Source organism: Neodiprion lecontei, chromosome 3, assembly GCF_021901455.1.
Source record: "Neodiprion lecontei isolate iyNeoLeco1 chromosome 3, iyNeoLeco1.1, whole genome shotgun sequence".
NCBI classification, from domain to species: domain Eukaryota; kingdom Metazoa; phylum Arthropoda; class Insecta; order Hymenoptera; family Diprionidae; genus Neodiprion; species Neodiprion lecontei.
Window position 1 is genome coordinate 23942427 of NC_060262.1, and position 71031 is coordinate 24013457.

A 71031-nucleotide genomic window follows, 5' to 3' on the forward strand; every position below is an offset into this window, starting at 1 on the left:
CGATTTCGCCGGTGGATGACGGACGGAAATCGAAACCGAAACTAATAGGATTCCCACGGCTAATGACTGCGCTTACGGAGTGTGCGCACAATTGATATCTGGCTCTCAGATCTGGCTGACTTCTGGCTCTGACGAAAATAACGACCAGCCGCGGTATTCCGCGGCGTATACGAGTACACGAAGGACGAAGATAACGAGTTTCAGGCTGCAGCTTCGTTTTGCTTCTCCCCTTGATCTTGAGCAGACCATGAACCCCGTTCCATTTTCTCAGCTGCTGCTGTTGCCGATGCCGATGCCGATGCCGATGCCGCTGCAGTAGCTACCAAGGCACACCCAGCTCACGCTGCGATAATAATTGTTGGTGTATTTATATATAAAATGGCGACCTCGTCCTTGCTGCGGACTCAGCGTGCCGCGCAATTCTCCAGCTGCTCCTTGGAACTTCTGCACCAACTGTGCTAACGCGGATTCGCGATCTCTCACCGTGGGAATATCGTCTTTGCCTCCCAACGAAGTGCGCGACATATTCATCGACGGGGGTCCGCAAGGCCGACAGCCCTCTTCAATGATCCTTCTTGCAAATTAGTTTCGTCATGATTATTACGAGACGTACGGTCAGTCCTCTCGTCCGCCGAACTAACGCTCTGCCCTTCGAAACCAGCCGTTTCCTTCTCTGGACGTTCGCTAATTTGTACCTAATGATCCGCGTGAACTTCAACCCCTGAATACCCGATTTGACTTGTTACCTAATGAGCTTGGAAACACGGTGCGTAATGATATAAGATCAACGTTCGGCCTAATTTGTATGTTTATAATCACAAGTGATCACAACCTATCTCCGGGTGACGCATATCAGCATTCCAAATGTTAAAAATTCCGTTCGACCATTATTATCGCCAATGTCTGATTGAAAACTTCCTTTCGACACAGTTACTTATGCAGGAAATTATAATAAAATGGTCGCCGTTGTATCAACTTTAATATATTTTTAGTATGACGTGAAAATATGGTACATACAAGCAGCTATGTATAATAGGGAAATTATATAGTTGTCACTACGATATACTTACTGACAAATTCGATATTAATCTTTTTATTTTATTCGGGAAATTTTGTTACTACGTGTCGCTTTATCGTCATATACGAACATGAAATTATTACAACAGTCACAAAAAATAGAGTACGAGTAGTTGTGTTCAAAGGAACAGTAACACGGTCTAGCTAAATTATCTGGTTAGAGTTGCAACATATATTTTTATTTCATACCCAGAGTGGTAAAAAATTGAAATAGTATAGCACTGTAATAAGCCAGAACTAGAAATTTTTCTTCATGCCTGAATGGTCGAATCACGAAAGTTCGAAGAGACGAATGATTCTTGTTGATTATGTACATAAATTTGCGTAAGGATTTGGGAGAATATAACGCGTAAATTTTGACAAACTAAAGCCGTTCTAAATTTTGATCATTTCGATGTTATTTTAATTCAACACAATAGACAATTTGAATATTAATAAGCAGCCAAAAAATATTTGTAAATTTTAGTAAATACCGTGTTCGATCTTATGCATAATTTTAGAACATGATCTGGATTGCGTGATTCCATCATATTTCTGTAGATTCTACGTATTCGTGTATACCCTGAAAGGAAAATATTATACATTACAGAATTTTACTTTATTCATAACCAATTTCAGTTTTCAATTCAAAAAGTGTTAGGAATCAACTGCCGTTTTGCAACGCACGAGGCGTAAAACTTTTTCACACGCAGTGCATGCCAGACCAACGATTCGCTACAACTGTCATTTGTGCGCATTAAGTGAATTACTAACGACTGCATCGTCCGTCGTCTGCTAAAATTTAACGCGCACGCGCTGCAACACCAGGGTGACCAACTGTTATAAGTTTAGATGGCAGTTCGCTGCGATGTATCTAACCTAGAACAGCCCGCGAAAAATGAAAAGACTTTTGAGGTTACGTTTATGACGGTTGGTCGCCCTGGCAAACAGCCGCTCTCGGATCGTAGCGCGTGCGCATTAAATTTTAGCAGACAACGGACCGTGCAGTCGTCAGGAATTCACTCCGTATGTACAGTTGCTTTATCGAACAACTCGGACTCCGGATTCCCCAAAGATCTCGAATCAGCGTTCGCCGAATAGCCAGGGCCAATGCCTCTTTTACGGTGTATCGCGGACTGTTTCGACCGCAGCCAACTGTACCACGATCCATAGGAAACCGTTATTTTCGCGCGCTAAAGACTCCCAGTCATGGATAGAGCGTAATTGCCGATAATTAGAGCACGGGTAATCGGCGTTACTCGGATCCAAACCGCGGCGGTATCTCACTGACTCGAATTAACGCCGATATCGCCGCGTTTGTTATATCGAACGCGCGCTGTATGTCAGGCACGTCTGTCGGAAGCACGAAACGAGAAACGCTAGGCACAATGGAATAGTTTTACAAATAGGCAACGTTGGCGATGTTTCGCCCAGCCTAGTGGGGGCCTCGGCCAATCTCAGGGGCTCGGAGGGGAGCCGAAAGCCGTGGCACTTACGTGCAGCTCGCCTCATGCCCGGCGTCAGTGACTTCGCGTCCTCCGCCACGATCGCATCGTTCTGCAGAAGTACGACCAGCCAAGCTTGTTTGACAACTCGCTTCACATTTTTACTTTCTCTCTCTCTCTCTCTCTCCCTGCCTCTCTCCCTCTCGCCAATCAGTTGCCCAGTTTACGTTTTAATTTGCCAGTTTCAGTCGATCGGATGCTCGGATAAACCCCGGGGGACTCGGCAGCCCTTCACTTTTTTTTATACGTTTTTCTTCTCACTGTATGGATCGTGCAATCGTTTTACAGAATCTTGTATTTTAAATGAGCAGAATTTATTCGCTCTTTCCTAGTTCGTTCGTACTCAGATTGGTACGCGTCAAACGTCAATGAAAAGTGGTCAGATCGAATTGTTCGTTTCGCAAAATTTGAATTATCTTTGGAAAAGTATCTTCGATGAGTTCGTACCGTATGTAATGTATACCTATAATGTAGATTTTAAAAATCCGAATCAAGATAATTTAAATTAATTTTCAACCATTTCCAGAAGTTACTTGGAAGATAACTCATCCCTGTTTCTTCTTTCGTCGCGTTTCAGATTACTGTTGCACACCTCTCGCAATCCACTTCCGAATCATTAGAGAGGGTAGATGAAAAGAAAAAGCTGTTGCAAGTGAGGGATCGCGCAAATGCCCGCAAGTAGTGGACCGAAGACAGGATTTATCGATTGTTCAAATAGTAAGAATCGAACTTTCGATCATTCGTAAATGGATTTAGACTCTTGACGAATGCAAAAGAACGGTCAAGAGCATTTCACGGATGTTGACGAAGCGTCGATGAAGGAATTATAACGCAGACCATCCAAATGCCGATATTCCCGGAGTCGTTGATGGAAACGAACAAGCTGATTTACGGTGGAAAGAAAGGACAGAAGAGGACGACGATGAGTTTTGAAGAGTTGGAAAACTTCTGCTTCGTGTATAAGTGCTTTTGGTAATCGTGTGCCAATTCGATTGAGTCAGTGCTTAATCCGTCGAGGACCGACTAACAAGAAAATTAGTTCTTCGATTGTGAAGGTAAAACCGCTAGTGCGTAGACTGAAACTGTGTTAAATCAAACGTAGCTAGTTACGTTGATTATTTTCGTCGCCTAACCTTCACTGCGTTCTGTTGCCAGAGGCAACGGATATCGTTCAGTGAATAAAATGACAACCGCAGTCTTGACTCGAGAGTGAAACCATACGGATTCACCGTCAACTTCGGAAGTGACAATACCTCAGGCTGACTAGTCGGCTAGTGTATTCCCAGGAGTTCCGATCCTCAGGAATTAATGCACGCGGAAGGCGGCAGGAAGTTCTCAGTGCCTTTACTGTGACATAACCGAAGAAAGTGTTTCTAACAAACCTGTTATTATCCGGACGAATCGTCATAGCCTTCAAGCGTCACTAAGCGAGGTGAAAATTCGTCTACGACGCCGTATTAAGAATTAAACCTCGTTTAGGTCGACCGGCATGAGTGGAAGAAGCCTGGTGAAAAGTGGACGCGTTTACGCCGTCCCTACTAAGTGAGTGAATGTGACTTTGTCTTGACCACCACGTTACAAAACCTTGTTGGAAACACAATTGGAAGCAGTTGGTGTGATGAAATACCACCGATCATCGATCGACGCTGTTTGAACCTCGAAGAGCAGCAGCGATATCCGATCGTGAATCACGATACAAGAATGTCGTCGAACGGCGAATTCTCGACGATTTCCAGCGGCGAAGGAACATCCCTGCCAAAGTCTCTGCCGAGTTCGCGCGAAGCGACGGCGGAGACGAACTCCGGTGGATTTATGCCCCTTCGGGAATTCCTCGATAGATTTTCCCTACCGAGGGTTGTGCGACTTGAGGGTACGGGTGGCAGGCCCGTTCTCCTCTACAAGCAGCAGCCAAGGTCACTCAGGGTCACGGCTACTCTGCTGATGCATCGTTACCGGCACGACGTCAAGGTGGGACCAGAAATCGTCATCCCCGAAGGCTATCCCGGTGAGTTTCGTTACCCAGTCTTATCTTGCGTCACTGATCGACTTATCATTTACGTCAGCACACTTTTCCCGGTACCGAAATCGGCTAAAGCAGTTAAGAAAATTCTCTTTCAATCGATAACTTGCCTGCGTAACTACTGACTAGTCATTACATCTATTTAAAGGAATGCGAAAACAAATTTTTGTCTCAATATTTTTTCGTTATATATCATTGACTTGTTTTGAACGACTGAGAATTTCAGGATGAAAATCGATCCTCTTGTTTATTGAAATAGAATTCACGTTTTAAGAGCTTGCCACAATTATGTTCAAATGTTCTAAATAAAATCGAAATAGTCCCGTTCTGCAACGGAAAATTTCTCATATAACGTGTGCTCTTTTCTAACGTGTTAAATAGAGCATATGAAACTTAAAATCGAACTACCGATCAATTCGGAATCTAAATACGACAATTACCGCGACATTTTTGTTACTTTGTTTCAATACATCATTTCATCATTTGATAACAACGACATTAAAGAACTAGAATATATTTTAGAAAGCTTGAATGTTCATTTAAATCGATTATTCTTGTGGTTACTCTAAGAAATTAAGCTTCCTACAAAATGATTACACTTTCACTGAATCTGTATTCACACCATTCAGGAACGTTCGCTCTTACTTGATACCGATTTTCTAAATACGTACATACTGTGTTTTACTGAACAAGAGCCCACTGACAAAGGAATAATTATTATTAATTAGAAAGGCTGAACGAGGATATCGATCCAAATATATCATCTTTTTTGTAGAGACATGTTGCATCCGCAAGAAAATTAGAACAATCGTTTAGAAATAACTGCCGAGATGAAAGGCATAAGTGGATAATAATAAGGTTCTGTTTCTGCAGTCAGGTTTAAATTTTTATTGAGAAGTTTACCGGTCATTAGACTCGGGTGGAAATGCGATCCTTATATTGCTAATGGAAAATATACATCTAGCTAGGAACGCATCGTAAAGTACTATTGTTGGTGCAATGCTGACGTGTGCCACGTGGGCGCATGCCATTAACACATTTCCCACTCGTTAGCACGGCGCTGTATCTTCGCGATACCCGCATTACACTGTAATCTATGATCTATCTATATAATTCTCAATTTGAAGTATTAATCTTAATTTCATCCGAGAAAAAGTGAATCTACCCCAAGCTTGTCGAGTGATCCCGAAGAATCACTTTGCAAATTAAGGAGCATTTTCAACCGATTTTAAACGAATTAATAGCTTAATCCAATCCTCCGTGCAAAAGACACTTGCCGAGTGTTGCGAATCCGTGCAGTGGAAACCTGAAACGTACTTATAGTATGTTAATTATATCTGCTACGCCTGACGAGAGAGAACGCGTTTGTAACAACATTATTTGTAACACAAAGTGGAGCTAACAAGTTCCCTGAATAGTCACAAGACTCTGTGGTATGATTTAAGGAAACAATGGATGGAAACATCCGGTGTAACAAGGGGGGCAAAACCATTTCTGCCTATTAAATGACGAGCGCGGAAACGAGTAATTGTTTACCGTAGAATCGTGCAGTAACCTCAGCCAACCCGTACCTATCATAAACTTGGGAATATTAATTAAGTAATCATCGTTGAGGCTCGTTGAAGCTCACGTGAGACCTTCCAGATGATAGACAGGTGGCGTATAAATCCATCATTCAGCTATAATTCAAAATAGCAAGAAAGATTTAACGCGCCATCGTCAGGTAGAACTCGAATTGCTGTACGTATATGTTGCAGTTTTGAAGCAATTTGAAATGGAAATTTTCTTCAATTTTTACAAAATCGTCTCTTAACAACTTAAATTTTGCGTTACGGTGTAACATGTTAATAACTGTTATTGTTATATCTCTATTTCTAAACTTCGGGTCAGGCAAATTAGAACTTGGGTTGCACAAAATTCTTCCGCACTCATTCGATAGGTTCCAATAAATCGAATCATCCGACAGATTCACAACGCGAATGGTTAGCGTTGTATAGGTTCTTGCATTCATACCTTGCAGATACTATTTTTCATTTCGTTTTCCGTCCTTAATATCAAGAATTTATCTGACCTCACTATGGGACTTAAGCATTATATGAATTTATATCACTATACAAAAACTATTTCTTAATATGTTTTGATCTCTGACTTCAAATCGCGAGTGACCGCTTCGGAATCAATTAAATGATGAACAACGGTTGCAACAATACCGTTGTCTTTTCTTTTTGCATAAAGTTATCTAACCCATCTTTTTACCGTACAAACGGTCGAGACCTTGCTTCGTTACACACAACCTGAAGTTCATCTGGCCTGAGGTTCTTTTACACTAAAATACGACTATCACACAAGCTAGGCATTAGTTATCCACAATTTATCGAAGACCGCTAAAACAGCAAACGGCGTACGTCACTCCCTTCAGTAAGACATTTAAGTACTCTCCACACCACAAGAAATGCTATAACATCGAGGATATTCTATCGCGTGTTCCAAACAAGTAATACTAGCGAGGCTTCTATGGCCGATCAGAAAATAATGTGTAGAAGATTTTTTTACGAATAAGACTAGCGGGAGTTGCTTGTACGAAGTAATATGCCAAGGGCAGAAGGTCAACTGCGAACCGCGACCCGAGAGATCGACGATCGATGCTGATCTTAACGTTCGCAAATTTGTTTGTTCACGTGCAACGCCGATCAGTTGTTCACGAGCCATTTATGGTCAGTAATTGTATATTATCGAGCACAGTTAGCATGTTCGTACCGGCCGATCATTGACCGCAGGAACGCGGGACTTGATGCGAACTGCTATGGTATGTAATCGTCAATCGAGCCGTACCTCCTTGTTTGCTGAATTGACCGGCATGCCGAAGTTCCGCCTCCGTGGAAGCATGTGTTCAATTCGGAAAGCGAGCCAGATCCGCGATCCCGATAGATTAAACGTCACGATCGCGTAAGAGACTCGTTTCGAAAGCCCACCTTCGCAGTACGGAAAAATGATCTTCGCACCAATGACTGACGTGATGTCGGGTTATGACTCAGAGGCATGATCAAGCCGAGATCGAGACAGGAGACGATGGAAAAAGAGAGGGGCCAGCGAGCCGAGGCGCGTGCGAATAGCAGCTTGTACCGACGACGCCGGCAGTGATCTATGATCTATGCTACGTCAGAGAATCGTACTCAGCTGGTTGATTCACGCGGATCCCTTCAGGAGGAGGAAAACAATCTCGATTTAGCGATGCGTCGTGCATCGGGAATTCCGGATGTCCGCATTTCCGCGATGTGAGCCTTTGAGTCTTCGAGAGGTCATCGGCAGTCCAGGACAGTCCAAGATGTACCCTGCAGACGCGTATAATGCATTACTCGGTGACTCGTATCTCGGCTGAAATATGGTTCAAGATGGCACGCAGGAAGCATCTACAGTTTAATTTATGGGAAGGACTGACGCTCCGTAAGTAAGCTGTTTCAATGTTACAGCCGATAATTGGAAATATGGTATGAAGATAACGAAACACCGCGGTCTCGGTGCGAGTATTAACGGATAGAGTTGCGCCTATGCACGAGATGCGGAGGAGATCTCATGAGCCAATGAACCATTGATTAACGGCTGACTTTGGTAGCCAATGCAAATCGTGTCTTATCACGGAACAGAGATACCTGCTTCCATTTTCCGGTGAAAAAAGGGCAACACGTGGTAGTTGGATGTTCATTGGTCATGAATGGTGCAGGAAATCTGATAACGAATAGTACAAGAGTTTTTTGCCGAACAATATGTGAAAATTGTTAAGTACCATGGCCACATGGATAAACGTTTAATGTCGTTATAGTATCATTCCAAGTAGCGCGCTCGCCAAGTTGCGCACTATCATTCGACTGTTGAAAGTTGATGTAAAGTCAACGGAAACAAAGAAATTGAAAAAAATTGGAGAAAAATACGACTTTTTCAGTGATTTTCAAAGTAATCTTTGACTTTTACAAGTGATCTGGTGCTCTTGCGAGGTTCAAAGTTGGATTTCAAGAAATACGTACATCAATCGAAAGTGAAAGATATGAGGAATGATACAGATAATTACGAATGAAATAGTCCAATTATAGATCGTTGAAGCGCAATACTTGGGTGTTTCTATTTGTCATTCCAAACTACTCTGACGACGCTGTCACTGACTTTTTTTGTACAACCAATGCCTAGAGTTCTGAAAAAATGGACACCACATTACACAACGCATTACCATGGCGTGGGATAGAATAATCTATTAGCTTGGCTGCCAGGTTCAAATATTTAAGTCTGGTATTCAAACGAGCGTTTGGCTACAAGCGTAACATGTTGTTCGTGATCGATAAATCTTACGTATATATGCCTAATATCCGAAACGTCATAATTCGAGCTTAAGATGACATATTGATGCTCACGGCCCACATCCGGCGACGGATTAACGACTCAGCTTCGTCGATGTCGAAACTTGTATCCACAAATTGATTAGTTTCATGAAAAATCATAGAAGATAGAAAAGTAATCGAAGTCTGCGATCTTGACAGGCCTACAAGTAGATCGAGCTTATACACTAATTACCGTGATGAAATTAGTCGATGATTACCGAAAGTGCAGTGACCCGATTGAACACAGGCGACCTTACGGATTAGGCGAAATGTTTCCTCTTCGCACTGTTCAGTGTCACATATACAGTTTTGAGTCTTGATCCGCCACGTATATCAAGTGATTTACTGTTACCTGCTGAGGTCTCGCAAATCTCAGGCTGTTTCGGATCGTTAAAATACTTCGGAATGCCACCGCACGTAGGTGTTAATTGAATCGATGCAAGAAGTTGACGAGATTTAAATCAGCGAAACGTAACGCTTCCAACATACGGTGCAGATCGAACGGAACTTACCGCGGTTCGCAAAGTGGCCGCAAACGTCTCAATTGTCCGACGATCAGCAAATCTTCAGTGCCCAGCCATTTTAAGGGCCGGTCGTTACGTGACTCCGCAAATTATGGTACATACGTTCACGATCTCCGTTCATACGTATAACGTATTTGCACCTCAAAACGACTTATCGTTCTGGAACTGGACCAATTGCATGGAATTGTTGAATATTGTTTTGATTTCGGGATGGTTGTAGTGGCATCGTTATTAGTGTTCCGAAGTATACCTACTAAAGACGGTAATCCCAGAATACGATTGAAGTGCAAGTATTCATAAAGTAGTATCAATAATCCAAACAATTCTAATAACATCAAGTAGTCTCTATGGTGACATAAAATCTTTTCTCTTTTCAAAAATTAATGTATTCTCACTTTCAATGTCTCTCATTGCGGCAGGCAATCTCTGAAACATGCCGACTAGTAAGTATACTTACTACTTGATACTTGAGAAATCAATCACGTGCGAAAATGTTCTATGAAGAAACTCATTCCGATATATCGGTATCAGTTGACTACGAATACCTTTCGATGTAAATCCCAGCTACAATGGCTTAAGTGCTAAAGTTTTGATTGCAAATCCCGGAGGTATCGACGTCATATTTGATGGTGGAATACAGTTATATTATACAGTATAAATTCACGTGTAAAGAAGATTAAAATTCAGATACGTATCTCTGAGTTAAACAACATTCTAGAGAGGACAGCTGGTGATCATGTCCAGCATACAAGAAGACCCGAACTAACCATCAACTTTCAATTATAACGGCGATCTGTCATGATTTCCGCCGTCTGATCGAGCTACGTGGGAGATGCAACACGAGCGTCACGTCTGTGTTTCACATTCCGTAATACTTGATTCCTATACATAAATTAATGAATCATCTGGATGCTGATTGGGCTGTTCGGATTATCTTACAACGTGTTCACAACTGGACTTCACACGTGTGTAATATACAAAGAAACGGCGGTACTACCGTGCCGGGGTTGAATTTCATAAGTAAAGTGAAATTTCTTCGATTTATTTAATTCGACTCACGTTACTGCGGGATCACCGTATCCTGAACGGGTCGTAACGTTTAAGCTGAAAGCCTCGTACGCTTGGATATCGAGGTCGTTTCTTTTTCTGCGCCATTTCAATCGTATGAATAACGATTCTTGAATCCACGCAAGTATAACCTGCATGGCTAGTTGACTACATAAAGCATCACGCGCGCCGGACCCAGAACGGCACTTTCACGGTTGACTTGCCGCCGAACTAATATCGCATTATAACCTGGAATATATCGGTATCACTATATTACAAGAATTACGAACGATGCAGATCCCTGTTCGCGATACTCGCCTTGGAATCTATGTAACGAAGGCAGGAGCAGTCGCAGTAGCGAGAGTTGCATGGAAATTTTCCGCACACTTTTCCCTCCCTTAACCGGCTGAAATGAACGATCTTTATTCTAAGACAAATTATATGCCTCGAGAAAGTCGTTGTTACGGTCTCAGCGAAACTGAGCTAAAACGTTTAATTGTCTCTCTCTCTCTGTTTCTACAAATCAACTATTCTTCATTGCCAGGGTAGATTGACGGAACTCGACCGGTAGAAAGTTGAGAGACTGGCGTATTATTACACGCGATAGAGCGTAAGAATCATCTCGATTTTTATTCAGTTCGTCTAGAAAGCTTTACCCATATTTTGTAAATATGCAATAAAATCAAGATTGTTCAGGTACTGTATCTTCCGTATAACGCGTTTCACTCTCGTCCGTTGCATCTCTACACGCTACACAAATCCCTATCATCGTTAGGATCACTCGATAAAGCTTTTTTGTTACCCACTCGAAGACAACACTTCGCGATGGCTATCGACAAAGCGTTGGGCTTAAGTGACGAAAATTAAACCATTTTTGATGTGAAAAAAGTTAGCAAATTAAAATTTCAAAGTTATGTATCAATTCTTACATAGTGTTTCCTACGATAATATTCGAACTGAACACTTTCTTGTTATGGTTAGCCAATAATTTATATACTTGTACTTCTCGTTGACAGATATGAAATGAATTTCACTACATTATACGTGTACTTGCCTACAAATAATTAAAATACCTATGAACATGATAACTAATTTCCTGTACCGTACCCCAGGGTTTAGCTTCAGTCACCATTCTGATTCGTAATTTTGGTCTCTCCGTGACTTTTTCATAACAAATGTCTATCGTAAATTGAGCTAACGATGAGACGACCTTTTCTCACCTCTGGTTATGAAATCGGTATTAATTCCTGAAACCCTCACGTTTTGAGGTTGTGAAAGTGAACCCCTGCACCTGGATACCCATCTTGAACCAACAAGACCCGAGCCATCTGCCTTGACAAAGCCCCAGCTGTGACCCTCGTCCTTGTCCACCCGCGTCATCGACCCGCAGGAATCCCCAAGTGGGATTCCGGAGCGATTCGTGAGCAGGAATACCTCACGCGTATTACTATTTACACTCCATACAAGAATCGTATGGCTGCCATTATGCGTTAATGGAATAAGAGGGACACGAATGAATATTAAAATTGATTCTATAAAATGACCGTATGCAGTGGAGTCGAGTGCAACACGATCAACAGCCATTCGTTAAAGGTAATGTAATTGTAATTGATTTGCCAGCACATGTAGCTTACCGTTCGTATACTCTGCGCCGTTTCTGCACAGTTTCATAATTGCCGCTTGTCAATTAGCATATGTAAATTGATATATATAACACACGAGCCCTGAAACCATACTGCTCGGTGTCAATTAACGCGAACCAATATCTTTTACAGTAAATTTTCGTTATGACATACTATGACAGTCACAGGAAACTGGGCATCCAATTGCGCATGCGCCAAATTATATGATTCCATTGGTGGATTCAAACGATTCGCGCCGAGTTCTCCGTCTACTCATCAAGTTGACCAACCTAGTTACGATAATACGCTAGCTATGGAAATTTATAGGCCTTTCAAGGTTATGTCGCGTTAAGAATTTGAGGTTGCCAAAATGTGACGGCACTGCATATAAGTCAAGATAACGTCGAGAAACTTGCGCCTATGAAAGTTTCCCAATGAGGACTAGACGGACACAGTTGGCAGGCCTGCCTAAACAATCGAAAAACTTGGTGCCACGCGTGCGCACTCGGGTGATAAGTTTCCTAGAAAAAATGTTCAACCCTTTATCTGCCGTTTACCCGTTTTGTCCCGCACCCGTATACCAGTGTCAATTTCACTACCGTGAAGAATAGGATACGGCCGACATAGCTATCGTCAAGGTGTTCCCAAATCCATAGGCTATATAATACCCAGGTGTTCGCGTGCGGGTTCAGAGATGGGGACGGCTGGGGCAGGACTAAATTTACGAGCGCGGGATATTGCGAGGAAGTCTGACAGTCTGGAAGGATTTTAAGGAACCTAAAAGCAGCACGTGCCAAGATCAATTTTGTGAAAATGGGATGGCCGTAAAAATTTCGGCGGGGTCAAGAAACTGTTCGCTTACATTTCCTCACTACGCATGATTTCAAATGATTCCGCATATTTTTATACATTTTTTTTTGATGCCAACCGATTTATTGCGGTTCTGAATTGGAAAAAGCATAAAAAATAACTGAACCAGAACATTCAGCTGTTCCCATGGTTTTCTTGAATAGTTCAGGGATGGCTTCACAGATTTTCCCCGAAATCTAATCGGTTCTAAGTTAAGTGAAGTCAAAACAATGAACCAAATTTCGTTAGATCGGTCCGTCAGATTTCGAGTTATGATCGAACAAACAAAAAATTTCCTGATAAATAATTCAGAATTTCAAAAACCCAATGAAAACCCCACATTTCTCGAATGGCGAAAGTCTGTTAAACTTCACTATACAGCGTAATAAACTTATTCAGTACGAGAAAAAATACTTATTTCAGGACGTAAGTGACATAGTTTTAATATCTATGGAAAGTACAAGCTTCGGTCGAATTCTTTCCGACAGCATGTCGAAATCACGCCTCGTGCTTGTAAAAATGTCCAGCTGTGCCGCTGTCAATGAGAAATATATAAAGGGCTTGCGTGCAGAGCGACATGATTGACCGCTCCAAATTCCTCGTTACTTTCCGACCTTGTTTCAACATGAATTTAATTAGCAGCCCTAATGAGCAGGCGAGGAAGACATGAAATATATTCCTATTGCGTAACGAGTACTTCTAAACGCGTACCTCAATACACAAATACCAGCGTTCACTTTGGGAGGCTCATTTATTAAGATAGTCCTCTCACACCGGCGAGAGTGTTGCGACAGTTTAAGATGCGGCTGCAAGATTCGAATAAAATATATAACAGCCCGTAACGAAATTTCTTTGCGGTCAATTTACAGGGCTGGCATTCTTCGGGGCTCGGTTGAATCGTCGTCGGATATCCTAGAGCGTATTTCTAACGGACCTCGGCGAACAGAGCAATTCATTTCGGTGAATCAGTTTGCATGTGTAACAGGCGAAGCGAGGAAGCACAAACCTCTGGGTAATGCCATTGTTTTTATTTCAAATCTCAAGCACGACGTTTAACAATGACGGCATTAAAATTATCGCCACGTCACACGGAATTAATCGATTTGAGGTCGGTACATTCATGAATTAGTAGTAAAACCTTTTTAAAGTCTCGTTGATTGCACAGCGTGGAATGAAAATAGTCACAATGGAACGTTCTTGACTATCGTGGTTTGTAACGGCAAGTTATTGAACTATGTCGTTAATTAATACCAAACACTTATACCCGCAAGCAATCGCGCAATTAGCCCTGAGGGATGCCGCAGCGAAGATCTCGATATAGATGGAGAAAATTAATGTTCGACTAGTAACGCAAGGTCAATTAAAATTGGCCAATTAAAATTTTTTATTATAGATATACGTATACCTAACTATGATCGCGGGATTCAGTTGCCCGCGCAGATCTGCCGTTAATCAATTTTACTCACTGACTCTCTCGTGTCTTCGGATAGTTCGAAATCCGCGGTAAGGAGGCAAAAAGTCACGCGCGTATTGACCGGCTAAAGAAATTTCAAAAATAACTGTCGGTAGCGCTCGTGCTGCTTGACGGGGAATTCACGTTTCTATTGAAGATCCCCTAAAAAGGACGAGGTCCTTCGGCCTCCGGCAAAAACTATGCGGAGTCTTGAGGATTTCCAAGACTTCGCGGAGCTGAACACTTCGCAGAAGGCGTTGTACGGCGTGGTGTGATCATCGAAGGTCGGCTGGTTCTTTGGGTAGAGCGCTAATTGATTTAAGAATGTCGCCGCGCAATGCGAAAATGCTGTTCGTGGTCCAGTCACTAAAAAGTTCCACCCCGCCAATGGGCACTATGCACGTATCCGAGCCTTTCAAACTCGATCCGATCCCAGTATCTCGGTTTTGGGCCTTGGGACCCTTTGACAGCGATTGTAGCGTATTTCCCACAATGACGGAACAGCTGTTTAATTTGAAAAGTAGTAACGCACTCCAAAGAAGGTTTTCACTGAATAAATTTGGCCAAAAAACTTTTTATTTAGGCATGAAAATTGAAAGACTCTATCAAACATTTTGACTTTGCGAAAAATGATTTTTTTCGACGGGAAAGAGGCTTTGAAACGTTCAAAATAATTGAAGTCTGGTGTTTTTGATCCCGTTGTAATGTTTTAAGCTCATTTCACTCGCTTGCCGGATCCCCACAAATTGTCTGAAAAACATTAAAAACATCTTACCGTATATACTTAAACAAATCTACTTTTATCCACTCTAGGCATAAATATTTGTAAAATGATTTTCAGTTGACCGCTGAAAAGTATTTAATCATTTTGTACGGTTTCATCAATAAAACTCTTCTTAAATCGTTAGTATCGTACGCAATTCGGATGTTGTTTCATTCGTGTTCACCATCATTAGCGTAAATAACAATGCTGGAGATTTTTTGAACGGTTTTTTCTTTGTTCCTTATACCCTTTGAATCAGACAGTCCTATTCAACCTTATAATTGATCAGCAGGAAATTGATAAATTTCCGATTTCTTTTTCCTTCAAATCCGATCGTTACTCTCCAATGCAAACGATAATCGTGCGAGAGCTCTTGCAGCTATCTGTTCTCGTGGATCTTGTGGATATACATAGTTAATGTGGGTTTATCTTTCCCAAGTTTTCTTCAGAATATCTATATGAGAACTGAATTACGTATCCACTTCCTCTTAATTGGCTGGCAATTAAATCAATACTCGTATATAAAATATTGACTGTTATGTAGAAAACTTGCGTTAATGTTATTATTCATATATACTAACTGTGGTAAATGTAAGTTGGCTGAAATTAAACAAATAAGCTTTTTGCCTATTCAACACGCGAATTTCACACGGTTGAAACAATTCTGTTTCAACAACAGGATTACTTTCGATGCTCATCAATTTTCGCGCGGCAGTTTTAAATATTGGCCAAGAAAAAAATGAGAGCAAAAACAGATTGCTGGTGATTTCATCTTTGACGAAAAAATGAGAATTGAGAAATCAACTCGTTAATCAAAGACAGTACTGCCAATGCAACTTCCTCGCTATTGCTCGCACTCGTTTTCCACGCAGATTTTATTGTGGATATACACGCTGCGGTCGTAATAATTGAACCATATGTATAAGGTAGAACTAGACGCATCGGGCTGTACTAATTCTGTGTCGGATGTCCATTATGGAAATGGAAAGTGGCGGAAGACTTGCTGTCTTGTGTAACCTCCTGTATAATTAGTGCATTGGCTCCATGATAGGCTTACCTTTTAAAACATTTGCTGCAGTGTCTAGACCTGCAGTCACGCTGAATTCTGCTGTGATTCGTGACAGCATGCCTACTCAGAAAACGATAAGTTTAACATAACTTGTTAATGGAATACATGACTTGACTGTTTAGAAACATAATGGAAGAATTATTTGATTCAAACTTAAAGCATATGAAAAAACAATATTTGAAGTTTATAAAATTTTCATCTATAAATGTTGAAAATTTAGCCGTTTAGAACTAGTTTTCGCAGATCCAGTATTTTGGCGTTGGACACGATAACTCATGCTAGCTTTATCTAAAATCAAAAAATTCAGTTGGTGAGTATAACTTGTACTTTGACGAAGCATTAGAAAACAATGGGAGAACTTAAAGAGAAGCGAAGATAATTTATTGATGGATTCCTGGAAGATCTGAAAAGTACACCACTAACTTTGATCAAACCTTGCGGTGGGATTGTAAGGGACTTATCCGTGCGCAACTTATGGTTATAATTTTTCCCCGATTTGCGTGTTACAATAGGTTGAATGACGCACCCAGGATCCAAAATTAACTTTCATTAGTACATACATTACAGCTGACCTTCAACTTTTAGCTCGGCTGGTAACTTTTGTTAATATTGATGAGAACTTTCACGTGACCCAGGTTTAATTGCTGATCGTTTGTGACCAAATATGAGTATCGTTCTTTCGATCGCCTAGAAAGTTATTAATCTTCCAAGATCAGGTAACCCGCACTGTCCGACTGTTCGCCACTTTTCATATTCCAATACCGAACCGTTTTCGAAGCTTTTATACGGCAGCATAGAAATTGAGTAAACTTAGCCAGTGTGATACCAGCCTAATATTAGGTACAACGTTATCGGACGCGAGACTCCGTTACAAATGATTTAACAAAGAGGCCGGCAGGGATAGCGAAGAGAGTGATAGAGAAAGAGAAATAGAGACGAACGTGCGAACCGTAAAATAATGATGCCCTGGGCTAATCCGTTCAGCAGACGGCGGGGAAAGGAAAATGCCAAAAAAGACAGAGCTGCGAAGGCAGGATGACCGAGGCGACCCGAGACATCGGCTCGTTTCATTCCCAAGATGGAAGTAAGGGTCCCCCGGTCAATTGATCCTCGGCGTCGTCCGGTGTCCTCGACTAAAAGGACCCCCGGGTTACACCGTGAACTGCACACTGAGAGAAATTTTTAGTTTCGGTTACCGCTCAGTCCTTAACTAATTTCAATTTTTACCACAATCGAAAAATATAGTTCTAGGTACAAAATGAAAATTAGTTTTGCAGCTGTTACCAGAAGGTCTAGTATCCGTTACTATTCTTTCTCATTACGATCACTGTTACTATATTTTCTTGCAACTGTTGCGAAAATTTAATTCTTGTGCAACAATAAATTGATGTTAAAGCCTTGTTTAACTAAAAAAGTAGAGTTAACCTCACAAACTGATTTTGCGTTGCAATTACCAAAAAAGAATAGACAATAGCGCAAAATGGTTACGCGTACTTCGTTTTTCATAATTTCAACGATATTCAAACAGTTTTTTTTAACGATACCTGTTTTACTGAATTTTTCTAGTTACTATAACAAATGAAATTTTTCTCGGTGCACCCACCGAACGTGGGATTAGTTCGCGCAGGCTTTGAAAGACATCTCGAACCTCGTCGAAGGAAGTTTGTTGGCCAAAAATCGACCTTTTTCTTAATTTTGTAGCGAGGTTCGTAGATTTTTTGCATTCGTAAGCTACAAACATATTTTTGAAAATGTTTAATTGCAGGTTGCGCTTCTTCAGAAGTTCGTTACCTCCGAAATACATTTCAATTTGTTACCAACGTCTTGGCTGTTTTTTCAATTCATGGGTACATTCAGTTGACCGTAACTTTTCACTTCGTGAGTCACATTGCAAATTGGATGCGCATCACTAGATTCGTTCTGAAAAGATTTGTTAAATTTTACACTAATTTAAAATCGGAAGTCATTCCGAAGACCGTAATTAAGTATTAACGTCAGAACATTACCCTCAGATTCTATTCTTTCATCTAATTTCTCGTCTTTACCATTGTTGTCCTTACATCACAAAGCAGAATTGAAATCTACTAAAAAAGTCAGAGATATACATCGAGTTTCGTGTAAAACGTGACTTGACTTCGGTGAATGAAGTGCCTCGTTGGCCAGGATCCTTTTTCTGCAATCAAAAGAGTAACGAGAAACGATTTTCAACACCTTCACCGTGTCTCGGCGCCAGTGAAGGTGCTCTTGCCTACCACAGCGTCGAATTAAAATTTAATTACATTATAGCGGTACCATCAGCGTGGCTATAATAACCGCAATTATTTTAAAACCCGAGTTTACGAGCTGTTTGTACCGTGCATATCTGTTGTACGTTGAACGCGTTGGATTCGACCAGTTTCGACGTGGTGAAAAATTCAGTCCAATCCTTTGACCAACCGAACTGATCAGAGTTACGAGGGACTACCGGGTGTGTCTCAATTGGAATGACGATAAATCAAAACGGTTGGTACGAATTTGATATTCGCAGCCCTTTTGTTATTTACAGGAATCGCGGGCGCAACGCGAACGTATCTAAGCATTTTTTGTCTCTGCTAAACATGCAAACTGGGATGCCTAGGTAGAGCGAATGCCTGGAACTATACGTGTGCACGTCGTAATTTCCAAGCTCTATACCAGCTCTGGGATCGATAAATTATTTCACCCATTATAATTACCAAGATGTCAAAGTTGAGTGTCAAGGAGAATATGTTGTTAACCCAACGCTCCGTTGATCGCGGACTCGACAATCTAGGTACCTAGCAATTAGTATTTGGAGTAACTACCCTATTCGCCCTCGGGATGAAGATATTATCTCGCATATAGTTGTACAACTCATACAGGTATATAGGTGGTGGTAATATCGCGGGACACGATCGGCTTTCATTAGCATAATCTGTATAAATCTTACACCGATCTTATCCCGTTCCTAGAGAGTCGAAGATCCCCTAGGCTCGTACACCTATATTAGCCAACGTATAGGCGATAATTGCGAAAGGTAAATCACGATGACTGAATACTTGACCATGGATAATCGGCTTCTGAATTTTATGATGTCATTATCATTCTAAGAACTATGGCCAACTCCGGAGGACAATCATTATCGATGTTTCAATCGCTGATGCGTGCAAAAAATTTCTCACAGAGACTCTATGAAAAGAATACATTATGTGTACGATCTTTGTTTCGGAGTTGAAATTGACAACGGCATCAGCTATACGAACATGTTTGAAACGAATATGTATTATCGAGGAGTTAACTTTGAGAAATCGGTGTTATACGGTTTCAATTATGTCATAGTTATTTTCTGACAAATTTTGGATTCTTTTTTTTACATCGCAACACAACCAATTGATATCGTGAATCAAGGCTAACTCTTTAGCAATGATAAGCGCCCATTACCTCAAGAGAGGGATTTTTAATCAAATTTTATACTTGACAGAGTTACTGCGAAAAAGTATAATTGACCATAAAATTTGTTAACAAAATTTTCGTTGCTTTATTCCATCTTCAGACAAGTTATAGAAATCAAAATAAATTACAGCATTTTTCTTAATATTTCACAACTTCTGGTTATGAAATAGTAGCCATTCAAACTTCAGAATAATTGAAATATTGTGTTTCGTTTGATTCTTTGAATGCTTTTTTTCGCACGCCGTTCTACGACCATCTTGTCCTGATCAAGCATCCAGCAATCAAATCGACTATGAATCCGATAATGGAATCGAGCTTACTGCGAAAAAACCAAGCTATATTTTGTTGATCCGACCGAAATTTTATCAAGAGTGTGACTTTATACTTTTACTAGCCTTCCCTAAATTCATTCGTGCAACTGATTTTTATAAGTAACAAGTATTCCCTGAAGGTTTTCGTAACGAATTCCAATAGCCCATCAAGAATTTCGTGCACATGTATGTATCACATCACGTACCCAAGTTCTTAAAATCACGCTATAAATTTGAATTTGGGATAACAATCCGGCGAGATGAGCTAATTTGAACTTATATAACGAGATATCGTGGGAAAGTTCCCATTCGAATTTAGTTAACAAGTCGCAGTAGGTAGAATATGATGTACAAGCAGAGACTACTCTTCATCCGCTAACGGCAAATTAATATCAAACGGTCTTTTTCCTCTCTTCCTCTCTCTCTCTCTCTCTCTCTCTCTCTCTCTCTCTCTCTTTTTCTTTCCCTCTCGATCTTCGCGTAATTTTCTCTCTTGAATCGCGCGTACGCGCTCTACGATCGTGATTACACCGTATTCCCCAACCAACCGGAGCATTATTACGACGCGTTGTGGGTGGTATCGGAGTAAGACAAAATTCATACCATCATAGAAATCGTTAATTGAAGCAAGACCAATCGTTAATCGTGACATTTTTATTTTCCAGGCTGGTTCTCCGTAGTGTCTGGCAGCAACATGACCGGAACTGCGAGAGTCTATCGAAGAGTTGAGACTCTTGTGAGAGCCGGAGTCCCAGCTTTCCTGTTGACTTCGCCTCTCAGGGCTTACACCCTGACGCATTCGAAAATGGGTAAGAATAACTTATTTCATCAGATTCAAGGGTGAATAGGCCGAACCGAGAACAGGGAAAAATTCATTAAAAAATCTTCAGCAATATTGTTTACGAAGATTAATACCAAAATAGACATAAAACAAAATTTTTACCACATAATAGAAATGAACTGAGAAAATGTGAATAACGCAATTTGAAATATCAACAATTTCAGAAATGGTTTTATGATTAAAACGTTCAAACTGATTGTACCCTGCAGTTTTCTTCCGATTCTCATCATTTTGGACTTGTTTTTCTCACTGGTTAAATTCCAATAAACACTATAAAAAAGATTACGTGCAGTTATAACGCGAACTTTTTATTCATAACGAATATCTGCTGCACGGTGTATCGTACTTACAAAAATCTATCTCTATCTCGTCTTAAGATAACTATCGGTAATATTATTTTCAAATAATATCTGAGGATCTATATGGTGAAACAATTGTTTAAAAAAAACACCAGAGCTTAATCGGACTGAACGTTCTAATCATAAAACCTTTTCGCATCATCTCGATATCTTAACTTGCGTCAATCGAATTATCTTAAATTAATTTCTCTCAAGTTTTAGGGGGTATATTTAATCCGTGTTTACTATCATTCGCACGAATAACACGGCTGAAAATTTTTTAAAAGTTTTTCTCTCTCTCTTCCCAACTCTTGATACCGCTGTTCCGCCCGATTCACTCTTACAATTAATCATCGGCTGTTAATTGCGCCTAGTCAGCTGCGACTTACTCGGATCCCTGAGACTACTGCTGACGCGTACGTAACCCAAGTTGCCTAGCTGCAGGCTACGCGGTTTGGCGATGAGCAATCAAGCATGCCTCGCTCCTTTTTCATCTCCTCGTATCACGTGGAAATACTTTCACCTTGAATGTTGCACGCGTTCGCATGAGACGCACGTAATTGAAAATGGGAATGTTTAACACTGGGTTGATGGAGCGTTTGAAAGCAGTTACCCGTGACACGGAAATTCCCGAGCCAAACCCACTTGGAATCACGTCATTACATAGTTCACTTCTGACTTGCAGAATATTAACGATCGATCGTCGTTGGATGCTGTGCACATTGATGATGGTGCGAACGGATGATCCTGCAATGATTGAAAATATACAGGGTATATTTGGTGAAAGTAGCCACTCGACCAGCCGCGGTGATTTCGTGTCCTACGTTATGCTGCGTAGGATTGCCACCTCCCTGAGTGTGAGCGGCCACTTTCACGAAATAATCCAGGTACCAAAAAAATAGAACATCCGATACAAAGAGGATCAATCCCTCAATTCGGAAAGATGCTTACATCGGAATGATTAATCCTGTGTATTTTGTTTATTACCAGCTATCAAATCTATTCGCAAAGTGGGTTTTACAATATAGACCATCAAAGTTCAATTTCTTTCATAGGTGCTTCTTTATTTCAAAGTCACTATCAAACTAGTTGTCGATCTGTTGGAGGCGTCGTAGAAAAATCTCCATGTAATGTAAACTCAATTTTCTTGTAGTACTTTAAATCATAAACGACTCGTTCGAACGATCCATCACATCGATGCTCAAGTTTCGTAAAGTGCATTCAATTTTCGTGCTTCGTGGACAATTGCAAATGCAAATGAACCTTTCATCGCTAAGCGTTCTTGACCCGCTGTCTTGTACTTTTATTAAATTTCTGATTCACCAGCATGAGTTGTACTCTCTGTAGTAAATCCAGGAATGCAGGAATCCCTGCGACGTTTAACCCTATGAAGTTATCTGACTGAAAGTCAATTCTGAACATAACATATTGCAGAGCGCGGTAAGATCATTGCGTATCTTCATTTTAAGTGTTATTGCGACCCAAATCTTTGTCGAAAGCTTGCAAGACTTGGACTCATTTTGAACCAAGACTTGTTTTTTTTATCCAACATGGCTACCTTTCTTTTTTTTTTTTGCTTATTCATGTTATAAGTATATACATACGCTTCACTTTTTTACTTAAATTTCTTCCTTTTTTGCAGTTCATACCTCGTCTTCTTGACTCTTTGGCATCGATAATCGTTCAACTTGTTAGAGTTTTCATTCTATCAGTATGCCCTCATTTATCCAAGGCACATGTATAGCGTAACACATAACAATTGTCGTGATTAAGGTTTTCCATTTTATACAACGGTACAAATTTCATATACTTTTCCGACCCACGATACTGTAACGAAGTTGTGTTCACACTCTTTACACATCCTCGATCTATACAGATCATACTAGTAAAAACAATTATTTCATCAACTGTCTTAATCAATATCGTCATTCCGTCAACCAGCAACAATACTTCGAATACACATACCACTTTGGTGCACAACGCATTGGTGCTCTGAATTGACAATTATCAGAGCCAATCTTGGCGATTATTCCGTTCATGTTTTCTACCAAACACGACATTGATGTATTCTCGTTATTCCAAGAGTCCCACACTCCGGGTCATCACCCTAATGGTCAATTACTACGTCTTTCACAGAAAACGGTAACCTCCGAGCTCACTACACGAAAACGACGGTCCGTGCCGGTGAGGTCCTACGGCTGGTCGCGGTATTCCAGGACACGAAGCGCTATCCCCTGACCTTTGGGATCAACGGGGTTAAGGGATCTTTGGAGAAGGATCAGTACGCGCAGTGCCTAGACTCCCACGGAAGGGAAATCTTCGCTCCTCTCTCTGCCAGAGGCGAGTTTTACGCGACCTGCCCCAGCGGGAGCTTGGACACTGACTCTGACGCCATACTCTACAAGGTGCACCAGCTCGCTAAGAGGGATCTGCCACTCAAGGTACGTCTTCCTGTGCCATAAGGTCTTGTTACAGGTACTCCTTGCAGCAGCAACCGAACGATTAGTCCCGTGCGAATGCGCGCTTTTGTATAATGTGTGCGGTAACGTTATTCTATGTAAATTGTATTGGTGATTGATTGGTGCGAACCTTGAGTCTACAAAAACAATGCTGCGACCTTACGACAAATGATGCAGGCGACAATTAGATTTCTAATTCTCTTTGCATTCCTATCACAGGTGAGACTAGTGGCTGGTCCGCTGCCAGTCCCTCTTCCCCGTGAGTACGCGGGTTTGATGCAGCTTCAAACAGCTACCAGAGGCTCAATCGTCTTGGGATGTCTCGTACCGGAGAGACCAGTGCACGATCCAGAAATGCTCGAACTGATGGTTTCAGGGCCTGGAGCACCACGAGTTAGACGCGCTCGTCTCGGTTATCCTTCGGAGACTCGGCTCCTTGCATCTCCAAAGATGCAGAGATTACTGACTGCCTGCTGGTACGTGTGTCTCTATTGTACATATCTATGTAGGTATGTACATTCTGGGATAGAATAGGATAGCACTATAGAAATTCGCCAAATTTTCTAAAAAATACGCAGACCGGGATGATTGAACAATTGAATTCTTATGAACTCTTAATTGCAGTTTTTGAAATTCCAGTCATCCTAGCCCCTGGTCCAATTCGAGTTACTAATGTTTATGGATGAATAAGACCCATTGATCAAATAAGAGTTTAGGAGGAGAGAAAAAACCGTCCCAAAAATCTTCAATAGTGTTATTTCTCTTTCAGTTTTTAAACGCAAATGAAACAAAATTCCTACTATTTAATAGAAATAAATAAAAATGAATTCCAATACAACAAACTGAGGTATTAGCATTTTGAAAAAATGTATTATAATTGAAACGTCCAAACTTTGGTGTTTTTTTAATCCCTTTTTGATAATTTCGGGGCTTATTTTATTCACTATAGAGATCTCCAAAGATGGCCTAAAATTTTTTTTACAAATAGCTGACCTTAGAGTAGATAAAAATAGATTTGCGTAAGTACGGTATAACAGATGTTTGTCAACAATTAAATGTGCACATTATAACTGTAGCTTAATGTAAAATTTTTTGAATGGTTTTCGCACAATTTATAAATTATATCTGGTCAGCGTGTGAACAGAGTCTCAACAGTTCAATTATTTGCAACGTCTTAATTGTAAAAACGCTTCTCAAATCGTTGGTATCCTTGTGTTCTTCGAATTTTGTTGGCAAATTCATTGCCATCGCACCGTAAGGCTGTTGTTTTATTAGTGTTCACCATAATTGGCATAATCAACATCAAGATTAACAATGCTGAAGATTTTGTAAAACGTTTCTGTTTTCTTCCTCTTTTCCTCAGTTTTGATTCAGGTGGTACGACCCATTCCCCCTTAAACTCAAATTTGAATTCACTCCAGGGGCTCAGGGTTACAAAACCTGTTTTATTTAATTCTCATTTTGTACAACAGCAGGACACTGGGTGACCGTGCAACGGAGCCAAGAGTCGCACCGCATACGTGGCAGCCAAAGATCACGCCAGAAAAGGAACTAAATTTGAAGGAAATCAAGCCAAAGCCCGAAACGAAGCCAATCCTGCGAAGTCTCCGCGATGGTTTAGAGAATCTGAAGAAGACAGCGAGTCGAGAACGAAGTCAGACAAGACAAACGGGGAACGGTGGTGGTTTCCTAGAAAAAATCTCGAAGCTAACTCAAAGTAGCAAAAGCCGGAATCCGGCGAAGAAGTCGGCTTCCTTCACGTTCGCCGTGCGACCGGAAGTCGCCATGCGTTCGGGGGAGAAGTACGCGAGTCTTGAACCGGACGTGACGTCATCCAGCAGCAACAGGGGTCCCAAACAACCCGTTCAGAGATCGATCTCGGCTGGCGTTCTGGACACACATCAGGCTCACGTTGAGCTTGAGCCAAATTACGCCCGTGTTAGGGATAGTCTGGTGCTTTCATCTAGTCCGCCAAACCTGACGAAGGCTAAGGCGGAAGACATATACGCGGAGATATGCGAGAATGCCGCAGCTGAAAATGTGCCAAACCTATCGGATACTCATATCGTCGCAAAAGTGAAAATCACCGTGCGAAACGACAGCGTTTATCCCGACGCTGACGAAAGAAGTGGCCATAATAATTACGTCAATTTAATACACACTTCCCAACAGATCGATTCGATCATCAACACCGACGTCGACGTGGTATATAACACGGTTTTATGAACCTCGGGGTTGTTGATGAAACGAACCGTTGTAGCCGATTCTGGCAATATGATATGTTGCGAGGAAGAAGCTAATTGGCGTGCTAGACATTTGTATTATAGTTGTCAATATAGATAGATGTAAATTCGTAGCTTATTTCTAATTATATACATACGTGTAAATATATTCAAATACATGACGCATGCATCTGTTTGAAACAATATACGATTGTTGTACGAGTGCCTATCTGTTATCCTCGATTGATTTGTTTCAGACGTCAAGAATGTGCGAGGGTAAATATACTTGGCGTAGGTTCTATTGACGAATTTCAAAAATTCATTCTTCAATAGGAACATTTCACCGTTGGATTCATTCAAATTCATCATGTGGATCAATAAATCAATATCCAATTGCGTTCCTATCTTTGGGAACCGTTTTCACCTCTTTAAGCCTTTTATCTGCCGATGAAAAAAATACGTCACTTTTAGTTTTCAATGGCCTATGACATACATGAGTTGCAATGAATTCGCGGGGGGACACCGAACTGGTGTTCCATATAGTGATTTATTTTATTACGTGAGTTTAAAGAGCTTCAATTTAAGGTTGGCGATGGGTGAAGGTAAAGTTGTCACATTAAATTGCCGATGGAAAACGGGTCAATTTTTATTTGAATGCTGCTTAGTTTTTCGAAAAATGTGTCGTACAGCCAAAACCGTCTTCCTAAACGTTAGAAGCGTCGACTTCAGTCGATTTTGACAAAAATGAATATATCTCCATAACGATGCGACGTAGCAGATTTTTACTTGGAGTTTTGATGATTTATGATTATTAGGATTTATAGAAAATCCGGAAATCATCAAAACCGAGAAAAAAATACTTTTTCGGGTGTACGTGTCGCGTATTTTGACTATTCTCCAAACCCTATCCAAGCCTATGCATCACTGACGCGATTCAGGCTATGACAGCCTCATTTTATACCGAATGCCAAACACAGATATGTAAAAACAAATGAGTTTCATGCATTAATCATACCGTAAAAGAAGAAGCTGTAATGTATGAAAATTGGTACGCGATCTTAGAGATTTGACGAGTCTCAGAGGCTGGGTAAGTGAAAGTTTTCATTTCAACAATTTACAGACAGAGCGTAAATCAGATCTTCAGTCAACGCCATAAGTAGTCAGAGACTTCAAACTCCGCCTGACGTCGCATGTTACGGCAATCCTCTAAGCAGTAGATCGCGTTGCACCATAGAGATATAGGTATAATATAAAACGTAAGTAACGGCGTGAGCGTCCCGTGAATGGACTTGAATCAGTTCTTTGAAGGACAGAAGATAATAATTCTCCCGTTCTCTCTGTCGCTCTACCGTGAAGAGGGGGGGCAGCTGGGCTAGCGCGTGTAGCTACCCCCACTCCATGGGAAGAGCGTTAGGGGGGGGGGGTTATTATGTTCCGTCCTTCAGAGAACTGATTTTACTCTCATCTGAGCGTCGGGCGGAATCAGTCGTTTCCGAGCAATTCGAGCGAAATCACGTGTTCTCGGTGGTACCGGTTCAACGTACAGACCGCGTTCTTCAGGATGTGTCATGATTTTTGATCAATGCATTTCCACCATACTTATCTGTAAATAATACACGAGGAGCCGCGTATAGCCCGATCCAAAACTGAGCTACTGAAATAAAAACATCCTGCGAACGTTGATTGTGAATTTCGTGTGCTGAGTTTTCATTGTTTTGTACAACTTCAGACTTCAGTGATGTGTATTATTGTCTCTGTGCGTCGAGTGCAATTTTATAATTATTTTGGCTGATTTTCGGCGAATGCGCAATTGCACTGCTAGCAAGTTTATTCGGTCGGTTCAGTCAGACAACTACAGCACAAAAAGTGAGTGTAGAATCGAGTGTTATTGGGGTGCGGGTTTTTTGGATTATAAGAGTTTAGTGAAGATGTGACTTATGTGAAAAGTACATCGCTTCACCAATGCACGTGAGATGCTACAACAACTACTACGTAGAGTGTGGAGCATCCCACATTCCAGGTAACAATACAGTGCAACCTCCGAATGAAACCGGGCTCGGGCGGTTAGGGGAATATAATTCCGAGAAATGAGTTACCGACTGTTAGATGACTTTCAGTCGAATCATTTTTTTTCATAATGCAATTTAGCGTAGCTTACTTCATTTAGAAATTTTACACGTTGCTAAAAGTGGAATAAGCATCGCGACAGGTAACCATCGCTTACTCGGCACTCGCGAGATCGAATTGTGTTTTGCAACTGATGTAATAATTTACGTTTGAATTTACCAATGATGCCGTTTAAGTGGTGGATTACTAAAATAATAAATGCAATATTAGGGTGGGCGGGATATGACCGCGATACTGTATTCTGAGTAGGCAGACTACGATACAAAAACATTTTGCTCCCAACAGGTAACCAACGAAAATGTAAGTCAGTGACCACGGCGCAAATGATGAAGAATGATGTGTGTTGGAAAAAATGGAGAATCGATTAGGTCGAATATAGGTAACCGGGTAGGTAGGCGGACGTTTTGGGATCCGTCGCGGGATTTATGAATGAATGTGTGAATCTCTCTTTTCCGTTGGGTGGCTTCGTTGGGAAACAGGCGAGGGTAGGAAGGTCGCGATGTACTGTGATGTTACTAACCTTTGTAATCCACAGCGTCAAACGATCACAGAAATATTTTTACCAAAAGACTCCGTATTCGAATCTTTCAACCATTTGTAAGCATTTGAATATTAACGAGATCGAATTGCCTATTGTCACTTTGCAACCATTTTTTAATCGTTATTCAATTCAATTATTTAGTCATTACCGATCATTATTCCATCCAGTTCGTCACGCCTTATTGCGCGTAGATTAATAACGCGAATTGGACGCAGCTTTTTGCGGGCCAATTAATAACGGGAGTCGTACACGGTTTTTTGCCCGTCGGTTTTGCAAACAGTACATAAAAGAGTTACGCACTCTCAATGTGCTGATTTTTCAGCTCTTCGGTCAATTGTTTGACGAATAATAAAGTTTTCAAGTTCCACGGCGCCTTTAGCGCGTGGACTTGATACCTTTTAGTTATGAAAGAAAGCGCGGCATTTGAAAACCGGCGCTCAACACGCAGGAACAAAAATGTTTCAGATAATTAATTTGTTTATTTTCGTTAATTATATTTTTCACTTCTCTAAACTAAGTATATTTTTGTCTGTATCGACATATGGCACTAATTATATTTTTATTTGTTCCACGTAACCGAGTTTCATTAACTATACTGAAAAATCAACGCCTCATTTTTTAGGCTTAGGTCTGGTTCAGGGTTAGTCATGTTGTTTTCACCGATACATAGATTTAGTGATGTACTTCAGAATCATCGTGATCACAAAGTGTAGCAAAATTTATTTGGCTGTAGTTTTTTTTTAATGCTTTTGCAGTTTTTTATTGCGATTGTTTTAACGTCGAGTTTTTTTTCTCGAGTCGCTCTGGGTCATGTTTGGTTTGTCTTTTACCATAGAATTATACAGCTTCTTATTCTACGCCAATTTGTTTCTATTTCTTCAAAGATTTCTGCATCGTCTTTCGACAGGTAAATGCCAACGTCTTACAGCGGTTCGTGTTTTCGATCTTAGTTTCGTTTTTGATTGTTTTGCGTATTCACCAGGTTCTCCATTTTTGTGATTATCTCATACCTCATAAGAAAAAAAAACCGTGCGCGAACATCCGAAGTCAATCGCCGTTCGCAACAAATTGCGAATACACGCGAGTACAAATTGATTGGGAAAAACAATTTACCATAATTACCATTTGAAAAAAAGTCATGTGTAATTTTTCCAAGAACACAAGATCGATCTTGCAACTATTCTCCGTGGAGTAGGCCTACTGGGGATACGACGTAAAAAAAAACGCGCTGGGTGCTCTACCGCTTGCGGTGGCGTGGAAACGAGCATAAGTGAAGTAAATTATTTTCACTGGTCAAATACTAACATATTGTAGTTTTTCTAAGGGATTAGATAAAAATTTCAATCTGTTTCCGTTCGTCATTCTATAGGCATAATAACATTCGACTCTGCATTATCTGGGCACACCCGATGAGCGACGGTAACATCCGCTCTTGTGTAAACTTTACGTACGGACCGCTTGCCGGTTGAGTTGCCCTTTCAAGGTAGGACGCAGAGGACGCTTCTTAACAATGAATTTAACTCGTTCATTTTCGATCACGAAAAATCCCAGAAGACTACGAGTCTTTATACTTATATTTTCAATCACGCACAAGGTGCCACGAAGTTAATAACACGAAAAAGGCGGACGTGTGAGCTCTTATCAGGCATCGCTTTGCGCAATCATCAGTTTCTCAATTGGCTGTCAGTAAAATATATTTTCGGTAGAGGGTGCATCAGTCAAATCATGTGATTCGTGACGTTCGTGATCATAACTCAAGTGGGGTTATATCACAAGTTGAAAGCCCAACAAATCGTTTGACTTACGTGATTTGGGTAGAAGCTAATGGGAATCCGACTTAAAGAAAAATGTGCACTGAGCATAGAATCCCTAGTTTTTAACCAATGGAGAGACAGGAAAACTAGGGAGATTGCACTGAATGCGCATTGAGTACGCACTTTTGCTGTAAGTCAAATTTACCATAACCTGTTGCCTTGGAAATACGAAAATGAATTAAATTTAAGGAAATTTGTATCCGATGTTCGTCATCGCACGATTATAAGGATAAAATCGTCGGGTCGAGCAGTTGATTCAAAACACGATAGCCCCAAAAAATATCCTTTGCATCTATTTTTGAGATGCATGCAATGTGTTAATCAGTTATTTATATCACTTGTGTGCCGTATCTCTGGCTGGTTATTTTCTGGCTTGAGCCTCTCTCAGCTTCAAACGTGATTCTTGATCTCGACAATGTTTTGAATTAAAATCAGAATTTTACTTAATAGTAACAATGGACGAAATTCGTTTTCGAATATCCAATCAACTCGAGACGTTACAGGTATTTGTTCCGTTCGAATTTTCATTGATCATTCATTTAAAACGTTAAAAATTACAAACGCATACAATAATATTTTACATATCTTCCCATCATTTTTGCCCGCAAACTATCATTCATAGTTTTTCTAATTTTCTTTTGATCATCCAGTCACAAATGTAACCTGCCATAATTCCAATAATATAGTAAAAGAAACTGTACAAGTTACAGATTTCAATCAAGTCATATTTATTTATAACTTTCCAAGCAGAGGTATACAAATACATTCCTTTAGAATAAATTCCAATCCTAAACAAGCAAAAACTGGATTTCATAAACTTCTTCTTCACATTGAAAAACATTTTTCTATGTCTCTTACATAAAAAACTCTCGTGAAACATTCTTCCAATAGAAAAGAAATTGTTATATTTCCATGAAATCTTATTTTTGCAGGTTCAAGCATCAGTGATAGCGCAGCAGGGACAGCAAGTGTTGGCCAGATGGATAACGCAGCTTCAACAACTTCTGCAGGAATTTTACCAGGGAGAATATGGCCAACGACTAAAAGATGTTGGCCAACAACTGTTGACCTGGGCTCACACTGGATGGGAACAACTCCAGTTTCAGTATTATTCACTGCAATTCAACCCGCGTGAATTTTATCAACAAGTAGCCAACTTGTTTACTGCTGGAGGTATTCTTCCAGGTGTGCATTATCCAACTCTTCCATTACTGAACCTGGTCCTGAAAACCTGCATCCTTGAAGTACGATGCACTCATGGACCGTATGCTTCTCAATTTAGTTCAATGTAATCTCACTCTGATCTCTCGTTTGCATATAATCGCAATTGAAATTCAACTTACCACTCGCATGTTATTGTCTACCTAAATTTCTTCCCTCCAACTGTAGAGAATGGATATTGATACACATGAATGCTAGCGATGTTTCAGACCTCTGAAACTAGTGACAAAAACTTATTTTGCAAAATTGACAATGATTATCTGGATGCAAGAATGATGGGATGATTCAAAGCTAGTTATTTCTAAAAAGTGCCCTCTGAAATGACTTATCTACCAACCCATTTTTATTTTTTGCCCTAATTTCATATTCTCTTAAAATTTTTGTTTTGCATTCAGATAATGAATAGTAATAAATAAACCTACACTTTTGTATTCTAGTTACAGTTTCTTTAATGCAGGTTTGCTTATATTTCAGTGTCAAGACGAGAGCTAGCCTTTTGTGTTATTGGTTTAACTGCCGGAAGTCTTATAGGATTTAGCACTGGCTTAAATTGTCACCACCCACCACAGCACATGCACCACATGAAAGCCATTATATGTCATCATTACATTGGTATTGAGGTTTGTATTATAAGTATCATTTGGCATGTTACCAGTGTACTTTTGGTATCTAATGGTGCCAGATGTTCTGGTTTAAAAGAAAGAAAAGTGATCGAACTTATAGTTTATGTTTCCACTAGTAAGAAAATAAAGTAGGTCAAGCATGTGTAAATGGTGGTACATTGTTACATATCGGAGTTTTCATTTTATCACACGTGTCTTACACTAATACGTAATTATTATAAAACGATGTTGGAGTCTGGTAAGTCAGAAAGTGAAATCTTCCAACCCTGTATATACTTTTGGTTTTACAATGTTTCATAAATTCTTATGGTTCAACAGGGTGTCACTACAATAGACGACGTGGAAATGCCAGCCATTCAAAAACCTGACGATTTATTAATTCAAGTAAAATCTGCATCTGTGAATGTCGTAGATGCAAAAATATGTTCTGGCTACGCAAGGACGTACAGACAGCTTCTTAACTCTGGTGTAAATATTCAAGCAATTAACACTGATCTGCATTTTTCAACAAATACGTATTTACAAACTCATTACAAAATCACAAAAAGACCATTGTTTATCCCGTTACTCTGTTGCAGAAACAGAGAGATTTGCCAGTGATAATAGGAAGAGATTGTGCCGGAATAGTGGTTGATATTGGTCCAAGTGTCATAGATTTTGACATTGGTGATGAGGTGTATCTGGCCGTTCCTTCATGGGCACAAGGTACCATGGCAGAATATTTGGTAGTTTCAGAAACCGTAGTAGCCAGAAGGCCAAAACTTGTAAACTTTGATGCAGCAGCCAGCTTACCGTACAGTGGATGTTTGGCATGGGATGCCATTGTTAATGAATCTGTGATCGCAGAAGGCAATGCTCGAGGAAAAAGGTCATTCTTCAAAGATTTAGTAACAAACTGAATCAAGCCATTGTTGAATTTTAAAATTGACGCTAAAGATGCATAAATGTTAATAACAGATCTGCAATATTATATAAATAAAAACTACCAGACAACTACTGAATGTGAAGTAACTTGCTGTATTGTTGTAATCGATATAAACATTTCCACAGAATTCTTGTGTATGGTGGGACTACCCCAGTTGGCTGTATTTTAATTCAGCTAACTAAACTTTGGGGTGGTTATGTTGTTGCAGCTTGTAAACAGCAAGCAATACCTGTTGCTAAAGCTCTGGGAGCGGACGAAGTTATTCCCTTCAACGAATCGAATATAGAAAAAGAATTAGAACTACAAGATAAGTGAGTAAATATGTCTTCTTTCAGACATGGTGATTCCAAAAAAATATAATACGTTAATAATTTTTTGAGAGAAAGAAAACGCCAATGTGTTCGATCAATCTCTATTCAAAGAGTGATTTGTTTCCAGGTTTGGCTGAAAGACGCGAGTGAAATCAAGAAAAAATTAATCCTTTACTCAGTTCTTCATTTTGAATCCATTATTGCAGATTCGACGCCATCTTTTACACCGGTGGTCAACAAATTAAAGACTGTATACTGAGAAATCATTTACTACCGCATGGTTCTTACGTATCCACAGTACCAGAACATTTGACATCCGATACGTTAGGATTTGTTTTTGGAAGCATATTTTCCGGATATGTCAGAATCAAACTGTTAATACGAGTATGTATTTTATTTGTAATATATTTTGCTCTCACAATGCATAATATTTCGTGTAATTTGATAGTATTGACAATGAATAAAATCAAAATATTATTACAAGTGTAGACTGACATAACTTTTTACTGTATGATTACAGTACTTATTTGGTTTGAAACCAAACCAATGGAACGATGGTTCAAAAATAAACACTGCCAATCTGGATGCATTGCGTCAACTCGTTGATGCAGATCAACTACAGGCTGTTGTTCATAAAGCTTATGCACCACACAACATTGAACAAGCCTTACACGAAGCATTGAATCCGAATGCTGTCGGCAGCACTATAATTAGATTCCACTGACGCTTGTATTATTTACAGGATATACTAATTCATGGCTTGGTGATTCAGTAATGGTGTTACAACTATTGCAGACCTTGATAATACAAATATTTGAATGAATTGCCAAACCAGACATTTATAGTTGGACACCAGAGAATTCAGGTAATATTTTAATTACCAAGAATTGACGTTGACGCTGAAAAGCACAGTTTCAGTCTGGCCAATTATCACTTCAAATTTGCGAGTGTGTCTTCCACGTAACTTCAAAATTGCGATAGACTCCACTCGTAACCAGCTCAAATTAAGGCCATATTTACATAAAATGGCCCCTAAAATTCAGGGTATAAGAATGGGGAGCTTTAATACAAAGTTAAGTTAGTAAATGTTTATAGCATGTTTTATTATCAAATATATATATATATAACTAGATATGAAGGAAAGTTTAAGAACTAATCATGAGTTGCCTTAACAAATTATAAACTGTTAATTATTTGAACTTTTGTGCAAACAAAATATATATACATAATGTTTAATTTGAAAATGGATGAATTTTTATATAATTGAAGTTATAACTGCAGATTTATTGATTGAAAATTGTTGTAATTTTACTTAATCGAAGTTATTGTTGCAGACTTATTGACATTGTTTGGCAAGACATAAATGGCCAACAGTAAAAGTAAAGAATTCATAATAAAAGAATGAATTGAATTCAGCTAGTAATTCATATCTATAACGGATCATTTGCATATTAGAAAAATTTGTTACTTGGAATAATTAAAATTCGAAATTTCATTTGAATTACTTTGTTGTAAAAATCGACAGACCCAGGGCAGACCTCTTAACAGAGGAATTTATACTCCTGAGTTGCATGACAAAATTTTGAGATAACTTTCCATTTATTTGGCTTTTCCTCGAAATTTACCTCTTCCAGCAGGTTTGCCTTTTTTCGCTGGTGTCTTTTTGTCATCGGCCTGTTGTGTTAAACAAAAAATGAATTAATCAATATGTCCTGGTAAATCTGAGTGTTAGATTCCTAAATAAGGCAAGGCAGTAAAACCTCTTTAGTGGCAACTCCTAGGGGAAAATGTTAATGCAGTTAATAGTTCCTTGTCAAACATGACAGGGACGAATCATCAAACATCTAATAAAAATGACTTATCTTTATTTATCAACAAAATTTAACTAAAGTTACGAAATTAAGAAAAAATTTTTTGAAATTCCAAGCTCAATAAAAATGTTATCTGCTTTTACTTGTACCTATATCATTTTTAACACTAGGTGTGTATCTTTTCTTGTGTATGAAATCAGAGATATTCGAGAGTTTTTTTCTGCACCCACCCCAAATTTGAACAGTGTGGAAGTCAAGTTAAAGTTGAGCAGTAAAATCGACAACAAGTTCCCGTATATTTTTTCCTATCACAAATGATTACAAGTTCACTATAGTAATCTGCCATGTGCTGTGCTGCTGAATTGTCACTTTCCACAAATCTAATCAGTCACAGTAGGAAAGCAGATTTGTCAAAACAAGGATGATGGAATAGTTATTGACACTAAGGTGGTTTTACTGTGTTATGAATATCCAATAGATACTCAACAGATCAATGTCTTACCTTACGCTTGACTGGAGTTGTACTGGGCAACACTTTGAAGAACGAGTCGAGCCGACCCTGGGTTGAAGTACCACGAGCTTTCAACAACTTTTTCGAACCATTTCTAACTCTATCTTCATTAAATTGCTTATCACCACACAAAAAATTAACCAAGCCTTCCTCATCTGGATCTGACCACTTCAGCTGCAAAACAAACAAGTTTTAATCAAGAAGAGAAGAACTTGAAAATTCTTTGGAGCCCAAAACTGGTTTATAATTTTTCCTTCGCCTAGTTATCTGAAGATTATTGCAAAATATAAGTACCACTACATGCCTCAATATTATTTGGATCCATAACTTCAGGTTCTTGAAATAATATTCTGGCTTGTTTATAGTTCCAATCAGTCGGTACAGGATACTTATTGGTATCTAAATTTTCCAAAATCTTTTCAAGAGATCTGTGCGTTTTAATTAGCTCCATAGCTCGCTTTGGCCCAATACCTCTAATGCTGTCAGTATAATCACAGCCCAACATTATGCATAGATCAATAAACTGTAAATAACATTTGAAATAGAATTGTCAGGTTGGAATAAACCATATTGCTGTATACACAACAGTAAGTACCAATCATTGATGCTAGCGACATTTTTGATAGCTCTTCATAGAAAACTGTGTCATTGGAAGAATCGAATTTTCAAATTATTCTTTTCATATCAGCCTTGCATTTACCTCGTCCTTATTCAATTCCAGACCTTCCAATACTTTATCATAATGAATCTCTTGTATAGGCATTTTTCTGGCCTCACTAAATGTCATACGTCGAAGTAGTACATTACATCCAAATGTCAATGCATCCATATCCTCTGTTGCTGTCGCAAAAACTTTTCCAGATTGAACCAGAGCAGTACACTGAGCCTCAGCTTCACATGGAGCCTGTATCAGTTTGATTATTACTTTTAAAGGTTGAAGACAAATACACATTAGTGTGGTTCACCTAAAAAAATTTTTTTCAGTACTGCTTCGTTTGAAAACCGTTCTTTACGATGAAAAATAAATCCCTTGCAAATTTTAACTCGATCGGATAAGATGTAGAGGTTCCGCTTTCGAGTTTTCGGTTTAACATTGAAATAACATGTACAAAAAATGCTGAACTTGACTCACTGTCGATTTTGCGTGAAAATATAGACGAAAATAAATTTACGCATTATTTCAATGTAAAAACTAAAACTCGAAAGCAGGACCTTTAAATCTTATCCAATTGAGCTCAAATTTCCAGGGAATATGTTTTTGATCATAAACAACCGCTTTATGAGGAAGCTGCATTGAAAAAAAAAATTTTTTTATATGGTGAACCACTGTAATATACACATATGTTTGTTTCTGTCTAGTGCCAAATGCAAAGAAAATACAAAGTTTGTTGAGGTAATTCTTACTGTTCCACCTAAATTCTGCTTCAACAAACAAAAACTATATGTTACATTCTGTATGAATTCGTCATAATTTTCTGTAATAGGTGGTATGGAATTTTTTGTACCACACCACTTATACCACTAGAAACGTGAAAATCTTTAAAAACCATCCTGATACTCATAGTAACTGTACTTTACATGACTGTTGAAAAGTATAAAAGTCGCCAAACCTCTCTTAAAAATTGAATGAGCTCTGAGATTGCTATATGTATGAGAATCTTACATCAATATATGGAACACCCATCAGCTTTAAGAGTTGTTTAGAATCTTCGGCATGTTGCTTCGTAACTTTAACTAGCCTTCTGTTGAATTTTTGAATATCCTCAGTATTTCCTATTTGACAAGATAAATGACATAAGCTATGGCGGCCTAGTATCCCAATAAATCATTTTTTAAAGCACAGAAAATGTCAAAGGATGGAATCTATTTAGATTACCAGCTGCTTCAGCAACTTCTAAGGCTTTCTGCGCCTCATCTCTCTTCTCCGCACGTTTTGCCAATTCCCCACCTTTCAAGTTTGGTGGTTTACCATCAAATACATAAACAGGCTTTATACCCTGTTCTATAAAGCGCAACGTTCTGTAGAATATACCCATCAAGTGACTGTAAATATCATTCAAATGATTTAATTAAATATTGTCGGACTACATGCACAAATTAAAAAATACTTTAATAATTAATATACGATTTAAATTTTTGTCAGCTACGAAAATTAGCTAATAAACTGAATTTTCATCTTGCAATATTAATTTAAATCACGATACTCCCAATAAAGACATCGTTGCAACTGTTGTGTTGATAATAATTACAAAAATCTGCTTCAACAAAAAGTTGCGGGTCTAGAATTTGTGACTGTAATTCAAGTAAGTTTGGCCTTTTTTATGCCGTCAATAGGGTTTTTTCATAAAAAGTTGTATCTTATGTCCAAAACCACAAAGTAGATATGATTTACGAGCCAAATTGCCGGTATCTGTTACCTGGTAAGAATCATGGAAAAAGACATGGAACGAGAGAGGTTTTCATAAATATAAGTAATAAAATGAAAAGCTGAAACAAATATGGAGTAGTGCAAGTAGATATGGTTTAAAAAAAGACATTGGTAAATGAAATCTAAATACAAAAATTCATACATAAATTATGATAAAATCCTGGTTCAATATTAAATTAAATCATCAAATTTCCCATTAACAAAACCGCTATCGTTGTGAAGGAAAATTAGAAACCAACACTTCTGGTATACCTTGTAGTTTCGCCATCAATAGATGTAAGCTGGGCCCCTTCGCTGCGCACCGCAATGAGAAACTGATAAAGACACATTGATGCATCAATGGCAATCTTACGACCTGCAAAAGTATACAACTAATAGGCAAAATGACACTTGCAACTTGAACCATTCGACAAATTGATGTTGGTATCAAGAGCTGTATATGATAGACCAAAACTAATTTTAACCCTCAAGAGGCGCACTGAGATACCCAGGGGTGAAGTTATATTTGGACAAACTTTAATGAATTCGTTTTCGTTCTTTCTGTTATATCAAGAATACTCTTTTTGTATAATCATTCCGTTAACACTATCTCTTTCTACACAGTCTGATCTTTAAATTGTAAAAAAAAAGTTGAAATAGATTATTTAAATCGTAATATATAAATGATTAAAGACACACGGGTATTGACATAGCCATGTGCTTACTGATTGTGAATCGGGAAGCCGCAATAGTACGCCTCGTGAGGGTTAAAAGAGAATATTGTATGAGTATAACAAGTGGATTCAAAGTAAATTGAAAATATATTTCTGGAACGGTGTGAACTTTGTTATTGATATTAATATTAATATTACGTACCGAAATAGTGCTTTATATCTTTTTCCTTTACAGCCGACGGTGCGACGTCTGCGATCAATTTAGATAATCCCAAAATACCCATGGCTTATGACAATATTGACTCGATAACTTAGAGAAAGTTGAGTATTCTCAGGCAAGGATTAATTTAAAAGAGCAGAATTTCACAATCAAGTGGCTCTGAACAACATCTCATTATTCACACAGTATACACAATGCATTTTTCGTCCCGCAACACAATACGTGCAACCAACCACTATTCACTCTTGCTATTCCCAAACCATTTACCCGCCATTTCGGAACTTGAAGTAGAGGCTGCCAACCGCACAGCTATGTATGTATAAGGCGCGTTCGGAAATTACTAGGCTCCAGGGAAATTAGCTTCCAGTACTGTCGACCATCTGTTACGTCTTTTGTGCTGCCGAGTTTGTGGGTACCTCTGCCAGCTAGTTCCGAAATGCACCTACAGGATATATACTAATCGTACTAATATACAGTATTCCATGGCATCATCATCATCACAAAATTCATAATATAGTAATAATATCATTAACAAAATAATGTCATAAATTTCGATTATCATCATTAAAATAATAATTGATTTTATTATTAATTATTAATTTATTATTATATATTAAATAAATAAAGATTATATAAATTTGATGATTTTACTATAACAATGTCGCCTTCCTACTTCCAGTCTTGGATTGATGACCCAAACACAACGCCGATCCCGCAGACCAGGGACAACCTTAGCTGCCTGTTGGTTTTTTACACAAAGTGAAATTGTGAATAAAAAAAAAACATGCAGGACATAGAAACAGATTCGTTGTACAAATTTTTCATAATCAACCAAAGTTAGTTTTAATCGAAATAAATCATTACAGTGTTGCGCTCTATACATATATCTCTAAGTCGGTACTAAGCGCTTTGCTTGAAGTTCCGCCGCGAATTACAATTTTCTGAAGCTAACTTTGATAGTGCCCTCCAGACGAGGAAGACTTCGCTATCAAGAACTGGGTGAGACGTGAAATTATGAGAGCGTACTGTATGATCCATTTACGATTAATACGTAATGCATACATACTATAAATTTTATAATTTTCCAGGAGACAAATTAGATTATCTACAATAATACGGCTATAATATGAAAATAGGAGAATAATTCATTTCGAAATGGGATTCTATTCGACACGCGCTCGATGTATTCCATAACATTAATATTCATAATTATTCCAACAACTTTTCATTTCCTCTCTCGATCTTGAAACTTCGTAGGCATAGAATCGAAACGCTGTTTCAGCTAGTCGCAAGTGAAGTATCTACGTTGGGTAGAGACGCAGAATTGTTTTTCGGAAAGCGTTCGGATGGAAAAAAATTCAGAGTAACTGTAATACATCACGGATGCGCTAATTTTGATCCAGATGAAATGGGTACTCCATATATGAGACAGTATTTAACGCAGTGTCCTGATTTAAAGACCTAAAAAGGTGATAGAGAATGAACGAAGCTGCTTAAAACTTCAAGTGTATTTTAACACACATTTGAAAGGTGTGAGCAAAATTTTTTATCATACAACTGCCGCAGAACGGCAGCGTTATTAGCTGACCCGTTAACTGAAGAATATATCTTTAGTCAACGGCTGACTATCGAAGGGCCTGGCCGCTTGAATATGGAATCTGCTGCAAAGATAAAGTGCGTATTTCTTGTATGAAATGTGAAAACTAAAATCATTATACATCATATCATATCATCTTACATCATACATTATCATATACATATAATCATGCATCACACCATACATCATCATACATAGTATTAAAGTTCGAAACCAAAGTTTGGATGTTCGGATGTTCAGAAAGTGACATCACCCAAATTTTTTTTTCTTGACGTCATCAATTTAAAATCAGCTAGCCGAATTCCTCAGTCTGGAAACAACCGCGCAGTTGAGAGGACGTATGAGAATAGCGCTCCGCAGATTTCGAGCGGTACGGGTTCTCTACCTCCGTGGTTCCTGCGCTCCATGTCCGCTACCTGGTGAAACTCGACTTCCAGGACAAGCGCTCCGTAGTTCTGGCTGTCCACGTCCTTGACCTGGTGACTTTCGACCTTCAGGACTAATTTTCTGTTGATTTGGCTGTCGAGGTCCGCCACTTGGTGGATCTCGACCTCCAGGACAAGCACTCCGTGATTTTGGCTGCCCAGATCCTTGACCTGGTGACTTTTGACTTTCAGGATTAATTTTCAAGTTTAGAAGTTCGATTATTGAAAACGTCATGTTTTGTGCTATCAAACCAATATGTATGCTTCAGGTAACATTTGGAATCCGAAAAAAAACCGAACGACCAGGATCAAGAAATTGCAATTGGTGAGTAGTTGGCATAGTATACGTAGGAATACATACAATCACGTCGTTCAATTAGAGCTAAAATTGCTGGGCGTCGTGTTTCAAATCTGTTAGCACTGAGCTGATTGTTCTGTGGTACTTTTCGACGAAATTTATTATCACAAAATAACAATACGTTATACTTACATGCATGTGTAAACGTGATTTGTAACATTATATGTATAGGAAAAATCTTACGGGCAGATTCGGTTTCCGTCACATGCACAAAGACATTGTTCATTCTGTATACTGTGAAGCAAATACCAGATTTTTTGGGAAGTCCATCGTGCCCCGGTCTCCCCTACAACTATGGCATATGGTAAAACACTGACAACTAGTAAGCGAGCGCACGAGCACAAAAACTAGTTACACTAGGCATCCGACCTCGAGCAAGCTTTAGCGAGCAAGGGTTTTAAAGCTAATTATTTTCAATTCGTACACTATTTTATTATCGATGTACTAAAATAACCGAAAAAACCGTGATGTCATATTAATCGTCGAGCTCAAACGTAAAAAGTAACGATTTTCACTAACAAAATTCTGAACGGAAATGAATGTGACTTGACATTTTTTTCTACGTTTTTTCGTTCATCGATGATGAAAATATATGTCAATTCAAAGTAATATTAGTTTTTCCATTTCAGCTAAGAATTACGCACTCCATCTTTCCTGCCAATTCGAGATTCCAGCGGCGAGGCGCTTTAATGGTCAGCTAATAACTTCGCCAATTTGCGATGATTGATGATAGGGACATTTTTATGGAGCTGTTCAAATATGAGTTGAAATACACTCAAAATTTTAAAAAGCTTCGTTAGTTATCACCCATTAAAAAAAATTATCAAAAATCAACGTTTCGCTTAAAAATGATGGTATTTGATTGATTTAAAAAAAAAATCATACGTGTACTTTTCCCGATCTTTCATATAGCAGCGTCTGAAGAACCTGGTTTCCACTTTGAACCGATTTGAAAGATATTTTTTCTTCATTATCTGAGTTTATTATTAACCTTTATTCGGCGTGACTTAAATATTTTGCTGCATAATTATTGATTGCTTTCAGTTTTTAGCCATTCGTATACGCTAATAGTACAAAATCAATGATTACAATGAACTATTTTCATTTAAATCGATAACAAAAAGCTATGTTACTATTTGTGCATGGTATGTATAATATTTTCACAATATTCAATGGCAATTGTAATTATATTTTATCTGAAATATTTTGAACTTGTCATGTTAACAATAAATTCTTTAAATTCATTTTTCGCACAAATCCAAATTCAGCGGCGATCAATGCGCCAATAAAATTTCAATAATGTTCCATAATTTGCTCACAATCTTCTCGGTAAAATATGTCAATAAAAGAATTATATTGATCCTTACACAATATTTTTGATGTGTTCTGAAAATATTTATTAGTATTCGAGGTACAACCCGAGGTGGTTATCGGTGGTCGTTGGAAGTGGTCGGAGGTGGACGAGAAGGAGAACGAGGATTTGTGCTCGGTGAGTTTAATATTTTTGTAACACTTAGTGGCATTTGTAATCATATTTTATCTAAAATGTTTGAAACATGTCATGTTTTCAATAAATTATTTCAATTCATCTTTCGCGCAAGCTACAATTCGGTATCTATAAATGCGTTAATAAAATTTATTATATTATTGATTAATTAATTAATTATATTAATTCTTACATGATATTTTTGATGTGTTCTTATACTGAAAATATTTATTGCTATTCCAGGTACAACCCGAGGTGGTTATCGGTGGTTGTTCGAGGTGGTTGGCGATTGTTGGAGGTGGTCGGAGGTGGACGAGGAGGAGGACGAACTGAACTGAGTCTCAAAGCCCTGTTGACATAAAAGCAGCTATTCGATAGAAATTATAGTTTATAGTTTACACAGCCCATTGCATGATATTTCATTATAAATACACATGTTTCAATGTATTTAGGAATAATTTATCAAATATACAGAGGTCATGTGCAAATAATAAATGGATTGATTCGACCGCAGTTTGATGTATTCATTAGAGCTTTAACAATAAATTTAAGCTTTGTTACTTCTTTTATTTTATTATGGATAATCAAAAACATTTCCGACTATTCGTGCTGTGGAAGCATGGGGATTAAGCCAAATGTAGCAAAAGATTAGAAACAGTGTATGTAGAGTACGGGTACTTTTCTGATAATGCAAATAGAATAGAATACCACGCCTTGCGAATTAGCTTTCCAGACAGAGATGAATGATGAATTTTAAGGACTGCATTATCGTTTTTGAATACTCTATGCCTCATGGGAAAAGAAAATCTGTAACGATAAAATTATGCACCGGATCATCGTCGACTTTAACATTTGAAATGTCCTACCATTTTCGAATACCTCCTACCTCCCCCTGCCACCTCCCACCATCAATGGCCACTTTCGACCATCCCCTATCACCTTCTGCCAGCGCCGACCACCTCCTACCATTTCCGAACACCTCCAACCGTTCTATTTACCTATATTACTAGATTAGCTATGATATGAAAAGAGAAGAATTATTCATTTCGAAATGGGATTCTATTCGACGCGCGCTCGATGTATTCCATAACATTAGTATTCATAATTATTTCAACAACTTTTCATTTGCTCTCTCGATCTTGAATTTTCATAGGCATAGAATCGAAACGTTGTTTTAGCTGGTCGCAAGTGAAGTATCTGCGTTGGGTAGAGGAGCAGAATTGTTTTTCGAAAAGTATTCGGATGGAAAAAAATTCAGAGTAACTGTAATACATCACGGATGCGCTAATTTTGAACGAGATGAAATGGATGCTTCGTATATGAGACGGTATTTAACGCTGCGTAGTGGTTTAAAGACCTAGAAAGGTGATAGGGAGAGAAAGAACGACGCTTCTTAACACTTCGAGTGTATTTTAACACACATTTGAAAGATACGAGCGAAATTTTTCATCATCCAACTGTCGCAGAACGGCAGCGTTATTAGCCGACCCGTTCACTGAAGAATATATCTTCAGTCAACGGCTGACCATCGAAGGGCCTGGCCGCTTGAGTCTGAAATCGGCAGGAGAGATGAGGTGTGTATTTCTTGTATGAAATGTGAAAGCTAAAATCATTATACATCATATCATATCATCATACCTTATACATCATACATCATACATCGTACATCATACATCATCATACATAGTATCAAAGTTCGAAACCATAGTTTGGATGTCGGATGTTCAGAAAGTGACGTCACCAATTCAAAATCAGCTAGCAGAATTCCTCAGTCTGGAAGCAACCGCGCAGTAGAGCGGACGGATGAGAGTCGCGCTCCGCAAATTTCGAGTACCGGGTTCTCAACCTCCCGGATCCCGCGCTTCGGGTCCGCTACGTATTTCGAGTACCGGGTTCTCAACCTCCCGGATCCCGCGCTTCGGGTCCGCTACGCGGTGAAACTCGACTTCCAGGATAAGCGCTCCGTGGCTCCTCGTTCATGTTTACAATAAATTATTTCAATTCGTTTTTCGCGCAAACCCAAATTCGGTAGCTGTCAGTCCGCTAATAAAATTTGTCGACTTCCAGGATAAGCGCTCCGTGGTTCCTGGTTCATGTTTACAATAAATTATTTCAATTCGTTTTTCGCGCAACCCCAAATTCGGTGGCTGTCAGGCCGCTAATAAAATTTCTCGACTTCCAGGATAAGCGCTCCGTGGTTCCTGGTTCATGTTTGCAATAAATTATTTCAATTCGTTTTTCGCGCAACCCCAAATTCGGTAGCTGTCAGTCCGCTAATAAAATTTCTCGACTTCCAGGATAAGCGCTCCGTGGTTCCTGGTTCATGTTTGCAATAAATTATTTCAATTCGTTTTTCGCGCAACCCCAAATTCGGTAGCTGTCAGGCCGCTAATAAAATTTCTCGACTTCCAGGATAAGCGCTCCGTGGTTCCTGGTTCATGTTTGCAATAAATTATTTCAATTCGTTTTTCGCGCAACCCCAAATTCGGTAGCTGTCAGTCCGCTAATAAAATTTGTCGACTTCCAGGATAAGCGCTCCGTGGTTCCTGGTTCATGTTTGCAATAAATTATTTCAATTCGTTTTTCGCGCAACCCCAAATTCGGTAGCTGTCAGGCCGCTAATAAAATTTCTCGACTTCCAGGATAAGCGCTCCGTGGTTCCTGGTTCATGTTTGCAATAAATTATTTCAATTCGTTTTTCGCGCAACCCCAAATTCGGTAGCTGTCAGTCCGCTAATAAAATTTCTCGACTTCCAGGATAAGCGCTCCGTGGTTCCTGGTTCATGTTTGCAATAAATTATTTCAATTCGTTTTTCGCGCAACCCCAAATTCGGTAGCTGTCAGGCCGCTAATAAAATTTCTCGACTTCCAGGATAAGCGCTCCGTGGTTCCTGGTTCATGTTTGCAATAAATTATTTCAATTCGTTTTTCGCGCAACCCCAAATTCGGTAGCTGTCAGTCCGCTAATAAAATTTCTCGACTTCCAGGATAAGCGCTCCGTGGTTCCTGGTTCATGTTTACAATAAATTATTTCAATTCGTTTTTCGCGCAACCCCAAATTCGGTAGCTGTCAGGCCGCTAATAAAATTTCTCGACTTCCAGAATAAGCGCTCCGTGGTTCCTGGTTCATGTTTGCAATAAATTATTTCAATTCGTTTTTCGCGCAACCCCAAATTCGGTAGCTGTCAGGCCGCTAATAAAATTTCTCGACTTCCAGGATAAGCGCTCCGTGGTTCCTGGTTCATGTTTGCAATAAATTATTTCAATTCGTTTTTCGCGCAACCCCAAATTCGGTAGCTGTCAGTCCGCTAATATATTTATTAGTATTCGAGGTATAACTCGAGGTGGTTGAAGGTGGTCGGAGGTGGACGAGGAGGAGGACGAGGAGGACGAGGATTTGTGCTGGGTGAGTAAAACACTTTTATAATATTTGATGGCAATTGTAATTATATTTCATCTGAAATATTACAAACTTGTCACGTTTACAATAAATTATTTCAATTCATTTTTCGTGCAAGCACATATTCAGTAGCTATGAATAATCTTGTACAATTTATTATATTATTAATTAATTAATTAATATTCTTATAATATTTAATGGCAATTGTAATTATATTTCATCTGAAATATTACAAACTTGTCACGTTTACAATAAATTATTTCAATTCATTTTTCGTGCAAGCACATATTCAGTAGCTATGAATAATCTTATACAATTTATTATATTATTAATTAATTAATTAATATTCTTATAATATTTAATGGCAATTGTAATTATATTTCATCTGAAATATTACAAACTTGTCACGTTTACAATAAATTATTTCAATTCATTTTTCGTGCAAGCACATATTCAGTAGCTATGAATAATCTTATACAATTTATTATATTATTAATTAATTGATTAATTACATTAATCCTTACACAATATTTTTGATGTGTTCCTATACTAAAAATATTCATTACTATTCCAGGTATTACCCGGGGTGGTCGGAGGTGGACGAGGAGGAGGACGAGCTGGACGAGGAGGAGGACCAGGTGGACGAGGAGGAGGACCAGGTGGACGAGGAGCAGGCGGGGTGGGTCGTGGGAGAGGACCTCTCCTCTCCTCAGAGGAGGGGAGGGGGAGGGGGAGGGGCAGGGAAGGGGGAGAGGTGGGCGGGGAGGGGGAAGGGATGGGAAGGGAAGGGAAGGGAAGGGAAGGGAAGGGGGGGTGGCGGGGAGGGTGGCGGGGTGGGAGGGGGAGGGGGGAGGGGGGAGGGGGGGAGGGAGGGAGGGAGGGAGGGAGGCGGGAGGGAGGGAGGGAGGGTGGGCGGGCGGGAGGGAGGGAGGGAGAGAGAGGAGGACGGATGTCGATGCGAGCCCGTTAGAGTTAATAGAGCAGTACACCCCCCCCTCCCGCGCCCGCCCACCCTCCCTCCCTCCCTCCCTCCCGCCCTCCCACCCTCCCTCCCGCCTCCCTCTCTCCCTCCCTCCCTCCCTCCCCCCCCACCCCCCCCTCCCCCCCCTCCCCCCCTCCCCCCTCCCCCTCCCACCCCGCCACCCTCCCCGCCACCCTCCCTTCCCTTCCCTTCCCTTCCCATCCCTTCCCCCTCCCCGCCCACCTCTCCCCCTTCCCTGCCCCTCCCCCTCCCCCTCCCCTCCTCTGAGGAGAGGAGAGGTCCTCTCCCACGACCCACCCCGCCTGCTCCTCGTCCACCTGGTCCTCCTCCTCGTCCACCTGGTCCTCCTCCTCGTCCAGCTCGTCCTCCTCCTCGTCCACCTCCGACCACCCCGGGTAATACCTGGAATAGTAATGAATATTTTTAGTATAGGAACACATCAAAAATATTGTGTAAGGATTAATGTAATTAATCAATTAATTAATAATATAATAAATTGTATAAGATTATTCATAGCTACTGAATATGTGCTTGCACGAAAAATGAATTGAAATAATTTATTGTAAACGTGACAAGTTTGTAATATTTCAGATGAAATATAATTAGAATTGCCATTAAATATTATAAGAGTATTAATTAATTAATTAATAATATAATAAATTGTATAAGATTATTCATAGCTACTGAATATGTGCTTGCACGAAAAATGAATTGAAATAATTTATTGTAAACGTGACAAGTTTGTAATATTTCAGATGAAATATAATTACAATTGCCATCAAATATTATAAAAGTGTTTTACTCACCCAGCACAAATCCTCGTCCTCCTCGTCCTCCTCCTCGTCCACCTCCGACCACCTTCAACCACCTCGAGTTATACCTCGAATACTAATAAATATATTAGCGGACTGACAGCTACCGAATTTGGGGTTGCGCGAAAAACGAATTGAAATAATTTATTGTAAACATGAACCAGGAACCACGGAGCGCTTATCCTGGAAGTCGAGAAATTTTATTAGCGGACTGACAGCTACCGAATTTGGGGTTGCGCGAAAAACGAATTGAAATAATTTATTGCAAACATGAACCAGGAACCACGGAGCGCTTATCCTGGAAGTCGAGAAATTTTATTAGCGGCCTGACAGCTACCGAATTTGGGGTTGCGCGAAAAACGAATTGAAATAATTTATTGTAAACATGAACCAGGAACCACGGAGCGCTTATCCTGGAAGTCGAGAAATTTTATTAGCGGACTGACAGCTACCGAATTTGGGGTTGCGCGAAAAACGAATTGAAATAATTTATTGCAAACATGAACCAGGAACCACGGAGCGCTTATCCTGGAAGTCGAGAAATTTTATTAGCGGACTGACAGCTACCGAATTTGGGGTTGCGCGAAAAACGAATTGAAATAATTTATTGCAAACATGAATCAGGAACCACGGAGCGCTTATCCTGGAAGTCGAGAAATTTTATTAGCGGCCTGACAGCTACCGAATTTGGGGTTGCGCGAAAAACGAATTGAAATAATTTATTGTAAACATGAACCAGGAACCACGGAGCGCTTATCCTGGAAGTCGAGAAATTCTATTAGCGGACTGACAGCTACCGAATTTGGGGTTGCGCGAAAAACGAATTGAAATAATTTATTGCAAACATGAACCAGGAACCACGGAGCGCTTATCCTGGAAGTCGAGAAATTTTATTAGCGGACTGACAGCTACCGAATTTGGGGTTGCGCGAAAAACGAATTGAAATAATTTATTGTAAACATGAACCAGGAACCACGGAGCGCTTATCCTGGAAGTCGAGAAATTTTATTAGCGGACTGACAGCTACCGAATTTGGGGTTGCGCGAAAAACGAATTGAAATAATTTATTGCAAACATGAACCAGGAACCACGGAGCGCTTATCCTGGAAGTCGAGAAATTTTATTAGCGGCCTGACAGCCACCGAATTTGGGGTTGCGCGAAAAACGAATTGAAATAATTTATTGTAAACATGAACCAGGAACCACGGAGCGCTTATCCTGGAAGTCGAGAAATTTTATTAGCGGACTGACAGCTACCGAATTTGGGTTTGCGCGAAAAACGAATTGAAATAATTTATTGTAAACATGAACGAGGAGCCACGGAGCGCTTATCCTGGAAGTCGAGTTTCACCGCGTAGCGGACCCGAAGCGCGGGATCCGGGAGGTTGAGAACCCGGTACTCGAAATACGTAGCGGACCCGAAGCGCGGGATCCGGGAGGTTGAGAACCCGGTACTCGAAATTTGCGGAGCGCGACTCTCATCCGTCCGCTCTACTGCGCGGTTGCTTCCAGACTGAGGAATTCTGCTAGCTGATTTTGAATTGGTGACGTCACTTTCTGAACATCCGACATCCAAACTATGGTTTCGAACTTTGATACTATGTATGATGATGTATGATGTACGATGTATGATGTACGATGTATGATGTATGATGTATGATGTATGATGATATGATATGATGTATAATGATTTTAGCTTTCACATTTCATACAAGAAATACACACCTCATCTCTCCTGCCGATTTCAGACTCAAGCGGCCAGGCCCTTCGATGGTCAGCCGTTGACTGAAGATATATTCTTCAGTGAACGGGTCGGCTAATAACGCTGCCGTTCTGCGACAGTTGGATGATGAAAAATTTCGCTCGTATCTTTCAAATGTGTGTTAAAATACACTCGAAGTGTTAAGAAGCGTCGTTCTTTCTCTCCCTATCACCTTTCTAGGTCTTTAAACCACTACGCAGCGTTAAATACCGTCTCATATACGAAGCATCCATTTCATCTCGTTCAAAATTAGCGCATCCGTGATGTATTACAGTTACTCTGAATTTTTTTCCATCCGAATACTTTTCGAAAAACAATTCTGCTCCTCTACCCAACGCAGATACTTCACTTGCGACCAGCTAAAACAACGTTTCGATTCTATGCCTATGAAAATTCAAGATCGAGAGAGCAAATGAAAAGTTGTTGAAATAATTATGAATACTAATGTTATGGAATACATCGAGCGCGCGTCGAATAGAATCCCATTTCGAAATGAATAATTCTTCTCTTTTCATATCATAGCTAATCTAGTAATATAGGTAAATAGGACGGTTGGAGGTGTTCGGAAATGGCAGGAGGTGGTCGGCGCTGGCAGAAGGTGATAGGGGATGGTCGAAAGTGGCCATTGATGGTGGGAGGTGGCAGGGGGAGGTAGGAGGTATTCGAAAATGGTAGGACATTTCAAATGTTAAAGTCGACGATGATCCGGTGCATAATTTTATCGTTACAGATTTTCTTTTCCCATGAGGCATAGAGTATTCAAAAACGATAATGCAGTCCTTAAAATTCATCATTCATCTCTGTCTGGAAAGCTAATTCGCAAGGCGTGGTATTCTATTCTATTTGCATTATCAGAAAAGTACCCGTACTCTACATACACTGTTTCTAATCTTTTGCTACATTTGGCTTAATCCCCATGCTTCCACAGCACGAATAGTCGGAAATGTTTTTGATTATCCATAATAAAATAAAAGAAGTAACAAAGCTTAAATTTATTGTTAAAGCTCTAATGAATACATCAAACTGCGGTCGAATCAATCCATTTATTATTTGCACATGACCTCTGTATATTTGATAAATTATTCCTAAATACATTGAAACATGTGTATTTATAATGAAATATCATGCAATGGGCTGTGTAAACTATAAACTATAATTTCTATCGAATAGCTGCTTTTATGTCAACAGGGCTTTGAGACTCAGTTCAGTTCGTCCTCCTCCTCGTCCACCTCCGACCACCTCCAACAATCGCCAACCACCTCGAACAACCACCGATAACCACCTCGGGTTGTACCTGGAATAGCAATAAATATTTTCAGTATAAGAACACATCAAAAACATTACGTAAGGATTCATATAATCACAGGTGTTGTTTTTTGGCTGTAACTTTCGATGCGTTGATCGTAGCGAATTGGAACTGCGCCCAATCGATTTCTCCCGCAAAATTACGTCGGAATAATGCCACAATTAATTTGTTTCAGCACTTTTCAAAATCGCGAAAATTTTCCTCAAAAATGTAAAGGGGTTAGCCTTACTTTTTCTTCATTTTTTAAGCCGAAAATTTCTGTCCTCAGATTAGATTCGTACGACCGTTCTCTGACTAACTGGACCCCCCGGAACTCAGAAAACGCAGCAAAAAGAGCGTGGGACCAAGAGGAGAGAAATGGCGAGCAAAAAAGCACCTGCTGAAAAATGTCCAAAACTCGGGTTCTCGTTTTTTGGCTGTAACTTTTGATGCGTCGATCGCAGCGTATTAGGACTGTGCCCAATCGATTTCTCTCGCGAAATTACGTCGGTATAGTGCACGAAAGAATTTATTCCAGCACTTTTCAGAATCGCGAATATTTTTGCCAAAAATGCAAAGGGGTTTCATGGTTTAATGGTTTATTTTTCATCTTTTCCATGACAATATTGGAAAACATTATTGCAAAATTAAAAATAAACAAATGCCTAATTCTAAAACCTTAGTCTAGTTCTATGTTACTATTTAAGATCTAGGGATCAAAAATTAGAACGGAGAATAGAACAGAGAAAGACGGCGAAAACAATGTCAGAAAAGAAGCGAAAAAGAAAGGAAAAGAAAAGAAAGCAGAATAAAGCCAAGAAAGCAGCAACATAGAAACGTGGGGAACAGGAGGTGGAGAAGACTAGATAACGAGTCGCCATCAAGAGCGGGTCTCTTCTGTCCGGAAGATACGCTGATATAGATCGCGTTTAAAAACAGCAAGCGTCGAGACAGACCTGAGTAGGGTAGTGTATGGTAGGGTATAGAGTAGGGTAGAGTACGGTAGGATAGGGGGTCCTCCCACTCCCACTCCTACTCCCACTCCTACTCCTACTCCTACTCCTACTCCTGATCCTACTCCTACTCCTACTTCTGATCCTACTCCTACTGCTACTCCTACTCCGACTGCGACTCCGACTCCCACTCCTATTCCTGATTCTACTCCTACTCCTACTCCTGATTCTACTCCTATTCCTACTCCTACTCCTACTCTATTCAATACTTCAGAATGTTATACTCACGGTGCACAAATCCTCTTCATCCTCATCTACCTTGTTCGCCTCGTCTTCCTCGTTCTCCTCCTCGTCCAACTCGATCACCCGAAACAACCCCCAGCCACCTTGAACGACCACCGCTAACCATCTCGGGTTATACCTCGAATACTAATAAATATTTTTAGTATTAGAACACATCAAAAATATTGTGTAAAGATTAATATAATTTTCTTATTGACACATTTCACCAAGAAGATTGAGAAAATTATAAAATATTATATGAAATTTATTAGCACAATGATAGCTACTGAATTTTTGCTTGCACGAAAAATGAATTGAAATAATTTATTGTAAATATGACAAGTTTCAAAAATTTTAAATACAATATAAGTACAACTGCCATTAAATATTATCAAAATGTCAAACTCACCGAGCACAAATCCTTGTCCTCCTCGTCCACCTTGTTCTCCCCGTCTTCCTCGTCCTCCTCCAAGTCCACCTCCAACGACCACCGCTAACCCGAGATGGTTAGCGGTGGTAACTAATAAATATTTTCAGCATTAGAACACATCAAAACTATTGTGTAGGGATTAATATTATTTTTTTGTTGACACATTTTACCAAGAAGATTATGAGAAAATTATAAAAAAAAATAGGACGTTTATTAGCGCATTGAATAGCTACTGAATTTGGGCTTGCGCGAAAAATGAATTTAAGTAATTTATTGTAAACACAAGTTTAAAAAATTTTAGATAAAATATAATTACAATTGCTATCAAATTTTATAAAAATGTTATACTCACTGTGCAGAAATCCTCGTCTTCCTCGTCCTCTTCCTCCTCCTCCTCCTCGTCCACCTCTTGCCCCAAAGTCGAGTTTCACCAGGTAGCGGGCCTGGAGCGCCGAAACTACGGAGCACTTGTCCCTGAAGTCGAGTTTCACCAGGTAGCGAACCTGGAGCGCAGAAACTACGGAGCGCTTGTCCTGAAACTCGAGTAGCACCAGGAAGCGAACCCAGAGCGCAGGATCCAGGAGGTAGAGAACCCTGTACTCGAAATCTGTTGAGCGCGATTCTCACACGTCCGCTCTGCTGCGCGGTTGTTTCCAGACTGAGGAATTCGGCTAGCTGATTACTATAGATCGACGACGTCAGAGAAAAAAAAATTTAGGTCAGGTCACTGTCTGAACATCCGAACATCCAAATTTTGGTTTCGAACTTTAATACTATGTATGATGTATGATGTATGATGTATTATGTATGATGATATAATATGACGTATAATGACTTTAGAGTTTTACATTTCGGACAAGAAATATGAACTTTATCTTTTCTGCCGATTCCAGACTCAAGCGGCAAGGCCCTTCGATGGTCAGCCGTTGAATGAAGATATATTCTGCTAATGACGCTGCCTTTCTGCGACAGTTAGTTCTGACGATCATACAGAAAATCAGTTAGAATTGAATCAGAGACAATCGCACGGTCATTTGATGGGAAACAACGGAAGAAACTTAAAAGTCTTCGGACCTAGAATTAAATTTCAATATTTGCCCAATTAAATTATGTATATCGTTAAAATATTTGTTCATGCGATATAGTCTGACAGAAATCGACAAACTTAGTCAATAAAAGATCTATTCTAACAAAAATAAAGTTGACACCAATATGAAATCACACTGAGCTTGAAGTATTTTATATTGGAGATGGCACAGATATGGGATGAAAATGGGAAATTAGCATGTGTGATGTAACTCTTGTAATCTCCTTAAATCGTATTTGTTTGAAGTATTACAATTCTAGATAAGTAGGAAAAACGAGTATCCTCAGCTGAAAAATTAATGCAAACAGTAACATAATGATACCGTTAACGAAACAGAAACTTTGAATCCGTCGGATTCTATTGCTAATCTCTTTAAAATTTGGAATAACAATCAGATGACTGTGTAACAAGAGATGGTCAGGTATAGCTTCAGTATTTATCATCAAACTATTCTAATTGGATTGTCGTTTGAGGAGCTTAAATATTTTCAACTGCAGAAACATTCAAAATCTTTAATCATGGATTAAAAATGATTTAAAAAACCGAGAGAAAACCTAATTCAAAACGTTGTAGCATCCAAACAGAAACGAATCAAGAGAAATTTATTTATTCAAAACGTATTAGATAGATTTAAATATGTACCAAAAAATTGAATAGGAATAAGAAGAAACAAAACTGCATGTTGCAGATTGATCAAATAGATATTGCATTACAATTAAAACCTAATAAAATGGATAGAAATCGAAGCCCTCGAAACATATTCGAAACAGTACCACGATTAATTCCGATTGATTTTCGCATCATGTAATACATTTCCTTGAGAATTTCCGGATGGCAGACATCAGAATGAATCTGTTTTAATATGTTTTATACGCCAGAATGACTGTAAAGTATTAAAAAATAAACGGACATGAGTAAAGTGACAATCTCAACGTTGAATGTTTGAATGCATACCTGTGTGTAATTCATGATCCCGTAAGTTTAAAATGGGAAGGATTGTGCGGATGTAAAGGCACTCGGAAATGCTCGGAGGTATTCGGAAATCATCGGGCGGGTGCATATTACAATGATTGTATCGATTGTATCCAGCCATATGCAGCCATAGCAGCCACTGTAGGACGCGTGTTTGAGATCATAACCAAAAAACGTCACCAGCTACGTTCAAGAGTACGACACATACAAAAGACGTATTGAGTTGCTAAAACATTAATATTTGAATAAAAAAATTTCAAAAATGGCACAAGATTATGATTTGATAAAAACGATCGTAGACGATGAGGAAGTCCCTGATTATTCGGACAAATCTGACGAAGAAGACGACGTAAGTTAAAAATACTTTTCACTATAACCTGATCTCGCACATGATATTAGCAGAGCTAAACTTTTATTTACTGATATGGTTACATTTTAGATACATATTTTTTTGTTGTAACAATTTTTAACCAGTAATTCACAAAATTATTTTCCTCATCTGATTTTAATAATGCTTTCGCTATGCGCACTACGGAGTGAACCTGTACTGATTCCCACGGGCATGCCTAATGTTTACATGTACCGAATTTTGGGCAGTGTTATATCTTCGCTGGTGTTTTTATCAAGTATTGTAGAATTTCGATATTGGAAACTGCACAAACACACGAGATATGAATCGTGCTGTCGGCATTTGTCTCCATTAAAGAGATAGAAATGCAACTCTGTTAAAGTGCGGGTTATTTTTTGCCGATCCATTCTTATTTAGGTAGTAACTGGTCTAACTGACCCTGCGCACATCATGTAAAATCATTCAATGCCTCAACAAAGTTGCAGTTTATTGGTATTATGTATCCCTGTGACGGCATCAGACAATGGTAGCATGATTCGCACCTCGTGTGTATATGCAATATGGTGGGTCGTATGAACTCATCATCTGCGTCAAAGATAGGCGAGATGCAAGTATTTGCAGTGTCTGAAGCGATGGTTCTAAGTTTACTCTGTGGTGTGAATAATGTGCTGTTTTGATAAACACTCTTTATTCCTATTTTATATTCTGCAGTATCAACCACGTAAGCAAAAGAAACAGGAGAAGAAAGATTTTGATAGTGATTTCCAATTCATCAGCAATGCCTCTGAGTATAATCAAGACACTTGGGATGATCTTAGCAAATACATAAAGCGAAAAGCAAAGACAAAACTTGATGATAAAATACAGAAAGTAAGAAAAGAACACGAAGAAGAGGTACGCATCTGTATGTCAATCAAATAATTTAACTTTAGTTACCACATGCTTGAAAAGGACGCAATAATTTCAAATGTTTTATCCCTCCACGGAACCCGTTTTTTTACTGCTTCTATGGAACTCCTGGGTCTTTTATGTCCTGCCCTGGTTTTTTTATTGGCTTGGAACAGAAAAATTGATCCGTGAGCTAAACAAATTTCTGAGAAAGAAAAGCCCTGTAGCTCAATTTTAGTAGGTTTCTCATGCGACTTTAATATTCTGTATCTGATTCACACGTGATAAATCAGAGGAGTTCTTTTTTAATGGGAATTCGTTTCAGTACAAAACCAACTTTTTTAATCTATGCCAAGGAAAAAATTTTTGGGCCACCTTAATATTCATAAATGATGCCGTATTTATATAAGTATCAATTTGTACTCTTTGCTATTTACCAAAAGAATATTGGATTTTGTCGTGTCTTGGCTTTTCCGGCTCCACCACCAATAACTTCTTTTAGGGAGTGGAGCCATTTCCAGCCCTTTTTGTATTTCAGAGATATTTAAGAACAAAGTTTGGGTTGTGCCTCAAAAGACCAAAGTGTACCGTGGAGGGTTCACTAATCCTCAGTCTCAATAGAATCTAAAACAATGATAGATTACTTTTTCTTCTCTAAGAACAATTTTTTTGAAAACCCTGCTATAATTTTAAGTTTCTACTATACGTATACATACTCATAAATTATTTTTCTATTGTACAAGCGTTAGAAGGTTAATAAATATATCATAATCCATCAACTTGTCTGCTTAGAACGGAACTGAAGACAACCCAATTAAGATAGAACAAGAAGCTGTCAATGAGGAAGGGATTTATCTTTCTGACGATGAGCTTAAAAGAGGTATTTTAAACGAATAATTTATGTATCACATATTGATCTTGATACACATCAAAGCTTGTGGTATTCAACATAAGTTGAGTACTTCTATCTCGGATCTTGTTCATCTTGCTCCACAATGAAGAATTACTGCAGCATTCATTTGTGTTCTAATATAAGCCATCATTTCCATGTAAACTAGATAATTTTAAAATGCGAAATAAATGGAAAAACATAAAGTGAGCCAATTGGCTTATAAATGGCACGATACGGTACTTCACTTTTAGTACTAATAAAAAATACTCTGAAAATTACAATATTTATTGGATACTACAAATCGTTACAGACAACTTCAGAGTGAAAGAACGAAAGGGTAAAATGAGAAAACAAACTTCCTTAAACAATGATTTGGATTTAATGGACTTTGAAGAGGCTTCAGGTTTTGATGAGCATGCATCATTCTATCAAATGAATTTATCTAGACCTTTACTTAAGGTAACGACGATTGTAATAATTGATAACACTGTTTTGAACTGCTTGCTAGTGCTCGAATAAGTAGTCCAATCTTGTATTCAACTCGCAGATTAGAAATCCTGAAGATTGATAAGTCTGATTGTTTCAATGTCAATTACTTACTATTTACAGGCTATATCAACTATGGGTTTCGTACATCCAACACCAATACAAGCAGCAACTATTCCTATTGCTTTAATGGGTCGAGATATTTGTGGGTGCGCAGCTACTGGTACAGGGAAAACTGCTGCATACATGCTTCCCACTTTGGAAAGGTTAATATACAAACCTGCCGAAGGTACAGCAGTATCTAGAGTTCTGGTACTTGTGCCAACCAGAGAACTAGGTGTGCAAGTATATCAAGTAACAAAACAATTGGCCCAGTTCACTACTGTTGAAGTTGGACTATCTGTTGGAGGATTAGATGTTAAAGTGCAAGTAAGAGAATCAAATCGGATTGAGTAAAACTTACTTTCAGTCTAAGCATGTTGAGGCGTTTATTTATAACTTTGACTTTTTTCTTGATGACACTTTCGCCATAGGAATCAGTTTTACGAAAAAATCCCGACATCGTAATAGCTACCCCTGGACGTTTGATTGATCATTTAACAAATACACCGACATTTGCCCTGGACAGTATTGAAGTGCTCATTTTAGATGAAGCTGATAGGTGAGGAGAAAAATTACTAATATCAAAAGATGGATATGAAAACACTATTTTTAAAGAAAATCGTGATATTCTCGGCATTTATATTCAGTCTATAGATCTGAAACTACTGTCTTCTGCGTTATTAAAAATCATTATTTTCCTAGAATGCTTGACGAATACTTTGCTGAGCAAATGAAACATATTGTGAGACAATGCTCGAGAAGTAGACAAACGATTTTATTCTCTGCTACTATGACAGAAGAAGTGAAAGATTTGGCCGCAGTATCTTTGGATAAACCTGTCAAAGTATTTGTCGATAGCAATCAAGATGTTGCGTTTAACTTGAGACAGGAATTTGTTAGGTAAGCTTGAGAATTATTTTTCTAGACAAATCAATTTCTTTCCTTGTTATCTCATCAGAAGTAAAATATTATGATAAGAAACACATTAATGAGTAATTTTTGGAAACAAAACAGACTGTAATGTCAATGCCATGTTTATTTTTTCTAATTGCATTCCAGGATTCGTAAGGAGAGAGAAGGTGACCGTGAATCTGTTTTAGCTGCTCTCATCTGCAGAACATTCCACGACCATACTATGGTTTTCGTTCAAACTAAGAAACAAGCACACAGACTTCATATTTTGCTAGGTTTATTAGGTGTAAAGGTTCGTGAAGTATTCAAATTACAAAGTTTATTAGACTTCGCCTTACAATATTGATACATTCTTTTCTATTCATTACTATTAGAAAGCTATCTAATAAATAGATAAGGTCCCCATGTTTCGATCAAACATTATCATTGATTGTTGTTTACCAATTGTCTAGGTAGGTGAGCTACACGGTAATTTAACACAACCTCAACGTTTGGAAAATTTAAGGAAATTCAAAGACGAAGAAATTGACGTTCTTTTAGCCACCGATGTTGCAGCACGTGGTTTGGACATCAGTGGTGTAAAAACAGTTATAAATTTTGTCATGCCTGCTACTATTCAACATTATATTCACAGGTCAGTTGACAAATAATAATTAAATGTAGTCGGGAATTTTACCGAAGTAAGCTTGGCCGCTCAATATATGACAAAACAAAAAAAGTTTTGCTATCGATTGCATTTCGTTTACCAACGTTTGCCATATCTTTATTTTCGTTTGCCCTTTCTCAGTTCGAAAGTTATTCGTTTTACGAAAATTACCTTCACATAGTTGGTCCCCCAACATACACTAAATCCAATGATTTTTTTGTCATCGATTTTCCTTCATTTGCCATATCTTTATTTTCGTTTGCGCCTTCTTAGTCCAGAAGTTATTCTCATTCGAAACTGAACTTCACGGAGTTGGTCCTCCAACATACATACAACGAAAATAAAGATATGGCAAACATTGGCAAACCAAGGAAAATCGATGGCAAAAAAAAAAATTGATTCGGCATATGGTGGGGGCCAAATTGGCAAAGGTGGCCTCCTCAATTTCCGAAAACGGATAACTTTGAAACTTAGAAGGGGCAAACGAAAATAAAGATATGGCAAAGTTGGCAAACGAAGTGCAATCGATGGCAAGAAAATTTTCAGATCTGTCATATATTGGGGGGCCAAATTCACTTTGGTAGGAATTTTTACTCTTTAAAATATACTGTGTCAACTAAAATTTATGCAGAGTTGGACGAACTGCTCGAGCAGGTCGGGCGGGTGTTTCGGTTTCATTGGCTGGTGAACAAGAACGTTTATTAGTAAAAGAAGTAATCAAACAAGCTAAAAATCCTGTCAAGAACCGAATAATTCCTCCGGATATAATCGAAAAATATAACAAAAGATTAGGAGCACTCGAAAAAAATATCGAGGCAATACTCCAGGAGGAACGTGAAGAAAAAGAATTAGCAAAGGTCGAAAATCAAGCCAAAAGAGCAGAAAATATGTTGAAAGGTGACGATAGCAAAACTCAAAGGTCATGGTTTCAGAATGACAAGGAGAGAAAACTGGAAAAGGGTACGAATATGATAAAATGATCTGACAGTTAGCCAAAATTATTCTATTATTTAATATCCCTGATGCAATGGATAACATTACTAATGGATTTATGAACTCTAACTTGTACTAAATTTTTTTGCCGAAATAGATAAATTGCTATTAACTGAGAAGAAAGATAAAGGAAAGGGGAAAAAGAAACAAGAAAAAGAACCATCAAACGCAGTCAACGAAAAAGCAAAAGAAGCGAAAAGAAAAAATCCTAAAAAAGAAACTGCAGAAGACAGAGCAAACAAGGAAATGGATAAAGTTGCCGCATTTCAGGCAAGATTAGCCAAACGGAATAATAAACAGAAGAAAATCAGATCTGTCGTTGATGACGATATGTATGTATCTTCTAAAAAACAAGGTAAGTTTACTCACAGCTCAATCTACAAAATTAACAAACATGTATTTGACAATGAAAGATATTTCAATTTCGAATGATTTTTCTACAGGATCGTTGAAAAGATCAAGATCTTCATTCGCTGAAGATTTGACGGACACAAGTAAGAAGGGAGTGAAGAAAATGCGTTACGAGTGAGTTTAATGTTTAAATAAATCCAATTGCACTCATATAAAAACTTTAGATGAGGTCAGGTTATACTTGAAAAAAATTATCTGTAATTCAAAAACCATCCTTTCTATTTCTGCACACTTCTCTATATCAAACTCAAGTTAGTCTAGACTAACAAATATTGGTTTTAAATTATGTAGTATAACAAAGATCACGAAACTTTTTTCAGAGCAAATGATAAGAAAAAACAGAAGAAAGGAAAAGCTTTTGGCAAGGACAAATCGAAACAGAAACCAGGGAAGCTTTTTGGGAAACCAGCGGGAGCTAAACCCAAAGGTCAAAAAAGATTCAGAAAACGTAGATAAAATGTAGATTACCTGTGTTAATATAATAATAAAATGTAAATTACCTGTGTTATTATAATAATAAAATGGTAATCTGTAACTATCATCTACTTTCAATGAAATCGATCGATAGTGATACGCGTCAAGTGTAGTTTCGTAATTTGTTTTATTATAGAACCAATACAATACCTTATTTATGTCACAGACTGACAGATAATATTGAATATTTGCAATCTGCCTCTCGTTTGAAATATGCATCATCGAGTTCTCTGTCCTATTCGCAGAAATTACAGTATTAGCTTATAGGTATATAGCAGCATTTATAAATGCAACGAGTATTACTGGTTCAATGGTTATTGTGAATAAAATGTTTCATCCATGTATGGATGTAAACAATTTTTGATTGGATAGAATATAATCAAATGCTTGCCGCGTGTTTATTCGAGAGAATAAAATAACAAAGTTATTCACCTTTCTGGCTTGATATTATTTTCAGTTTTTGTTGAATTTTTCTAAAGTGCAATGTGGAATTTTTGACTTGTAACAATAGATAATTAATTGTAATAATGGTCAATTAAACATTATTGGCAAGCACAATGGTAAGTACTCGTTCTATATTATGATGTATCTAAAAGTTATATGACGACTGAGAGTTCTATGAAAAAGCCAGATACTGTAAAATCTGTTAATAGATACTACGTTTTTATCTTGTTTTTTATTTTTATTTTGTAGGTTGCTTAAATACAATAAACACATTCATCCGTCTTTGTTCACAATTAATATGTTTCATTCATACTTACATTCAAGTTAATTTAATGTTCTTTAATACAATAATAGTTATACCGTTCAGGTAAAAAAAAAAAAAATGTAATCAGAACTAGGCCTGTGCGAAACTTTTATTCTCTCAAAATTTTTACGAAAATACGTTCACGATATCGAAAGTTGAAAATACTTGAATAATAATGGATAAGATTTTTTTTTATAAACATTGAATATACTTGCAATGTTGGTAAAGAATGTTTACAACAATGCCTGCAACTCATATGATCACTCATAAATATCTACAATTTCCAAATAGCTGGGTAATAATTTTATGACAACTAAAAATAATGCATTCTCTTATCGTAAAAGTCGTAAATGTAATATTTAGCAAGAAAGAAACATATATTTAGGATGATAAAAATTGGGCACAAGCATTCTTTTCAACATTAATTTACAACAAAACTCGACTCTAATGAAATTTGCGAAGTTTGACATATTTTTCAGGAATGGCATTGGCTAATTCTCAGCAAATGGTTAGCTAGAATTTATAAATTACTTAGGGTATTATTAGCAAATAAAATACAGAAACTATTATGTATATCACGTTTCATACAAATAAGACTACGAACCAAGAAAACTTTCTATTGTCTATCGATTATAGATCATCAATATACCAATGAATATATGCGTCAGAACTTAATTAAAGTTAGGCATGAACAAAACCGATTACCTAGGAATCATCAAACACAAAAGCAATAACTTAGCACTCGCTGTTAGCTATGCGACAACAACATGTAATAATACAAACATGGAAAGCTATCAGCGTACAGTATAACAAGCATTTGATACCATCTGGAATGGTAATAAATATATGAATCTGTAAAATAATATTAATTCCAGTTATCAATTTGGGACCAAATTTCTATTGTAAAACTTTGCTTGGACCCTTACTATGATAGGAAACAAGTATGCAGCATGAATCTTGTGATGAATAGTTTCTTCTATTATTATAATCCAATTTTTATGAACTGATTTTAATATGTAAAATGTGTAATTTTTTACATCTTGTTCAACTCGTTATTCTATACGTATATTGAATATGAATGTATCCAAGCATGATTAAAATACTAAACTTTGTAAATAATGAAAATGGAGGACAAATTGCGAACTCAGCGTACTAAAAATACATTTTCATTTAATATATTCGTACCAAACGTATTAGCAAAAAATGATGCTGCAAGAAATCTTCAGCAGATGAAGGCGACATTCATGATCAAATTCAAGGTTGATCAAATTTATTTTTTCCATTACTCGTAGAGTAAGAGTTATTATCATGTTGCACTGTCCTGTGAACTTTCATGCCTACATGTGTTTAAAAATAATTATTAGCAAAATCGTTCCAACTACAAAACTACTCCACCCTAGCCATTTATTAGCAGAAAAGAAAATATCAAGTCACTAATGTAAAATTGTTACTGAAATCTTGCAAGCATTTATTAGTAAACAAGGCTTGTAGACAAAAACTTGCAGCTAATGTCATCGCACAGAGTTTTCATTACATAACAATAGAAATAATAGTAATCATAATAATATTAATAGAAATGAACAACTTTGGATTACTCAGCTGATTCGCACACACCAGTTAGCTGAGAATATGAATGTAAGTAAGCCAACTTAGCTGTGTCACTTCTTTTAAAGCTCGCATTTGCATTGGACGTCGTTGAAAAATTAGTAATTGATATTTTTTTCAAAGAATATCATTGAGAAATATCCAATCTAAATACTAGAGATTTGCCCAAATTATCAACTTAAATCTTTGCCATACTAGAACAAGTAAAAAAGTAGACCTTACGATAAACAAGGAACACTCAAAAATATAAATTAATTTCTTTGCAGTATAATTCAAGATGACCTGAAAATTACCGAAATCTCTGGTAATCTAACTTTAGCTTACATAAAGCGCGATTACCAAACGATACTGACTGACTGGCAAATTACTTTCATTCAAGATTAGTATAAAATTAAATAAACTTATCCAATGAGAACTATCTCATCTGTATAATGTAAAACAAAAGATTGTTGTGAACTCAATGCCATGCAAGCTTTAATCGACAGCAATTCGACTGTTATCAAAACTAACTTAATGTAAAAAAAAGTTGACTCTTGACAGAAAAAAAAGAAACGTAAGATAGATAATTTGTATGCAAGAATTCTATTATCAAGACGCCTAGCCTAATGTGTTAAGGAAATGAAACACCCTCAAAAGTTGACAGATATGAGTATATAATTCATAAAATATTACAAACTGAACATTTAATATGATAGTGGACTGTGAAATGTAAAGTGTATTATCCTCAACTGTATTAACCCTAAAGCAGTTTTTTTTTTTTTATGTAGGTGATAATTTTTAAACAAACAATTAAACCAATTGAAAGAATCTAAACGAGACCAGTTCAAAAATCCTACCTAAACCTTGTTTCAGTCTTAAATTCATGCTTAAGTTATGACAAGATCCAATCAACTAATGAATTTGATGATGTTAACTCATATATTCATAACACAGCCAGAGGGTACCACCAATAATACCTAAACATGTATTCGCATACATAAGACTTTTAAAATTATACTGAACAAACGCAACGTACCGTAATACGTTAGGGTAAAATTAAATTCCATGTCTGACGCAAATGCAAAATTATTTATTAAAGGAATCTCTGCGATATTGTCCTACAAGTTTTCCCAAGAATGAGTTTTATGAATTATAAACAAATATGTGTCAGCGATCAAGTGTAGTGCGTCATAACATCAACGGGTAAACTTCTAGAAATACGCGAACGACTTAGGTGTAATAATTGTTGTGTATAACCAAAATATTCTGTTTCCTAATTTGTAAACTGTTTTTTTCTTCAGATTTTTTTTTCTCATATATTTACTGTATTATATCGATCCCCATACGCCCCACTCCTCTCCCACGACGCAACCACACACATGCTTGATTCACTTCAAATTAATTTTATCAGAATCTCTGTGCATTCTTTTGGCTGGTGGTTCTTCGATCTGGAATTATTAAAAAATCCAAACATACAACACTTAATTCGTCAATCACTTCATTTCAATATAAGATGTGTAGTTAAAGAGACTTGCTGTGTTTATCGTATTTTTTATCATACCTCATCATCCAATCCAGGAAGTTGGATTCTAGTCTCTGATGCTTCTGCAGGCTGTAAGTAATAAATAGTACCGATGGTTTACAAAAGAAATACTGATAAGTAACAATTAAGACATGTTGCATGTTGTTTAGAGTAAATGTAACATTGGGTGTATAGATCCATTCACAACTATATTGACTAATTCAACGTTTCATATACAAAGGGGTAATAAATACTTTTTCATGTTCAAATGATTTATCTTCGAATACATCTCATCTACAAAATGCATTAAGCCTCCACCTTAAGAAAGTGAAATAAAAAATTCTGGGAAATATAAAATATTTACTGCAAATTGCATCATTACCTGTGCATCAATACATTCCATTTCTCCGATTTGCAGCTTGAAACGCAGATTAACATTGTGTACATAACATATTGTGTGTAGGATGCACAGAATTAAAAAAAAATAACTACATTAAATCAATACTAAACAGCATTTACACCAAATGATCTTTGTTTTAATATTAATGAAAAATTCTATCACTCTTATGAAATACTAGCTGATAGCAGTTCAAATAACGTCGATCAAGAGACAAATGTAATATTGCCTATATCTCAGATTAGATCTAAATTATTTTTATACATAACTACCTGTTGAAACAGAAAGCCCTGATTTATCTTCAAATTTTTTCGAGTACGAGCATCTCAAATATGATTTAGACTTGTTCAAAAAAGATCCACATCTTTTGAATTAACCAATCTACATTGGAATGTCTACATTGAAATGTAATGAAATTCTTCAAATATTACAATTTGTCATTATACACAGCGACTTGATTTCAACATTCACGCTATTGGGCAGTATAACTATTATAATAAAAATATTGATTTTAAAAAATTACTTACTCTGGCGTCTGTTTCATTCGGTCCAATGCCTACTTCCTTTTGCTGTTTCGATTTTGTTCTACGTTGAGGCCTGTCATTACCCATGTGTGTATTGTGAAGTAGACCTTTTGCTTTGGGACTGGACATATTTACTTGCATTTCAGCAGGCAGATAATTTTTAGAATTTACCAAGAGTTCATCAGCCTTCTTGAAATACATTGTAGGAATGCGGGTTTCACTCGGGAACTCTTTCAAATCGAAGTTTGTTGTCTTCGAAAATATAACATTCATAGCTAAATCACACACAGCCCATAGTTTCTGGAAAAGAAATAAATAAAAGATTGTAGTTGATCCATAAATTGTTGGGCAAGGCTACAGAAGCTAAGTTCTCTGGTTACATGCGAAATAATTTCAAACAAACGTGATTCTCTGCTCACATAGTTGACATTGTCATCCTCTGGTTTCAACGCATCCTTGTGACTTTTCATTCGTTCAATCAGGTTTTTGTAAAATCCGTAACAGTAGAATTCATTTTTGGTTATCAGTGGCTCCAGGATGTACCAAAGACACTGCTGAATGACCTTAAGTTGGCTTACGTCATTATAGTTTGTGAACTCGGGATCGTGCGCCAGAATTGGCACCGCAAATACCAGCATGTAGTCTGGTAAAATGTGGGGTAATTGACCTAACAGTAAGTAATACATATATTATGGTAAGGTCACTGAGATTGATCAGTACCAAAGAATATCCCTGTTTAAGAGGGCCGAATGCCCCTGTCTCGAGATTTATAAACTATCTGTTTAGAAATGTTTTTTGGGTCATAAGAACATGTGTTGAGCGACGCATTTGTTGTACAAGTTTTACTCCATTAACTTTCAAATTCTAAACTTCAATTTTATACTTTAACCCCTCCCATGAAATCGATTTGTTTCTTCAACACTTTTTCCCTACTTTCGGATTAAGACAAAAATATTCTTTATAGCCTTCAAATATCATTTAATATTCGGGGAAATATGTAGATTGAAAAATTAATAAATTGATCTCCTTACCCATCGCTTTGTCCACTGTTCCCAGTGAGAGTGTTTTTACATAGTCTCTTCTCTTGTTAATGTCTGTTTGCATGTATGTCTTCAAAAGATATTTCAGCCTCTTATCTTGCTCTTTACCAGCAAGTGCGTAATACCCCATAAAATCAAGAGGTAAGCATTTATTTGGTATCCCTCTGCCCAGACCTTTGTGAAGTTTACCTCCAAAAGCTTCTCTAACCTGTGGAACTTCATCCTGAAAATAATGTATTTCATTTTTACAACTCAGTATCAGAGCTGCCCTTCTTTTACTGTATCTTTGACTAATGCTGCTGCTTCATGAACTTACAACCATGAGTTGAGATAGATTGTAGAATTGCTCCGCCGTGAATTGGTCTCCTACTCCCTTCTGCTCACATATCTTAAGCATCGAGCACCCAGCCTGCAATCTGAGCCAGCTCATCTCTGCCCTACTTAATCTGCCTTGTTGCAAAAGGTCACCTTTATTTACTACAAATGCATTAAGCATTCTGAATGTTTTTTGGGCAGAAAGAACGTCACTTTTAAGTCCCAACAGCCACCTGGCCATACATTTTAATGCTTCTAAACGGCAACGTGTTTCTTCGGGTAATTGATCTTCTCGACACCAGTCTCCTTCTATAACATCTGTAGTTTGTTCACTGTTTTCCTTGACCAGCAGTTCTTTGACAATCTGGAATGTTAAAATCATCACCACCAAAACTTGTTACTCGAAATAAATATGAAATGCTGGAAGCACAAAATTTTATTGCTTTACATAATGTCACTTTGTTCTGATTGTTTTCAAACAACAACGTGAACGTTTCAATTAGGTTTTTAATCAATTTACCTTTCTAGAGACCATATTCTTTATTTGTATTTGATACTTGTCAGGCAAATTGTAGGCGATATGTCCCAATGTAACAATTGATGTTCGGTAATGTTCTGAAGTTGGTGTGAGTGTGTTTTTGATCCTTTCAATGATTTCGGGGAATATGGAATCGTGAATATTCGCCATATTAACAAACAAGCACCTAATTGCCTGTTTGGCTTGTTTCGGAGTACCGGTTTCAGCGAATGTTTTACACAAAGGGACCATGAGGTTCATTATGTCAGGGGCCACCTCAGACAATGACTTATATTTTCCCAAAAATGTAAATATAGACAGGACCAATGGTGCGACCATTTCATCATCAAGCTCTAACAAGTTGACCAAACGCATTAGTATGTCGGCGTGAAGGAAATGAGGGCCAAAAACGAATGATAACATCTGGAAGGTGACAGAGAATCTTTGATATTATGTGTACATAATAAGATAACTTATATTTAAAGCATTAGAAAAAACTAGTATTAATAATGTTTTTGATTGTAGCCGAGAAGATTCAAACAATTTAGATTCACGTAATTAATCAAATTTATTTACCACAAGCAATCTCAATCCCTTTTCACCAGCGTTGTTCGGATTCAACCCGACTTCTTCAATGACATTACCTCCTTTTAAACAGTCCAAGACATATCCAATTAATACCTAAAAGAAAGAGAAAAATGTAAACTTAAAATTCGAAATTCAGGATCTTTGTTACACGATTGAGGTCATTAACGTGCCATTATTTGCATTCTTGTAATATTACTTTCCAAATTTTCAGTATATTTACCCGAATTGCTTCTTCATCTATCATGACTGAGCTTACTCTCTCTAACAACATTTTGATTGTGTTGTAGTATAGATTAGTCATAACCGGTTGACCCAGCTTCTTGAGGACTAAACTCGTAGTTTCAGCGCATTCTTTACAGGTAACATTAGGTTGTACAATGGTTTCCATTCCTTGAAGCAATGTCGGGTCTTTCTTCATATGAAGGCTAAATTTCTGTAAAAATTCTTGTGCCTTCATTGGATCTGGTAGAAAACGTGATATCTGTGAAACTTTGGCCAACAAGTCTCGATCACGACTGGGAGATTCTGGCTTCTTTGTAATCTCAACCCATTCGACAACAGATCTTCTCACCCTATTGCAAAAGAATATCGGATGAAATATATACCATTTGTCCTAGAGTTTCAAAGTGAAAGTTGAACAAATCTACTGACGCTAATTGATGCTTTTGCAGCTCAACAAATGCTTTGGATGCATGATCATCGATAGTTCCCAATAAGTGATATAATTTTTTCATTCTCTCTTCTGGGCTTAGTTGGTACGGCACTAAACACGTATTAAGTAGCCTTTCGACAAGTAATCTATCTTCCATTCCAGCCATGTAATATCCATGCAAAATTTTATCTTTAATCCAAGTCACTGCCTTTTTTGTAGCTTGAGGTACGTCAGCGTCGTTGAGATGCTTTTTGTAAATCATTGCCAATCCCGACATAGCTTCTTTCCGAATTTTAAACTGTAAATTAAGTATAATTCATTAAGAATACAAACTTGACACATGTCATTGACCAAAATGACCTAATGAACTGTTTGTATAATAAATCTCACTTTTTTGTCCAGTGTTCTTTCCTTCACAAATTCCAGCAGATCTTCACTGTCTGACACAACTTCAAAATCTCTTCGTGCGGTGGTAACAATTGCCATGACGACTTCGTACCTTACGCTTTCGTCTGCATCATGTTGCCTTAATTTCAATGTATCGGTAATGTCTTTTCTGAGCTCCGAATGATTCAGTAAGAAATGCATTGAATACTGAACACACTTTATGCGAATTGATACGCTTATGTCGTTAAATCTACCTAGAAACGCTCGCCACAGCTGGGTATGCTGTATAGCTAGCTGCGATCCTTTTTCTGAGAACATTCTAGCAAGTAAAGCTACGGCACCCAGCCTCTCGTTCTCCAAAGATGATTTCAGTTTACATTCCAACTGTGGAAGGACGGATAGCAGAACACTAGGACAAATGTGATTCAATTCGTATATCAAGTCGTAGACTTTTTTACATATCTGTAGACCTTTCTCTTCTTTTCCAAGAATCAGCACGTGATTAAAGAACTGGAAAATGGTTGAAGTTTCACAACATTATTAATGACAATTCAAATTTGTCAGGTTTAAAAATATCTTCCACTAATTCTCTGTCTACTCACCGCTTGAATATATGGTTCTAGAGTGTCACTGCACTTAATCACAAGTTCTTTTGCTAACAAGTAAGCATTCTTTTTCTGAGTCTTATTTGGCTCTACAATATTCATGAGAATTATGTCCAATAACTCGTTTCCAACTATATCCGATTCAGTTATAAGTGGACATAACACATCCAGCATAAAGCTTTTTACTTTTCCAGAGTGCTCGTCGCTGGAACGGTAATTACGTGAATATTTTACTACAAATTTCGTCATTTGGAGCTGTTTTTGTATTAAATCTGTTCCAAATAATGTACTGAATATCTTAACATATAATCCGCTAATTCGATTTGTAAAATTTGTTGATTCTCATAGAAACTAAGAAAAATTTAATTGATCTAGTTCCTTACAGTAAATAAACCTCACTATATAAAATTTTGTAATCTATTGGAAAAGTGTAAGTTTTGATCTTGAAATGTAATCAAATTCATTTAATTAAACACTACTTACTTGACTATTTTGAACATGAGTGAAAACAACGCGCAGAATATTTCTTGACAATCTTCCAGTTCGAAGCACATATTAAAAGATTTCACATAAGCCAAATTTTCAAGCAAGTAAAAGTACCGCTTAAAAGCCGGATCTTTTGGATCCTTCAGACCTGACAGCTGTTTGATGAGGAATAAAAATATTGTCTTCACCTATTGAATAAAAAAACAATAATAGCCGAATATTAGGCAAATAGATTAAAAATCAATAAAATGATTACATGTCCAAGGTGTGAGACAATGATTGCCAAGTATCTCACCCAAGAAATATGAATAATAAATTAAATACAATTCAAAAACTACGAAATGATACTAATTTATTGTTAATCCGTTTGCAAATGTCTTGTGAAAAAAAAAGACACACATTGCATAAAATATTGATCTCTAAGGGACAGATCAAATTACATAATTACTAGCATCATGTAAAATCCATACATATTTGTACATGTTTCCCTGAAATTCATGGTCAACAGAAAACATTAATGCAATTTTCAGGTTTGCTGATTTACTTGACTTCTAACAAGCTTATCGACATTTGTCACATTTCTATTCTCATTTACCTT

At 38.1% G+C, this 71031-nt stretch overlaps 5 protein-coding genes and 1 long non-coding RNA gene across 16 annotated transcripts in view; 3 read left to right on the forward strand and 3 right to left on the reverse strand.

Moving 5' to 3' along the window:
• Positions 1-2571: 2571 nt before the first annotated feature.
• LOC107220974 lies at positions 2572-26111 on the forward strand. Of its 3 annotated transcripts, none has more exons than XM_015659801.2 (6): positions 2572-2621; positions 3139-4566; positions 20705-20848; positions 23355-23659; positions 23897-24153; positions 25150-26110. In XM_015659801.2, exons 2-6 carry the CDS (start codon positions 4263-4265, stop codon positions 25901-25903), a joined length of 1764 nt encoding a protein of 587 aa, XP_015515287.2. In that variant the 5' UTR covers positions 2572-2621; positions 3139-4262; the 3' UTR covers positions 25904-26110. The 3 variants fall into 3 exon arrangements, with proteins under 3 accessions (XP_015515287.2, XP_046590364.1, XP_015515294.2); XM_046734408.1 differs by lacking the exon at positions 2572-2621 and adding an exon at positions 2653-3009 and having other exon boundaries at positions 25153-26111; XM_015659808.2 differs by lacking the exon at positions 2572-2621 and adding an exon at positions 2655-3009.
• Positions 26112-30521: 4410 nt separating this feature from the next.
• Positions 30522-36620, forward strand: LOC107220989 (reticulon-4-interacting protein 1 homolog, mitochondrial). Of its 4 annotated transcripts, XM_046734147.1 has the most exons (9): positions 30522-30884; positions 31314-31566; positions 32077-32222; positions 32544-32693; positions 32804-32930; positions 33006-33093; positions 33276-33461; positions 33668-33845; positions 33982-36620. In XM_046734147.1, the coding sequence occupies exons 1-9, from the start codon at positions 30837-30839 to the stop codon at positions 34183-34185; spliced, it is 1380 nt and encodes a 459-aa protein (XP_046590103.1). In that variant the 5' UTR covers positions 30522-30836; the 3' UTR covers positions 34186-36620. The 4 variants fall into 4 exon arrangements, with proteins under 4 accessions (XP_046590103.1, XP_015515304.1, XP_046590100.1 ...); XM_015659818.2 differs by having other exon boundaries at positions 32804-33093; XM_046734144.1 differs by having other exon boundaries at positions 32810-33093.
• On the reverse strand, positions 34466-39361 carry LOC107220995 (flap endonuclease 1). The gene is made up of 8 exons (XM_015659831.2): positions 39067-39361; positions 38464-38566; positions 37660-37826; positions 37447-37556; positions 36484-36687; positions 36088-36306; positions 35775-35957; positions 34466-35135 (listed from the first exon to the last, which is right to left on the reverse strand). Exons 1-8 carry the CDS (start codon positions 39146-39148, stop codon positions 35061-35063), a joined length of 1143 nt encoding a protein of 380 aa, XP_015515317.1. The 5' UTR covers positions 39149-39361; the 3' UTR covers positions 34466-35060.
• An 11784-nt stretch (positions 39362-51145) lies between these two features.
• Positions 51146-53268, reverse strand: LOC124293308. 2 transcript variants are annotated; one of them, XR_006903230.1, is made up of 4 exons: positions 53209-53268; positions 52836-52946; positions 52433-52573; positions 51146-51200 (listed from the first exon to the last, which is right to left on the reverse strand). It is a non-coding gene; the product is annotated as an uncharacterized LOC124293308 (long non-coding RNA). The 2 variants fall into 2 exon arrangements; XR_006903231.1 differs by lacking the exon at positions 53209-53268 and having other exon boundaries at positions 52836-52977.
• A 1764-nt stretch (positions 53269-55032) lies between these two features.
• On the forward strand, positions 55033-61129 carry LOC107224027 (probable ATP-dependent RNA helicase DDX27). Its single transcript, XM_015663930.2, has 13 exons — positions 55033-55264; positions 55976-56158; positions 56945-57032; positions 57355-57503; positions 57654-57959; positions 58064-58191; positions 58335-58532; positions 58692-58836; positions 58997-59178; positions 59822-60150; positions 60281-60538; positions 60627-60708; positions 60915-61129. Exons 1-13 carry the CDS (start codon positions 55178-55180, stop codon positions 61048-61050), a joined length of 2271 nt encoding a protein of 756 aa, XP_015519416.1. The 5' UTR covers positions 55033-55177; the 3' UTR covers positions 61051-61129.
• A 47-nt stretch (positions 61130-61176) lies between these two features.
• Positions 61177-71031, reverse strand: part of LOC107224025 (sister chromatid cohesion protein PDS5 homolog B-B) — a 13417-nt gene continuing 3562 nt past the window's right edge. For 3 of the 5 annotated variants that reach the window (XM_046733430.1, XM_015663928.2, XM_046733428.1), the window contains exons 4-17: positions 70431-70621; positions 69945-70152; positions 69346-69852; positions 68955-69253; positions 68524-68875; positions 68292-68396; positions 67719-68138; positions 67200-67562; positions 66875-67106; positions 66263-66510; positions 65847-66143; positions 65305-65340; positions 64962-65012; positions 61177-64848 (exon numbers count right to left, since the gene is read on the reverse strand). In XM_046733430.1, the coding sequence (XP_046589386.1) occupies positions 64789-64848; positions 64962-65012; positions 65305-65340; positions 65847-66143; positions 66263-66510; positions 66875-67106; positions 67200-67562; positions 67719-68138; positions 68292-68396; positions 68524-68875; positions 68955-69253; positions 69346-69852; positions 69945-70152; positions 70431-70621 (3369 nt within the window). In that variant the 3' untranslated portion in view covers positions 61177-64788. The remainder of the gene's footprint in view (positions 64849-64961; positions 65013-65304; positions 65341-65846; positions 66144-66262; positions 66511-66874; positions 67107-67199; positions 67563-67718; positions 68139-68291; positions 68397-68523; positions 68876-68954; positions 69254-69345; positions 69853-69944; positions 70153-70430; positions 70622-71031) is intronic. The other 2 variants (XM_046733432.1, XM_046733431.1) reach the window with 2 other exon arrangements.

Bases quoted from the DNA above. Each gene is read 5' to 3' on its own strand.
- LOC107220989 (XM_015659818.2), top strand. From the start codon at position 30,837: ATGGACGAAATTCGTTTTCGAATATCCAATCAACTCGAGACGTTACAG. The intron at 32,223-32,543 runs GTTTGTATTATA...ATGGTTCAACAG, and splicing joins ATCATTACATTGGTATTGAG to GGTGTCACTACAATAGACGA. The intron at 33,094-33,275 runs GTCATTCTTCAA...ACATTTCCACAG, and splicing joins GGCAATGCTCGAGGAAAAAG to AATTCTTGTGTATGGTGGGA.
- LOC107220974 (XM_015659801.2), top strand. From the start codon at position 4,263: ATGTCGTCGAACGGCGAATTCTCGACGATTTCCAGCGGCGAAGGAACA. The intron at 4,567-20,704 runs GTGAGTTTCGTT...TTTATTTTCCAG, and splicing joins CATCCCCGAAGGCTATCCCG to GCTGGTTCTCCGTAGTGTCT. The intron at 24,154-25,149 runs GTACGTGTGTCT...TTTGTACAACAG, and splicing joins AGATTACTGACTGCCTGCTG to CAGGACACTGGGTGACCGTG.
- LOC107224027 (XM_015663930.2), top strand. From the start codon at position 55,178: ATGGCACAAGATTATGATTTGATAAAAACGATCGTAGACGATGAGGAA. The intron at 58,837-58,996 runs GTTCGTGAAGTA...CCAATTGTCTAG, and splicing joins TAGGTTTATTAGGTGTAAAG to GTAGGTGAGCTACACGGTAA. The intron at 60,539-60,626 runs GTAAGTTTACTC...ATTTTTCTACAG, and splicing joins TGTATCTTCTAAAAAACAAG to GATCGTTGAAAAGATCAAGA.
- LOC107220995 (XM_015659831.2), bottom strand. From the start codon at position 39,148: ATGGGTATTTTGGGATTATCTAAATTGATCGCAGACGTCGCACCGTCG. The intron at 38,567-39,066 runs GTACGTAATATT...ATACTTTTGCAG, and splicing joins AGATATAAAGCACTATTTCG to GTCGTAAGATTGCCATTGAT. The intron at 36,688-37,446 runs GTAAGATTCTCA...AAACTGATACAG, and splicing joins TGGGTGTTCCATATATTGAT to GCTCCATGTGAAGCTGAGGC.